Source organism: Pongo abelii, chromosome 22 (genome assembly GCF_028885655.2).
Source record: "Pongo abelii isolate AG06213 chromosome 22, NHGRI_mPonAbe1-v2.0_pri, whole genome shotgun sequence".
NCBI classification, from domain to species: domain Eukaryota; kingdom Metazoa; phylum Chordata; class Mammalia; order Primates; family Hominidae; genus Pongo; species Pongo abelii.
Genome location: NC_072007.2, coordinates 52,745,249 through 52,801,765, shown reverse-complemented (window position 1 = coordinate 52,801,765; position 56,517 = coordinate 52,745,249). Strand labels below are relative to the sequence as shown.

Genomic DNA, 56,517 nt, shown 5'->3' with positions numbered 1-56,517 from the left:
GCTTGGAACCCAAGTCAAATGTTGAACAGATGTGGTACTAGTGCACCTTCTTGTATAACTCTCCATTTCAGAGGACAAGGCCTCAATATTTCACCAATAAATGTGAGCATATTATGATATTTATTTGTATAGTTTTATTTTCATTTTTTTGAGGCAGAATCTCACTCTGTCACCCAGGCTGGAGTGCAGTGGCATGATCTAGGCTCACTGCAACCTCTGCCTCCTGGGTTCAAGTGATTCTCCTGCCTCAGCCTCCCGAGTAGCTGGGACTACAGGCGGGCACCACCATGCCTGGCTAATTTTTATGTATTTAGTAGAGATGGGGTTTCACTATGTTGGCCAGGGTGGAACTCCAGACCTCAGGTGATCCACCTGCCTCAGCCTCCCAAAGTGCTGGGATTACAGGTGTGAGCCACTGCGCCCCGCCTGATTTTTAAATAATATTCTTTTGGGGCCGGGCGCGGTGGCTCATGCCTGTAATCCCAGCAGTTTGGGAGGCCGAGGTGGGTGGATCATGAGGTCAGGAGATCGAGACCATCCTGGCTAACACGGTGAAACCCTGTCTCTACTAAAAATACAAAAAAATTAGCCGGGCATGGTGGTAGCCTGTAGTCCCAGCTACTTGGGAGGCTGAGGCAGGAGAATAGTGTGAACCCAGGAGACGGAGCTTGCAGTGAGCCGAGATCACGCCACTCCACTCCAGCCGGGGTGACAGAGTGAGACAGTCTCAAAATAATAATAATAATAATAATAATAAATAAATATAATAATATTCTTTTTACTGTACATATTTAAGGTGTACAATGGGATGTTTTGCTATATTCATAATAGTGAAATGAGTGCTGTCATCAAGCAAATTAACATATCTATCATCTTGCATTGTTACTTTTTATACTTTTTTTTTTCATGGTAACCGAAACTAAAATCTACTCTGGGCAAATTTTCAGTATTCAATAAGATATTATACCTCTGGCTGTCAGCTGTGCCTTCTGTCTCTGGACTTCTTCATCCTATACATCTGCAGCTTTGCACCCTTTGACCTACACCTCTCCATTTCCTGCCCCCACACCCTCCCCTGAGAACCTCACTTTATTCTCTATGTATTCAACTCTTTTTTTTTTTTTTTTTTTAAGATTCCACATATAAGTGAGATCATGCAATATTTGTCTTTCTCCATCTGGCTTATTTCACTTAGCATAATGTCCTGACAGTTTGTTATCCTTTTTCTTTGGGGAATTCAAAAGATGAAATAATTCCACAATCAAATGATTTATCTTGAATTTGAAAGTCTGCAAATAGAGAAAGCTTGTGACCCAGAGGGAAAAAGCAGATTTGGGTGTGAAATATAGTCTCTACTCAAGTATATTTTTCTCTTCTAAATAATAAACCCTGTTTTGAGCAATTGTGTTATGTTTATAACATATTAAAATGAAAAATGCTTCTATGCATTTCTCTTAAAAAAATCTTATTTGTGTAAGCCAGAAGATGTCCTATCTAGCTTAATCCTGCCTTCCTAACTTGAAAAGTTCTCTTCCAAGCCCATCAGGGAAGAGTCTACCAGTTTCCTCCCTCACTTACTGAAGAGAATGTGCCTGTAACTCAAGCTGTTTGCAAATCGTTACTAAAGCTTTGCGGGGCTCCCAGGAGACATCAGGACAGGATAAGGCGCTCATGCGCTGAAACCAAGTCTGCTCATGGCACTGGCTGCGTAACTGTCATGTGCTGGGCCCCAAATAAGCTTATTTGTTTGGTTCCTCAAAAGTTTAGTTTGAGCTCAATGGAATTGATTGGTCGGTAAACTTTCTGAGAGGATATTTTATAGCAAGGAAGACCAGCCACCCTTGTAGGGCCTCTCCCTGCTACCCCCTGGGGAGCTGGCTTGACCTTTGACCTACATCTGACGCACGTGTTAACATGCCCCTGTAGTTGGTTATTGCATGTCAATTTGGTGTTATTTGTCCTCCCAGGGTTTATGATCAGCTCATCTATGCATACAGAGCCCCTGTCACACACACATGGCTGTGCTGGGCACGGTGGGGTCTTAGGAGTGAAAGTACATTCCAGACTCTGTCCCCCCAGAGCTGTACTCCAGCGGGGAGCATCTCCTATAACACACAGGTAAAAGCAAAGAAAGAATGGCATGTTAAATTTCCTGTCATTGCCTTTGAGGGCAAACATTCGTTGAGGGACCAGAAAGAGTAGTCAGGAAATAGGTGAAGGAGAGATGTGTGAGCTTGAAGGAGACCGTAGATCACAGCCAAAGGCACTGACAGGTGTGTGGGCAGGTACCTACTGGGAGGGGGAAAGTAAGACTGTCTTAATCAAAGACCGCCTGGATGCATCTCTCAGGCGTTTGCCGTCAGCACATCCTGCCAGTTCTGCCTTCAAAATCAACCTCGGGCAGCCAGTCCTCACCGTCATCACCACTCGTGCCGAGTCATGGCCCTCGTGGCCCACGAGGTGCAGCCTCCTTGTGGCTGTCCTTGTGTCCCCCCATCCTTACCCCACTCTATGCCCTGCCTGTCAACCTGAATTTGCCCCATCCAGATCGCCCAAGGCTTTCCACACATCAAAGGCAAACCAGAGCCCTTCCCATGCCCCTGGGCCATGGGATCTGCCATCGGCTACTCCCTGTTCCCTGCTCTCTGGGCTCACGGCCCCTCTTGGAGGTCCTCAGACACTCCAACCTGGCCCCTTTTCCAGGCTTTGGAGCTGGTGGTCACCCTCTTCAGAGGAATTTCACAAGACTCACTTCACTGGTCACCAAGGTCTCTACTAAAACATCATCAAGGTCCTGCTGAAACATCACTCTCCCTAGAGGCCGTCCTGTTCCACTTCGCCCTCATCTCTCTCTAAATATTTGCTGAATAAATGCATGGATTCACAATTCACCATCCACAATGGTAAATTCAGCCCTTCAAAGATGCTCAGAGCTCCCATCCCCACAGCAGCAGTTAAACCCCTTTGAGCAGTGCTATGTGCAGAAGCCTCTTGGGATGCAGAGGCCCCCGAGGAAGGAAACATGACCTGTCTTTTGTGGAGCGCAGGCTGTGATGAGCATCTTCAGGCTCCCCATCTTTTGTCTGCAGGGGCAGCTGCAGAATTGAACTTGGGGGCTCAGTTACAGGGAGGGACAGAAACCCCCACCAAAGAGTATGCCTGCCCTCTTGACGGCCACACGCTCAGCACTGGGCAGAGCCTACCCCTTCTTTCAAGTAAAACGAGTGGCTGTGTTCTGATCACTCTCTGAAGCAAAGCTTCTGAAAAGGTTTGCTCACCTTACTGACTAATTAAAGGGGAAGCCACATTTTTCCCTCCCTGGTCTCTGCAGCCATACCACCAAGGGCTACTTGATAGGCACACGCAGCTTGGGTTACACAGATGCCTGCGATAATGCCATTTGCTGCGATTATTGAGTCGACAAGGCTGAGTGACTTGGGGAAAATATTCCCCGATTGGACTAACCTGTTGGCGGCCTGCTTACCATCACACTTGTTTTTATAATGAAAAAGGAAATTATTTCTGCTTTTAATGATGGCAGCTCCAGAAATGGTGAGTAAAATGGATGTGAGGAGAGAAGATGCTTCTCAACATTTCTCAATGTTGTACAGCCTGCCAACCACAGCCTATTTGGGAGGGGATGTTCTCACCCAGGTTCCATCTTTCAGAAGCCATTTGCCCACTTATTCTTTTTATATGGATAAACTATGTAATTTGCTACATGCTGATAGTAAACAGAGGTATCAGCAAGAATGAAAGCCAGAAAATGGGCCAACATGAACTTCTTGCTTTTCTAAGATACTCTTTCAAGCTCTTCTTGCGATAGAAATGAAATAAACATTTTTGGCACAAAACTCTTGTTTAGATTTTACTGTGATGTTGGGAAACACAGTTTGTTTCAAATGGCTTACTAGATCCCTTTGGAATTTCAAATGTTACAACAGGTAGTCACAAAGGGAATGAAAGAGGATGATCTGAGTATCTGTGTTGATGTGCCTGCCGGAGCCCCTGTGGATTTTAGCCCTTGGAGGAAGCAGGTTCCCAGAGCAGCCATGCCTGATATCTGGGAGAGGGAACTAGAATTTAATTGGGAATCTTCTGCTATTTCCCTGCTTCCTCCGCCCTCTCAGAGTTATAGGGAATGACTTAGAAAGGTCTCTGGTCTCCTTGGCATTGTGATAGGTGGAATTCTTTCATAGGAAACACAGCCCCAGGGTTATTTTAATGCAAGCCGTTGGTCCAAAGCCACTCCCCACTTTGCTATGTGGGGGAAGGACCGGGCACCGGACGGCTTGGGTACTTTCATTCTTAATTAGGTCATGCCCGTGTGAGCCAGAAAAGGGCTGTGTTTATGGGAAGCCAGTAGCCATCTACATTTTCGGGACTCGGGAATTATGTGAGTACCGAAACTACTTATGCTTATGGCAGGTGTACCACACGCACAGGGAAAGAATTGCGTTTATGTGGGACAGGTGAAAACAATCACAAAAAAGCGATGGAAAGGGCTTTGAGAGTCACTTATCTTCTGAAGAATAGCAATATGGCAACTTCTAAATGGTGAGAGGGAATCTCTCTAAAGCAATCGATTTGAAGATTGGCTGGACAAACAACGGGAAAGTCATTGTCTTAGCAGAATTAAGTTCATACTTTTTTTTTTTTTTTTTGCTATTCTAGAAGCTTTTCTGTTATCTGCTGTAGCTCAGACAAAAATGCATTCTCACCAGACGACTGTTTTTGGTTAATCGATACTGAATGTGCTTTGTGTGGACTGTCGAATTTCAAAGATTTACCGTATGACCAAGACGCACCTGATGCTACAAGCATAAATAGGGGAACAAATGCTTTCTGTTCTTCCTCGGCTAAGGAGGTAGAGGTGGAGGTGGAGCCGGATGTCAGAGGTCCTGAAATAGTCACCATGGGGGAAAATGATCCGCCTGCTGCTGAAGCCCCCTTCTCATTCCGATCGCTTTTTGGCCTTGATGATTTGAAAATAAGTCCTGTTGCCCCAGGTAAGTGGACCCAGGTGAGGACCTTGCGATTTCTGCCCATACCCTCATGTAGGTGACCATTGTGACTGGCTGTCCCTGTGGGGGAAATATCTCCCCAGCCATTCTGACACCCACAGGCTGGACACCTGCACTTCCCTAGATCTGTGGAATCTCGGGGAGAAGGGGCATTGGAGAAGGAATCCTTTGGTTAAGCCCCTTGCTCTCTCCCTGGAGACTGGTGTTTTCTTCTCTTGTTGGAGGTTTTCAGAGACTGGGGCTCCACAATTGCCCTGTCAATCCTGAAGGAGGTCAGATCCTGGCCAGGAAATCTCTGAGTCCTCCAGGAAGTCCTGAGAAGCAGTGGCCACCAGTCCCTCCGAAAACTCAGGATAAACTGGATGTCACCAAAGATATTAGGGGCCTAGATTAAAATCCAGCAGCAGATGACAGAGTGGCTCCTAACAACTGAAGGAAAAAAGTTGGTTTTGTAAATAAGTCACTAATGCCTGGTAAAACAGTGGACTCTCTAGCAACCTATATGGCTAGGGTATTTTTGACCAGAGATGGTCAGGACTGGTCAAAGGGAGCTGTGGGGTTGCTGGTTCTGGAAGTCAGGGCTTGGATGCAGGCAGATTCCTGACACATTGGTGCTAGGGAGGAACCACAGGAGCTCTGCCTGAGGTTCCAGAAAGTGGGAGTGGGGGTCACCCTAATGATTTCTTTTAAACCAACTGGAAAATTGGCTTGGAGGAGGTTTGGAAAGGATGGGAGGTGGGAGAAGAGGTTTCAAGTATCTGAAAAGACACACATTTAAAAATATGGCTCAAAATTAGCTAAGTGTCAATGAAAGAAAAAAAAATCTTGCAATCACCTGACCCCCAAAACTTACCTGGTTTTTACGGCTGCAAAGTCTCTTCCTGATTTTGCCCATATGTGTGGTTTCATGCACAGTACAGATATAGGCAGGTGGGTTTTTTTCCATAAAAGGTTTTTATAAATTTTTTCTTATGGAATCACAGTATTCCATCAAGTAGATATGCAATTTACATAGCCATTTGGTCATAGTTTAACCTATAGTTTTTCCTAATATTTTATAATATAAATAATATGAATATTAATAGCACTGTAATATTCCTTTCTCTTATTTTTTGATTATTTTGCTATGACAAAGTAGTGGGGAAGAACAAAAACTTTTCCTCGTAAATAGAGTAATGTATTGTTCATTAGAAGAACAATTTAGAAAACACAGTTCATTGAAAAGATTTTTAAAAATTACCCACAATAGCACTATTACTCAGAGATAATCCTATTAGCAATTTATTATTGAATTTCTTGCCTTTTTCTATCTATATATCTATATTTCCTTTGGAAGTAACATGTACTATTTGTATTATTTTGAAGCTTTTAAAAAATTTTAACAATATCACCTTCACCTTTCTATGGCATTAAATAATTAAATATTTTCTAGATGTTGACAAACTATGGCTGATGGGTCAAATCTGGCCCACCCCCTGCTTTTGTAAATAAAGTTTTATTGGAACACAGACATGCTCATTTGTTCACATAATGTCTGTGTCTGCTTTCATGCCATAACAGCAGAGTGGGGTCGTTAGGACAGACCGCATGGCGCATAAAGTTTAAGTGCTGTATTTACTATCTGGTCCTTTACAGAAAATCTCACCACCCCTTTTCTATATCATCTTGTCCTCCTATAGGTATTCCATTATATATGTACCTCATTTGTTATTTCACCCATTCCTTTTTGTGGGTAATTTGGTCCGTTTCCTGTGCATCAATATTATAAGTGCCATTCTTCTAAGTGTCCTTGGGGGTCAATATTTGCATATATCTATGGTGACATTTTAGGATAAATTCCTAGAAGTGGAACTGCTAGGTCAAAACTTTCATCTGTTTTTGAGCTTTCCGGTGTCTAAGTTTGCACAGTTGGGAAGTTTACACAGTTTCTATCCTTGTGACTGTAGGTGGGGGGCCATTTCCTTTCACTTCATGTGAATCATTGTGAAGTTGGTATGTAGTTATGTCTCATTTGCATTGTTTTCATTTCTCAAGAAGTTGAAAGCTTTTTTTTTTTTCTTTTTCTTGAGACGAGGTCTCGCTCTGTCACCCAGGCTGGAGTGCAATGGCGTGATCTCGGCTCACTGCAACCTCCACCTCCCGGGTTCAAGCGATTCTCTTGCCTCGGCCTCCTGAGTTGCTGGAATTACAGGCACGTGCCCCGACACCCAGCTAATTTTTGTATTTTTAGTAGAGGCGGGTTTCACCGTGTTGGGCAGGCTGGTCAAGAAGTTGAAAGCTTTTTCATACTTGTGTGCCATTTGCATTCCTTCTTTGGAGAAATGCTGTACATTTCATTGTTTATTCCAGGCAATGTCCTCAAGGACCAAGCACAGAGGAGGCGTGGGGCCCCTGCAGTGCCCTCAGGGCAGCCTGGCAGAGAAGCAGGGCAAACGGGAACTGATACAGCCTTTTGATTAAATGTCAATCTTTGATTTGACAATTTGGGGTCATTTTCTAAATCCAACTTAAATACAGAGCAGCTAGAATGCGAAGATGTCATTCCTGGGGTTCCTGCAGATTTCTAAGTATAAGACGGAGGGTGGGCATCCTCATACAGGAGAATTGTTAGTGTGTGGGGGATTGAGGTGTGAGGGTGGAGAGAGGATCCTTTCTGCCAGCTCACCACCACAGATGGGCTGTCCTGGAAGGACTTGGTCTCAGACCCTGAGTTAAAACGGCCTTCATTATCATGATGTCATTCACTCATTCATCTAGCACATTTTTATCAAGGACTACTGTGTGTCCCCTGCTGTTCTAGGTATGGAGAATGCAGCCTCAACAAACCACTGAGCTTGTCCAGGCCTAAAACACAGAGCTTGCCACGGTCTCTCATCCTCCCTCACTCTGCGTTCCTCGCAGCCTCCACATCTGCGACGTGCAGCTCCTATTTCCCTGCTCTTCCTCCATCTCCTGCTCACCCTCTCCTCCGCACACTCTTTTCTCCTTGCATTCCACGTCTTTTCATCATTTTTGTCTTCAAATTCTCTTCTTTCTTAGGCAGCCTCAGCTGATATTGATCATTTCATAATCACACTCCTTATTGCCAGAGGGTGAAGTTGTGAGTCTCCACGGACAGGCAGGGAAAGATCTTTTTAGCTCTTCTATGAGAGAGCTCTCGGCTCAATATGTCCAAGACTAGGAGAAGAGAGGCATGTGCTAGTCTCATCCTGGGCAATTGTGTGACCCTGGGCAGGCTTCTCTCACCTTTCTGGATTCCAATCTTCCTAATTTTTAACAAAGACAACGTGGGCATTTATGTATTTTCAGGATTGATGAGGTAATTTAGGTGAAATGGCCTGCTCTCTCCAGGAAGGAAGAGTGCTAGTGGGAATTCTCCTGCTGCCCAGAGAGGCTTATACTTCTGGCCAGGCATCTGGACACTCCTTTCATATTGTTTCCACCAGATTTGCCTGGTTCTAGGGGCAAGAACTGTAAAGGGCCTGAGATGTCACCCTTACTTGCAAGCCAAAATTTAGCCTGCCACAATTTCATGGGTGCTTTGGAAGACACGAGAGTCCTGGGTCAGAGACAAAGGACTATTCCTCAACAGTGCAGCAAGGGGCACAAGTATCCTGTTTGTGTTGGCTGCCTTTGCCTTCTCAGTCCCACAGAGGTATGTGGAGCAGCCTCTGTGGGAGTACGTGTACGCTGCACGTGCAGGCAGTTTGCATTACTGCTGCATATCCCAGAGTTAAGGGAACCCTCATCTTTATAGTGGTCTGCAAGCAGACCTGTGCAAACTTTGCTCTGCAGGAAGGCATTATATTTATTAAACTGGACAGTAAACAAACCTGCCTCTTGCTCTGGAGGGAGATGCTATCTGTATCTTCCAAGGCTGTTTGCTCTACACACATTCTTGAAGAGATGATCTGGAACGAAAGCTGTTAGTGTCTGTGCACAGCAGCTGTGGAGAATGGTGTATCAACATCCTGTCCTCGGCTGGACATGGTGGCTCATGCCTGTAATCCCAGTACTTTGGAAGGCCAAGTGGGGAGAATCACTTGAGCCCAGGAGTTTGAGATCAGGCTGGGCAACATAGTGAGATCCCCATCTCTATAAGAAAAAATTTAAGCAAACAAACAAAAATCAACATCTTGTCCTTGCATCTCCTCTGGGAGATCTCAGCGCTACCTCTGCCTGCAAGCCCCCCATGTGGGTTTCACCCCCTCCTCTGCAGGGGAACAGCCTTGGAAGTTGGGATGCTACTTCCCCTCCATATTAGTGTCATAGGGTTGCTGTCCATATTAGTGTCATAGGGCTGCTGAAACAAAGTCTCCAAAACTGGGTGACTTAAAACAACAGGAATTTATTGTCTCAGTTCTGGAGGCCAGAAGTCCGAATTCCAAGGTGTCTTCAAGGCCATGCTCCCTCTTAAGTCCATAGGGCACCATGCCCTGCCTCTTCCTAGCTCCTGGTAGTTTGCCAATAATCTTTGGCACTTCTTGGCGTGTAGATGCATTGCTCCCATCTCTGCCTTCATCTTCATGAGGCTGACTTCTGCCTGCGTCTCCTCCCATCCTCTTCCCTTCATGCATATTTGTCCCTGTGCCCTGATTTCCCCTTTTTGTTTTTGTTTTTTGGAGACAGAGTTTTGCTCTTGTTGCCCAGGCTGGAGTGTAGTGGTGTGATCTCAGCTCACTGAAACCTCTGTCTCCCGGGTTCAAGCGATTCTCATGCCTCAGCCTCCTGAGTAGTTGAGATTACATGTGTCTGCCATCATGCCCAGCTAATTTTTGTATTTTTAATAGAGATGGGGTTTCACCATGTTGGCCCGGCTGGTCTTGAACTCCTGACCTCAGGTGATCCACCTACTTTGGCTTCCCAAAGTGTTGGGATTACAGGAGTGAGCCACTTCACCCGGCTGTTTTCCCCTTTTTATAAGGACAACAGTCACGTTGGATTAGGGCCCATCCTAATGACCTCATTTTAACTAGATGACTCTGTAAAGACTCTCCAGGCCATCTCCAAATAAGATGCCATTCTGAGGTACTAAGAGTTAAGACCTCAACGTGTCTTTCTGGGGGATAGTATTCAACCCATAGCACCATCCCCTCGTCCCCCATGGAATAACCGGGTCAGAGGTGGAGCAGGTAGGACTAAACTTCTAGAGAATGTGCCCCTTGGTGGGTGGCTCTTTCCCTAATTAAGACATCTTTCTTTGGGCTGAGACTTCTCTGCAAAGAGGGGACGGGGAAGGGATAGCTAAATTTGTAAGTTTCATGCCACTCCAAGTCAAGTTCTGTGGCTTTCTGCTCTTCCTTTTTCTGGTTTTCAGATGCAGATGCCGTTGCTGCACAGATCCTGTCACTGCTGCCATTGAAGTTTTTTCCAATCATTGTCATTGGGATCATTGCATTGATACTAGCACTGGCCATTGGTCTGGGCAGTGAGTACAATTCATTATTTAGTAGGATCTCAAATACCTAGCCAAGTAGTTAAACTTTCATGAGCGCCCCCTCTCACCCCAGCATTTTGCTGCTGCCCAGCCTTAATTACTGGAGGCAAACATCCTTTTGGTTTGCTGACTTGAAGTTTTATTTGCCCACATGAATGTAAAGTCAGTCTGGGGTGCAGCAAGGGCTGCTGGCCATGCTCATGGCTTTGTCACCAAGGAACCTGCTCAGTTAGGAGTGGCCAAAGGCAGCTGATGAAATAGAATCCCGCAGATGGGAAGGAGGCACTGACCGGGGCAGCGGGGAGAAGACAAAGAGACCCATTCATGCAATGCAGGCGCACCAGCTGTTTTTACAATAAGATGCATGTGGCTTTTGAGAAAGTGGGTCATTTGGATGGAGGGTCTCTAATAGGGAACAATTTTTCTTTCAAATACCTGAATCACAGGTCAGTTCAATTCGCCACCTGCCCCACTGTGTGGTCCACAGTTCATTCACTTTCTGCCCTCGGTTAGAGAAACCAGGAAGGCTGAGCAGTTCTCAGTCAGGACTTCTTGCTCGGCCGGCTCAGCAGGCCGGCTCCCCTCCATGCAGTTTCTCTCTTGACCTTGAGCCCTCCAGAGTCTAAATTCACCTTGCATTGTGGTGAAGACTCACCACATAGTGAGATAAAGTGGGGCACAGCAGCCCCACCCATTGGAATTCAAAACAGAAACTGGGCTGCAGGAAACAGGCTGCTGACAGGGATGCAATTTCAATACAGGTTTCATTATTTACGGGCCAGCTCCGTGCCGTGTGGCAGGTGGACAGTTGTTACTGTTGCACTCTGAAAGAGCTGTTGGTTAATTCCTGCCTTCCTCCCTTTTCCCAGTCCACTTCGACTGCTCGGGGAAGTACAAGTGTCGCTCATCCTTTAAGTGTATCGAGCTGACAGCTCGATGTGATGGAGTCTCAGATTGCAAAGACGGGGAGGACGAGTACCGCTGTGGTAAGGTCATGGCTCTTCCCTGGGGAAGCAGAAGGAAGCAGCAGAAGCCAACCTGACCCTTTCCATCTGTAAAATGGGTCCAAGTCATTGCCATTTTTAGGTTATGTCCTCAGCTGGGATTGAACTGGCATTTGCCCAAAGACATGTTGGGCTGGGGGTCAGGGAGGGCCTTCCATGGAGCTCTGACTCACTTGGGGAGACCACATAAGCAATAAGATGACACCACCGAGAAGTCTCAGGGGTCCAGAGTCACTGCTCTGTGTTGGGGAGGCTGCTGTGGACAAGAAGTGGGTCAGATTTGGCAGAGGAGGGGTTTGAGCTGGCTGTGGAGAAACCCCTGCCTGTGGTCTCAGGGTTCCACCGGCCACTAATGAGCCTTTTTTTCTGTGCATCGGCCAGTCCGAGTGAGTGGTCAGAATGCCGTGCTCCAGGTGTTCACAGCTGCTTCGTGGAAGACCATGTGCTCCGATGACTGGAAGGGTCACTATGCAAATGTTGCCTGTGCCCAGCTGGGTTTCCCAAGGTAAGTTAAAAAGCATTTCCAACCCATGGGCAAAACACAGAGAGGATAACAATGAAGAAAGACAACTACCATTTAGTTGGGCACTATTGGGTGCTTTAACGCTCTCAGATTCCATTCTCACATCCACCTTAGGATGCCCGATATCATCCTCACTTCACAGGCAAGCAAACCAAGGCCAGACAGGCTAAGCGACTTGCTCAAGGCACATGGGAAATGGCATGTTTGGGGGTTCTCAGGGCCAGGCCAGGATCGGAGATACAAACATACAATAAAAAGTTTCAAAGTAAAAAACAAAAACAAAGCCAAAAAACCCTCCAGCTCCTCAGCTTGCAGCTCCTAGAGTAGCTTCCTGGACACTTTCCTGCTTGGTCCTGGTGGTCACATCAATGTCCATGCACGCTTCCCCAAGAACCCCACAGAACCAATTGTTGAAAGTCAGAAATTTAGTGAAGACACAATCATCCAAAACAGTTGTTTAGCAACTTGTAGAACAAAGAACTATAACAGTTGACTATTCACTTTTTAGTGTTTGTGTTGCCTACATGATTTTTTGCATTGGGGTGACACATTTTTGGCCTAGGCATGGGCCTCCTTCTCTCCCCTGGTCCCTACCTTCTGACTTCCTGCAGCTGCTGTACTTCCACGGGTTACCCCAGCAGCCTCCTTACTCCCCTTTGCTCTCAAGTCTCAGCACTCAAAGCAGGCAGGCTGCATTCTGCTTTGTACTCTAGCAGATGGGGTCATTAAAGCCACACTGCCCTGAGTCCTCCACAGAGTCTCAGTTTTCAAATTCCATGCATCATATTCTCGGCTGTCTTTCCCCAAAGCCGGTGGAAGCCAAAATGCCCTCCAGCCTCCAGCCCTGTGGTCTGCCTCTCTTTCCCTCTACACCAACTGAGATTCAGAAATGAGCTGCAATTCAAGTTCAATGAGAAGAGCAAAAATCATCCACACTAAGGTCTTCAGGAACGATGTATTATTCCTTAGAGACAAGGAGGAAGAGGTACACACACACACACACACACACACACACACGCACACTGCACACAGCTGAGAGCTTCCCCATTGGGCATTTTTCTTCCCCGCTGAGCCTCTTCCTCTGACTCATTGGGTGGGGGGTATTGGGGGGCCTCCTTTTCTCTTCTCTCTGCCCTCATCCTCTGTCCTGGAGGACCACCCCTCTGTCTGAGCAAACCCCAAGGCCTCTCTGCTCTGTCATGCAGAAAAACTCAGCTCAATCCCTCTCCTTCCTCACCCAGCAGACCAAAGTCAGGAGTCCCCACTGTCCCAGGCATCAGGTAGAGGCCACCTCATGGTGGGGGTAACCTTCCTGTCTCTCTTCCACCCCAGCCCGTTTGGTAAAATATTCCTTCTCACCCTTAACATGCTCCCTCTACAAGGAAATCCAGGGAATGCAATGTCCCCCATCTCTCACCCCGATGTTGCCTACTTTCTTCTCTATAGGCTTGTTCTTTTGTTCTCTATCCATTGCTTCAGTTTCTAAGATTTATTTCTGCATTTTGTTTTATTTTTTTAAATTCTCCTTGAAAATCCTTCCTTAATCTTCTCTGCTCTACTACATCCTATGTCAGATATCTGTGATTCAAAAATAAATAAATAAATAAATAACCAAAGGACGGTCAAGCTAGATTGCTTGAGTTCAAATCCCACACACAGCTCATGCCTCAGTTCCTTTCTTAGAAAAGAGGGATGATAATAGCACCTGCTTTGAGGGGAACTGAAGTTCCGATGACGCTGTGAGTGTGGAAGGGCTTGGTCGACAAGAGCACACTGGGGGAGTGTGTGGTTGTGGCTGTCATTGTTACCACTTTGAGACTCGGACAGTTCATGGGGCTCCAGTTGCAGCACTGGGGTCCCCTTGCCTGGCACAAGCCCCGCCACCTGCACTGGAACCAAGCCATCCCAGCAACAATCGGCTCTTTCATGCCAGTGCCAGCGGAATCTGTGCACTGAGCAATCCTTGGAGGGCTGCGAAGGTTGTGCCCGCCGCCTTGATTGCATTTTCCTCGAAACTCAAAGCTGATTGAACTTTGTATTCTATGTACACATCCCCATAGCATTTACAGTAAGCTGAAGAAATCCTGTTGATAAGCTGGTGTGTTCACCATGAAAACAAGCCTACTGTACTGTGTTTTGTTCATTTCACAAGGGAAGGAGAACATGGCTCTTTATTCACCATCTTCCATCTTGTGACTCTCCAAACATGTGATTCTTTTTTAAAAAGTTGCATCACTTTCACCACTGTTCTCCAGAAGACCTGTATCCTGGCACTGTAAACATGAGCTGGGCTCTGGTGTTCGTGGAATTGCTTTCTTGTACGTGTTCATCTCTTTCCAGTAGGGCCCTGAGCTGGTCCTGGGCAGGTGAGGGACATCTCTCCTGTTCCTCCAACTCACTGTTCTTGGGGAGCTTGGTGTCCCTGCTTGGGTGACCCCCAACAATACTGCACCTAGTTTTGTGCTCACCTCCCCTCTGGACTTGCTTCAGGCCAAGCAAAGGGCATTTCACTGGAATGCACAAAGAATGACTCAACCAAGGACATCAGGAGGTGGTCACTCACTGTGTGGCTGCAGCCCAGGGTGGGTGGACAGGGCCGTCAGGTGCAGGCCAGAAGCGGGGGGGTCATCCCAGAACACAGAAGGTCTGGACTGAATGCCTTGCCAGGGTGAGTGAACTTCATTCTCTTGGCAAAAGGAAGCCTTTGATGGGTTTGGGGGGACAAAATGACATCCCCCCATGTACAATCCCTGTAATATTGTGACTCGCACATCGGTTGAATGCTTCAAAGTGTAAAGTTACCACGTTGGGTCTGTGTTTCTGATGTGCTTGCAGCTATGTAAGTTCAGATAACCTCAGACTGAGCTCGCTGGAGGGGCAGTTCCGGGAGGAGTTTGTGTCCATCAATCACCTCTTGCCAGACGACAAGGTGACTGCATTACACCACTCAGTATATGTGAGGTAGGTGGTCAGGCGATGCTGTTGTCTGCACAGGTATCGAGTCACCTGCTGGATTTGTGATGCTATGCTCAACTCCACAAGGACTTAAGAGGCATACATGTGTTATCTCAGATGGAAGGTGGGAGTTGGCCACCTTGATGAGACTGGTGGATGCGCCAGGCTGGGGGTGCGAGAACCTGGTCCCAACTGGGCAAGTATGGCCCAACAAAGAAAGGGAAGGAAATAGAGTAGAAGGGTAACAATGCTGTGCGTGTGACCAATGTACTGTCATGTGACAGACACTCTGGGTGTGTCTGGGGAATGAAAGCAGGCAAGCAAGAAGGGGGGTGGGGAGGAAAAGAGGAAGGGAGGGAGGAAGGAAGGAAGGAAAGAAGGAAGGGAGGAAGAGAGGGAGGGTAAAAGGAAGAAAAACAGAAATTAAGATAGAAATTTATCCTTCTTTGTTTACGAAGTATTTTAGCATTCATTATTTATTTTACATGTTTTCCCCAACAACTCATGGGGAAGATAAATCCAGGTGTCCTTAAATAAGCATCAGGTAACTGAAACTTACAGGGACCACCTGCCTTGCCCCAGGTTAGATTGTGTGTAGAAGATACAGCCAAGAGTTCTGAATCCAATTCCATATTCTCTCCCTGACATCTAGGCCCAAACCCTAAGATGTGCATTTTCTGCTCTGGGAACAATAGGCTTGTTGGTCTGTCCATCGGGGATGAATAAGCACCCCGGGACCCACATGCAGTCTGGAGGGACAGCTCATGTCTTGGGTGCTAAATCCGCAGTCTGGTGACACTAGCTTTCTCTTGCATGATGAGCTGGGGCCCAAAAGGCAGAAAATGTTACAAAGATTTTGGGATCCCTTTCCCTTCACTATGAGAAAAGCACACACCCTGGTCTCCACCTGTGTGTGGGGGTGGGGGTAGGAGTGTCAACTTTGGGGCAATCAAAATTCTGTTGCTCTAGGGAAGGAGTCCTCTGCCAGGTGTGTGAACCCAGGCTACAATGAGTCCTGGAGAGCTTGCCACACTGTCCCTTGGGCACTCTTGTGTCCCTAGGGGCCAGGAGGTGGAGAACATTGGACTGAATCGCCATGCAATGACAGCGTGATATGTTGATAGAATATATCTCCTTACACATCCTTTATCACTAGCTATCTAAAGCTTAGAAATACAGAACAGCCTGTTGTATACACAATACTTCACTGTTGGTCGAGTGTTTTAGAATGAATTGTGTGACCTCATCCTCATGGTTTTTTTTTTTTTTTGAACATAGACTAAAATTGTAATCTACATTCAAGAGAGGGGGAAATAGAGTTTATTTTTCTGTTACCCTAAGATTGAGTTTTTAAGAGTGTTCCTTTCACAGATCTGGGGCATTTTTCACGGAGCCTACTTTTTCTCCTCTTTAGGGAGGGATGTGCCTCTGGCCACGTGGTTACCTTGCAGTGCACAGGTAAGAGTTCCAGAAAGGCAGGGGTCTGGAGGAGCAAGCACATGCTAAGTCCTATCTCCTTGTCCTCAGAGTCCTCTCTACCCATGGGGCTCTGTATCACTTCCTCCTGGGTGCCAGGCGGGAACTCTGTGTACCCCTACCTGCCGAAGGAGGGGAGCAGTGTCATCCTCCCCCTTTGGCCTCACCTGTCAGGTGGGGGAGTCAGCCAGAGAAACTCATTAGCAGAGGACAGGACCAAGGCCCATGATGTCCCATCACTCTGTAGAGCCTTGAGTCCCTGACTCAGTTCCCACTTCCTCCTTACATGTGCACAGTGCCCACTCCAGGCTTCGGGCAGTGCCCCTCGTTTCTGGCAGAGGGGAGTGTTCACACCGCAAGGGTGGGGTCTGGAGCAGTCAGAGAGGTGCGTGCACCAGTGGCAGTGAGGAGGGGGCTGCAGAAAGTTCCTGCCTGCTCCTGACATCCCAGGGTGTTGTCATCACTGGGGGAATAGGATGGGGAGTGGTGCTGCCAATGCTGGGCACTGACCAAGCAGGGCAGGTGCTTTTCCCACCGCATCCCCCACAGCACCCACCATCCTCAGGTCTCCCCAAGAGCCTGACCACCTCCCCTGCTGAGCTCCCCCTTGCAGCACTTGTCTTAGAGCTGCTGTGAGCTCTGGGAACGGGGGCAGTGAGGGTGGGGAGAGGGAGCAGGTGCATGGTGGTGACACCATGTCCCCCAAAGAAGTCTGCAGGGTGGACCCACAAGCCTTTGTTCCCCTCCATAGCCTGTGGTCATAGAAGGGGCTACAGCTCACGCATCGTGGGTGGAAACATGTCCTTGCTCTCGCAGTGGCCCTGGCAGGCCAGCCTTCAGTTCCAGGGCTACCACCTGTGCGGGGGCTCTGTCATCACGCCCCTGTGGATCGTCACCGCTGCACACTGTGTTTACGAGTGAGTGCTGCTGACCATCTTCCCAGACCCCTGTTCACTCCTGGGTCATGTCAGGGTGGGGCTGCTTTGGGTGGTGAGAAGCGGGTCCAGAGGGAAGACAGAAAGACCAACCTCCAAGTAATGTACAGTTGGAGAGGAGTCTCCAGCCTCACTGTGGACCCATCATCATCGGCTGGGGGTAACTCGTGAGGCTGAGCTTGTTTTAAGGATTGTAGCTCCTACAGAAAGGGCAGCCAGAAGAGGAAGGAAGCTCTTGTGCTGGAGGAAACCCACAAAAATGAAAGGACCTAGACATTCCCATAGCTAATTCCAGTGGACCATGTTATGGCAGAGACAGGGTGACATGGTGGTGCGGGAGGCTAGAGAGAATATGTTGGGGGCCAGGTGCTGGGTCTCTTCTTCTTAAAATCTCAGGAGCTTAGAGTGCAAGAAAACTACAAAAAAGACTTCCAAACACAATGGTTCTCCCTGATATTTTTACTCCCCATTTTGTTGCTGTTTGATGAAGAATGGGCCCTGATAGACTCCTTGCAGTGAGCAATGTTGAGTTCAGCCCTCAAATGCCAAGACGACCTCAGAGGTGCTGAGAGTGAGGCCTGTCTGGGAAACACACGGGGTGTGGGTCTGTGTTTCTGCAGGGCGTGGCAGTGCAGTTGCATATACAGCATAAACAAGCAGGGTGATGGGACCACATCTTGCCTGATAACCTCTCCCACCATCTTCCTAGGTTTTCAGGACACCTGAGGTCAATGAGTTCAGTGGTTGGACTTTTCCTGTGCTTCACCTCTTGCTCTTCTCATTTCAGCTTGTACCTCCCCAAGTCATGGACCATCCAGGTGGGTCTAGTTTCCCTGCTGGACAATCCAGCCCCATCCCACTTGGTGGAGAAGATTGTCTACCACAGCAAGTACAAGCCAAAGAGGCTGGGCAATGACATCGCCCTCATGAAGCTGGCTGGGCCACTCACGTTCAATGGTACATCTGGGTCTCTGTGTGGTTCTGCAGCTCTTCCTTTGTTTCAAGAGGATTTGCAATTGCTCATTGAAGCATTCTTATGATGGCTGCTTTATAATCCTTGTCAGATATTAATAATTCCAACTCCTGATTCATGTTGGTGTTGGCATCAGTTGATTATCTTTTCTCATTAAAGTTGTGATGTTCCTAGCTCTTGGTATGACAAGTGATTTTCAATTGTATCCTGGACAATGTGGCTATCATGTTTGCAGACTTGAGTCCTACCTACATTTTCAGTGTTACCCTGTTTAAATGTCGTTTGTAGATCCTGGCCTACAGAATGAATGCACTGATGACTCTGCCAGGTAGATTGGTGGGCTGTAGTTCCAATGATAACTTAATTTTAGAGCCTTCGTGGGCTGTATGCTTTGTCTGGTGCCACCTTCTCCCTGTTGGTGCCACCTGGAGGCAGGAAGAGCTTCTTGAGGCCAGACCACCTGGGGCCTCTAGGTGGTAGAAGAGAGTCATCCATCTGTAGGGACAAAGAGCACTTTCCTGTTTCTCCAGGTAGAGGGGCCATCTCGGTTGAGAAATAGAACCTCCCAGCCTGGCCACATGGTGTGGTGGAGTCCTCTCATTTCTTTACAAGCTGAAAGATGCTGGGCACCCTCAGCTCCCTGGAAGTACAGAAAAGTTCTCTCCCAACCAGCAGCTCCTAAAGACGCTGTTTCTTGAAAAAGTCAAGCCCTGCCCTCTGGACATTACAAAAATGCCAGAAGAGCCACACCTGATAAAACTTTCAAACATCTCGTAGATGCAAACAAAGTACTAGGAGACTACACCCAAATAAATTAAAGCCCTTTTTCCTTCTCAAGAAAGCAGGGAAAGCATAATAAATAGGTGAATTGCCTCTTATTGGAGCAGAATCCTGGCCCGAGACCAGCTGCAGGCTCTACCTGGCAGAGTCATTACTGTGTCCGTCACATGGACACATAATGCCCGGAAACAAATATTTCCAGAGAAGCAGGAAAATGATTACGGTGATGCCAGTTTGCCAACTATGATTAATGATATTGGTTATAGGAAATGAGGTGCCAGCACCTGTACTTTGCCAAAGTTTCAAGTGAGTTCTTTTATTCCTTCTCTATCTCTCCATTACTGTTCTGCACAGAAAAGCTCGGGGAACCTCAGGGTGTGTTCACATGAAAGCCTGAGGTACGTGCAGGGCACTCTGGCTTTGGGGGAGGCCCACAGGACCCAGCCCTACACACAGGCAAACTTGTCGCTTCCAGAAATCCCAGGAACCATAGCAATATTCATGGAGCCGTGTTCTATAAGCAACAAATGCACTGTGATCTAGCCAGGAGTGGGCACGCGCTGGCCTGAGAGCCAGGTCTGCCCCATCATATTTTGGTAAATAGACATTTTACTGGACACAGTCACACCTATGTTGGTGCCTATCACCTGGGGCTGTCTTCATGCTCCGATGGCAGCCAGAGACGGCACAGCCCATGAAGCCTGAAAGATTGACTATTCAGCCCTTTCCACAAGAGGTGTGCTGACCCTGGTTTAGGCTCCCTCACGCTGCCACGGTGGAGGGCTGTTTTACAGTTTTAAGTGCTCTGGGTGTGGTGGTTGGGATAAGGGGCTCCTGCTGTGAGCTGATCGTTTTCAAATAACCAAGGGCTTGACCTTCCTTCCCTTGGGAGATAGTTTGGGCTCCTCAGAGGCAGAAGCATAGATGAGATTGTTTTCTCGGACTCCTGCTTCAATTGAGTTGAGAACTGTTGTTTCCCTTCAAACAGAGGTGATCCAGCCTGTGTGCCTGCCTAACTCTGAAGAGAACTTCCCCGATGGAAAAGTGTGCTGGACGTCAGGATGGGGGGCCACAGAGGATGGAGGTCAGTGGGCTGAAGCCAAGATTCTGAGTCCGGGAGCTCAGAACCCAGAGGGCTGCAGAGGGGGCTCTCCCAATGTCCCAGTGTGATGTTGCTATGGGCTGCCCAGATATCCCGGCCAGGGAGTGCATGTCAGCTGCTCAGGACACACAGTCAGCCGAGGAACTGTGGGTCAGAAGTCACGGTTCCATTGTTATGGGGACAACATGACCCTGTAGACCTTCTCAGGAGAGAGTTAGACCTTCTTGAACACAGCAGTTGTTTCCCTTCCCCTGCCTGGACCCCTGGCCTTGTTAACTGAGGACATACAGAGCCCACCTAGACAACCCTCCCAGGCTTCATTCAGAACTCAAAGATTCATGTTTGTGAAGACTCTTTGCCTTGTGGGACTTTGGAAGATGTGTTCCTTCATCCTATAAAGAGCAAGTGGAAGCAGCAGCAGATGAGATCGCTGTAATAATAAGGGAAGCAGGAGTGGCAGTAACCATAGTCCATGCAAATGAAGCCTGGGCCGCCCTTTCCTTAGTGTGGGTACAGAGCTGGTCATGGGTCTTAGGTTTTTCCATCAATCACTTTCTTTGTTAGTAGGAAGAGGAATCATTTTCTGTGGCTGCTCTAACAAATTATCACAGTCTGGGTGGCTTAAAACGATGGAAATTGGCCAGGTGTGTTCGCTCACACCTGTAGTCCCAGCACTTTGGGAGGCCGAGTCTATGGGATCCCTTGAGGCCATTAGTTTGAGACCAGCCTGGGCAACATAGAGAGACACCGTCTCTACAAAAAATACAAAAATTAGCCAGGTATGGTGGCATGCACCTGTAATCCCAGCACTTTGGGAGGCCAAGGCAGGAGGATTGCTTGAGCCCAGGAGTTTGAGACCAGCCTGGGCAACATGGCAAGACCCTGTCTCTACAAAAAATTAAAAAAAAATTAGCCTGGGCCGGGTGCGGTTGTTCATGCCTGTAATCCCAGCACCTTGGGAGGCCGAGGCAAGTGGACCATTTGAGGTTCAGGAGTTTGAGACCAGCCTGGCCAACATGGTGAGACCCTGTGTCTACTAAAATACAAAAATTAGCCAGGCATGGTGGCGCACACCTGTAATCCCAGCTATTCAGTAGACTGAGGCTGTAGAATCACTTGAATCCAGGAGGCAGAGGTTGCAATGAGCCGAGATCATGCCACTCCACTCCAGCTTGGGTGACAGAGCAAGACTCTGTCTCAAAACAAACAAACAGACAGACAGACAAACAAACAAAAATTAGCCTGACATGGTGGTCCCAGCTACTCAGGAGGCTGGGGTGGGATTGCTTGAGCCCAGGAATTCTAAGCTGCAGTGAGCCGTGATCATGCCATCATACTCCATCCTGGGTGACAGAGTGAGACTTTGTGTTTAAAAGACCAAAAAAAAAAAAACAAAAAACATGGAAATTTATTTCCACATCCAACTGAGGTGTCTGCAGGGTGGTTTTCCTGGAGGTTCTGACCCCTTTCCTTTGGGTTCTGGTGGCGGTGGCTATGGCTGCAGCTGCATCGGCATTCCTGGGCTTGTAGCTGGATCTCCAGCCTCAGCCGCCTTCCTCCCGTGGCTTTGCCCGCTGTGTCTCTGTATCTCAAACTTCCCTCTCCTGTGTCTTATAAGGACACCAAGTCGTTGGATTTAGGGTCCACCCTAAACGCAGGGAGATCTCATGTTGAGATTCTTACCTTAATTACATCTGCAAAGACCCTATTCCCAATAAGGTTGGGCTCCATAGTGGCAGGTAGGCATATTTTGGAGGGGCCCACAGTTCAACCCAACACAGGATGTTCAGTGTTTTCCTCTCAACACCGATTACTTGAGCCCACCCCCGGCTGAAGTCACCCAAGGGCTGACCCAGATGCTTCGAGTCTGCGGGGCCTACTTTCCCCCACCCAGTGGCAGGGCTGCCCACCCGGCCGAAGGCACTCACAGCTCTCTGTAGTTTCCAACCCACCCACACAGCCCAGGCCCAGTTCTGTGCCAGTGTGGCTGGTCCAGGTCCCTTCCAGCTTCATCGGAACCAGCACCCCTGGTGTGTGGTGGGAGCTGGGAGACCAATCTATGCTCCCGTTCCTTTCACGGTGGGCTCTCATTCAGGACCACCCAGCCCGTCAGAGTCATTCTGATGACACTGGGCTCCGAAGAGGAGGCTGTGCAACAGCTTCATCCTCCCAGGAGATTCTCCATCCCGCCGCAGATTTGCTTCTCGCTGTCAATCTGCTCTGTCCAGCGCAAAAGGTCCGATGACCCCTGTCCTGATGCGGCTTCAGCCCCAGCCTGTGCTGGAATCTCCTCCCATAACGCATTGAGCTGTTTTGGCACGTTCCGGGCAGAAAGCTGAGTGTCTTGTGATACTATGCGCTCCTCAGAGCAGTCCCTCAGGGTCCTGTCATTGTGTGATTTTGTTGTCTCCATGGAATCTATGGAGTCTTTAAAACACCAAGATGCCTGGGTCACAAACCAGCTAAGTTTGAGGAGTCCATCTCTTGGTGTCGGGCACGTGCTTGGCCCACTGCAGGTGGATTAAGTCTTCTGTGACTGTTGCAACAAATGACCCCAAATTCGTGGCTTAAAATGACAGAAAGGTATCATCTCATAGTTAGGAAGGTCACAGGTCCAAACTCAGTCTCAGGGCGCTGGCGTCAATTGTGGGCTGGGCTGGCTCCTCCTGGAGGCCCTTGGGGAACCTGTCTCCTGCCTTTCCCAGCGTCTGCGCTCTGCCCGCACTGCTTGGCTTGTGCCCCTCCTTGGTCTTCCGGGTTAGCAATGCCACATCTTCGAATCTCTCTCTGACTCTGGTCCCTGCTCTGTCGTCACAGTTTCTCCTCCGGCTCCTCCAAAGACCCCTGTGACTTTGTCGGGTCCACCCTCTTACTCGGGATCATCTCCCCACTCAAGGACTGTCTCTCAATGCACCTGCAATGTCCCATTTGCCCTGTAAGGTGACACAGTCACAGGTTCTGGGGATTGGGGTGAGAATGTCTTTGGGGGTCATTTTTCTGCTGACCATCCCAGAGTTCACAAAGATGCTGAGTGAGTGACCTTCCTGAGCCTCAGTTTCCCTCCCGTAACCTGGGGTGTTCTGATGGCTGATTGGGCTGGTGACCTGGGGAGGAGGTGACTTGGCCACTGTTGCCCCCACTCCTCCTCCACTTTGGACACCTTAGGAGAGTCGGTGGCCCTGCCTTGAAGCAGAGTGGCCCCTTGCGGCTACTCATAGGAGGGCAAGCTCTGGGCTTGATGTGCTTTGAGACAGTGGGAGTCTACTTGTCCCACCCGCAGGGCCCTGTCCTTTTCTGCCGTTGCATTACACCAGGGAGCATCCCTCTCCTCCCTCGTTCCCTCGTCCCTGTGGTCTCAGCATGCGCCCTCTGTGTTTTGAGCCGGGCTTCCTTCTCACACACATCCCCTCACTTGTTTTGGAGCAGGTGACGCCTCCCCTGTCCTGAACCACGCGGCCATCCCTTTGATTTCCAACAAGATCTGCAACCACAGGGATGTGTACGGTGGCATCATCTCCCCTTCCATGCTCTGCGCGGGCTACCTGAAGGGTGGTGTGGACAGCTGCCAGGTACGGGGCCACGGCGGTGTGCGAGGCCGTGGCAGGGTGACCCAGCCCTTGGGACAGGCCATTGCCAGCGTTTCCCTGTGACGGAACAAAAAGTAAATTTACAGGGCGTGGAGAAGAAATTTGCTCAAGATATCACTCCTTTTCCTGGCTGCCAGGCCTGTGTTTACCCAGCGATCTGGCTCTGCATGGGTGCTGGGTGGTGGGAGGGGTTTCATGCTGCTCCCCTCCAATTCTGACTTTGTAGGGGACCACAGGGGAGGCAGGTGGTGGGGTGGTAGGTGGCGGGGAACCAGTGAATCTGGCTCTCCGAAAGCTGCAGTGGGTGGGACTCCAGTTCTACCAGGTGGATCACAGGTCACCTGAGGGCCCTGGCCAGGCAGACCCTCCCTCTCACCGGCTGCCCTTGAGCTTCAGAGGGTCAGGGTCTGCATTCTGGAAGGGACACACAGCTGGAGGCAGTACCCCAAAGGGGCCGAGGGACATCCTCTCTTGGGGATGCTGTGTCTGGAAGGGCTGGTGGGTTCCCTTCTGTAAACTGGGTCATCCACTGTGACGTCATGAAGGGGGGTCCCAACTCCACAGCAAGCAGCCTCACATGGCAGACTGTCTACAGAAAGCAATCTCGCATGGCAGTGCCTGTACCCCAATCTTTGCTTCTTTTCTGTCACCCAGGGGGACAGCGGGGGGCCCCTGGTGTGTCAAGAGAGGAGGCTGTGGAAGTTAGTGGGAGCGACCAGCTTTGGCATCGGCTGTGCAGAGGTGAACAAGCCTGGGGTGTACACCCGTGTCACCTCCTTCCTGGACTGGATCCACGAGCAGATGGAGGTGGGTGCGGCGCCCTCCCCAGCTCATGTTGCCCCTGGCTTTTGACCCTAGGGTCCATTAAATGCAACCCTGGTCTTGCTATAAAAACCAGGGAGTGACCGAGTGGTTGTCAATTCAGCAGCAGTGATTTGGTGGCTCCAGGGTGTCAGACGCTTGTGCTGAAAACAGAGATCACCGCTAGTCCTGGGCAGCTGTGGGTGGGTGCAGCCTGGCAGGCAGAGGAGCTGGGGCCGGGAGGAAGAAGGAGCCTCACGACATGGGAAAGGAGGAGGCAGCAAGGAGGAGCCCCCGCTGGGATGGGGATGGGTCGGGCGTGCCCCGTGTGCCAGGAGCAGGGAGAAAGTGGGAGAGGGCAGGGGGCTGAGACAGTGCAGGAGAGGACCTTGTCTGCCTGCTGAGGGGCTGGAACCTCGCTGGGAGCCAGGGATGAGAGGCAGCATCCGCAGTCAGGAGGGGCTTGGGGAGCTCTGCATTGGTGGTGTGGGGGTGGGGGGTCCTGGAGGGGAAGGCATGAAAGTGGGAGGGGCCTGCAGGGGAGCACCCAACAGCAAGGCTGGCTTGGCAGGACCCGGGCATGAAGGGCAACCCTGAGATGGTGAAGGAGGAAGAAGGAGGCTTAGGGCTTCGCTGGGACCCTGGCAGCTGCGCGCTGGCAGGTGAACGCAGCGCCTTTCTCATGTGGGCGCTGGGGAAACATTTGCTGGCTTGATCTCAGACGGTCTCTCACCCCACTCCTTGGGATGGTTTCAAACACAGGAGGTCCTCACTTAATACGGTTGATGGGATCTTGGAAACTGCAGCTTTAGGAGAAACAGTGCACACAGGCCCTCCAGCAACATCCTTGTTTGCAAGGTAATTTTGTTATAAAGTCGATGAGAAAAAAAAAATTGGTTTCATTATATATCATTTTGCTTAAAGTCGTAGTTTCCAAGAACTAACAATGACGTCAAAGTAAGTCCGTTCTTTTTTCCTAATTCAGGTGAAATTTATATAACATACAATTCACCATTTTAAAGTGAACAACCCTGTAGCATCAGCATATTCCCAGGGCTGTGCAGCCACCACCTTTGTCAGTTCCCAGCATTCTCATCTCCCAAAAGACACACGGCACCCTAGAAGCATGCAGTTACTCGCGACTCCACTCTTCTCCCCAGCCTCTGGCACCCACCAGTCAGCTTTCTGTCTCCAAGGCTCAAAGACCTTTTTAAAAAGCTCATTTAATTTGAAACAATTGACCAGGAAAGGACATCAAATGCTGAATGTGCCTCAGGCGTTAATTCCCATTTTGCTCTCATTGATTTTGTGCTTTAAATGAGAAACTGCAGAATGGTGCCCACCAGCACAGGGTGAGGCCTGGGACTGAGACCTGGGCTAGTTTCACCTCCAGTACTGCGGCCGTGCAGCCCTGAGCACACCCTCGGGGAGTGGTGAGGACTGTGCTTGGGCTCGGTGGAAAGTGCTTGCTCCTGCTCACCTTGCTGGGAGAGGCAGCCTGGCCCCGTACTAGGCACTGAGTGGCCTGCAATGCTCTTCAGTATAAAGCTCAGCTCAGCCCGCCCGCACTGTAGAAAGGACCAGGATGGACAACTGAATGGGAGACCTCCTCACTGTTCAGGGTGCTGTGGGAGCCTGGGGCACAGAAGGGTCGTGTGAGCACAGAGGGCAAAGGGCAGGAAAGGAGAAGCCGGTCCTCCACACGGGTCTGCAGTACATGGAGGCGTTCACGAGACACAGATCCCCAGGGGCTAAGCACTGAGCTGGTGATCCTAAAAGTCCCCCTTAAGACACTGAAGGCACAAGGCAGAGAAGCCCACTGCCATGTCTTCCAGCTGTCGTGGGTGAGCTGGAGACAAACGTTCAAAATCAGTCTGGGGAGCCCGCTCACAATGGTTCCACGATGGGGCCGCCTCAGCCCCTCCCATGTCAGCACCGTCCTGGGCCACAGAGCCTGTGACCCTCCCTGTACTACAGTGGAGGCGACCTGCATGAGGCCCCCCAGCTAACAAGGGCAGAGTGTGTGTCACATCAGATCCCTGATGTGGTCCCAGTGTGACTGCAGAGCAGAATCAAAAGATCTCAAACTTAGGGGTGTAGAAGCTTCTCTCAGGCTGTTTGTTAAATGTGAAGATTGCAGGGCATTTATCTGGAGTCTGATTGCGAGGTCTGGGGTGAAGACCCTGGTGAATTTGTTGCATGGGGGGCTTCAGGGCACACTGAGAAACCGTGGGAGGGTCTTGGAGGCAGTTTCCCCTGTTGTGGTGAAGCTGTGGTGGAGGAGCTCGTCTGTGACACTGGCTCCGGCAATGCCTGGAGCCCCTGCTCCCTGCACAACGCCTTAGTCATCCGCTGCCTCCAACCCACCAGTGCATGCATGAGTTGCGCAGCCTGACACACCCTTTCCCAAGTCCCTCTTCAGACATCCTAGGGGAGACCCAGAAGAGACTTCCTTTCCTGGGAGGCTCTCCAGTGGGCACGCTGTGCGTTTCAGTTGTCCATTGTGAGGAATGTCAATGTGAGGGCCTTCCGAGCACTCACTGTCTTGTGGGGAAGTGTCCCGTGTGCTAGTTGGTGGCATGCCCGTGGACTCATCTTCATTTTCATCCAGCACTTTTCTCTATCTAGCTGGGGGTTTAAAACAAAATTGTTCTGACTCAAACCAAAACTTAGGAACACAGTGCCGAGACCTGGAAGGTTCCTATGGAAGTGACGGAACTGTCACAGGGCGGAGGTGGGACCTGCGGATGCATTGCTCATTGGAGCTTTTCATGCCTGCCCGGGATCCACTCAGAGCTGGCAGCCCCAGGGGGAGGCCAACGTTGTCTTCATCGTGGAGAACAGCCCCACAATTCCCACAGGGCAAAATGCAGGTGCCGGCTCCGTCATCATGTTGCACGGATGGCTGGAACTGCTAAAAACAATAACATCTTTGTTTTCATTTATAGAGAGACCTAAAAACCTGAAAAGGAAGGGGACAAGTAGCCACCTGAGTTCCTGCGGTGATGAAGACAGCCCGATCCTCCCCTGGACTCCAGTGTAGGAACCTGCACATAAGCAAACACCCTCGGAGCTCTGCGTTCCGGCACCAGCAGCAGGCCCGAAAGAGGCACCCTTCCATCTGATTCCAGCACAACCTTCAAGCTGCTTTCTGGTTTTTTTTTTTTTTTTTTGAGATAGAGTCTTGCTCTGTTGCCCAGGATGGAGTGCAGTGGCGGAATCTCTGCTCACTGCAGCCTCCGCCTCCCTGGTTCAAGCGATTCTCCTGCCTCAGCTTCCCCAGCAGCTGGGACTACAGGTGCCCGCCACCACGCCCGACTAATTTTTGTATTTTTAGTAGAGACAGGGTTTCACCATGTTGGCCAGGCTGCTGTCAAACTCCTGACCTCAAATAGTGTGCCTGCTTCAGCCTCCCACAGTGCTGGGATTACAGGCATGGGCCACCACGCCCAGCCTCACGCTCCTTTCTGATCTTCACTAAAAACAAAAGAAGCAGCAACTTGCAAGGGCGGCCTTTCCCACCGGTCCATTTGGTTTTCTCCCCAGGGGTCTTGCAAAATTCCTGACGAGATAAGCAGTTATGTCACCTCAGGTGCAAAGCCACCAACAGCCACTCAGAAAAGACGCACCGGCCCAGAACTGCAGAAGTGCAGTCACTGCACGTTTTTATCTCTAGGGACCAGAACCAAGCCCACCCTTTCTACTTCCAAGACTTATTTTCACATGCGGGGAGGTTAATCTAGGAATGACTCGTCTAAGGCCTATTTTCATGATTTCTTTGTAGCATTTGGTGCTTGACGTATTATTGTCCTTTGATTCCAAATAATATGTTTTCTTCCCTCATTGTCTGGTGTGTCTGAGTGGACCGGTCATGTGAATCAAAATCATCCACTGAATTCCAGGGACTCCATTACCGTCATCTCTCCTGTGTGCATTGCGGACTTGGCATTCTTCTGTCGGAACAGGTTGCTCAGCAGATCAGCATCAGCTCATGTCATACACAAAACTCAAAAGTAGAGCAAGGCCAGGCAAAGTAGTGGGTGTGAGTGGTGGCCCGAGGGAGTGAGTGGTGGTTGGAGGGTGTGAGCGGTGGCTGGAGGGAGTGAGCGGTGGCTGGAGGGAGTGAGCGGTGGCCGGAGGGTGTGAGCGGTGGCTGGAGGGAGTGAGCGGTGGCCGGAGGGTGTGAGCGGTGGCTGGAGGGAGTGAGTGGTGGCCGGAGGGTGTTAGCGGTGGCTGGAGGGAGTGAGCCCTGTACAGAGGGAGTTAGCAGTGGCTGGAGGGTGGGAGACCTGGATGGAGGGTCTCAGTGGTGGCAGTAGTGTGTGAGCAGTGGCCGGAGAGTGTGAGCAGTGGCCAGAGGAAGTGTACAGTAGCCAGAGAGCATAAGCGGTGACTGGATGGTATGAGCGGTGGCTGGACGGTGTGAGCCATGGCCGGAGGTTTTGAGTGGCACCCGAAGGGTGTGGCCGGAGGGAGTGAGCTCTGGCTGGAGGGAGTGGGAAGTGGCAGGAGGGTGTGAGCAATGGCCAGATGGTGTGAGTGGTGGCCAGAGGGAGTAAGCAGTGTCTTGAGGGAGTGAGCGGTGGCCAAAGGGTGTGAGTGGTGGCTGAAGGGTGTGGGCTGTGACCAGAGGGAGTGAGCAGTGATCAGAAGATGTGGGACCTGGACAGAGGGTTTGAGCGGTGGCTGCAGGGTGTGGGCAGTGGCCGGAGGGTGTGGGTGGTGACTGGAGGGAATGAGCAGTGGCCAGAGGGTGTGAGACCTGGACGGAGGGTTGGAGTGGTGGCTGTAGTGTGTGAGCAGTGGCTGGAGGGTGTGAGTGGTCGTTGGAGGGAGTGATCCCTGACTGGAGGGAGTGAGCAGTGACCGGAGGGTGTGATTGGTGGCCAGAAGGAGTTGGCGGTGGCTGGAGGGTGTGAGCGGTGTCTGGAGGGAGTGGATGGTGTCTGGAGGGAGTGGATGGTGTCTGGAAGGAGTGGATGGTGTCTGGAGGGAGTGGATGGTGTCTGGAGGGAGTGGATGGTGTCTGGAGGGAGTGGATGGTGTCTGGAGGGAGTGGATGGTGTCTGGAGGGTGTGAGCGGTGTCTGGAGGGAGTGGATGGTGTCTGGAGGGAGTGGATGGTGTCTGGAGGGAGTGGATGGTGTCTGGAGGGTGTGAGCGGTGTCTGGAGGGAGTGGATGGTGTCTGGAGGGAGTGGATGGTGTCTGGAGGGAGTGGATGGTGTCTGGAGGGTGTGAGCGGTGTCTGGAGGGAGTGGATGGTGTCTGGAGGGAGTGGATGGTGTCTGGAGGGAGTGAGCGGTGTCTGGAGGGAGTGGATGGTGTCTGGAGGGAGTGGATGGTGTCTGGAGGGAGTGGATGGTGTCTGGAGGGTGTGAGCGGTGTCTGGAGGGTGTGAGCGGTGTCTGGAGGGAGTGGATGGTGTCTGGAGGGAGTGGATGGTGTCTGGAGGGAGTGGATGGTGTCTGGAGGGAGTGGCCGGTGGCCGGAGGGAGTCAGCCTTGGCTGCACTGAGTGAGCAGTGGCTGGAGGGTGTGAGCACTGGCCCGAGAGTCACAGGAGTTGCTGAGATCTGCTGTTCCCTTCACATAGGCCATGGCCACTTGCCAATCACTCTCTTCGCCAGGAGCCACTGGTGCAAGGACGCAGCCCCCCACCTTCAGCCCTCCTGCTCCTAATCCTCCCTCATTTGTACTTGGGACTGGTCCAGCAGAGGCCAGGACACCTCCAGGCAGGGATGTTGTGCAGGAGCTGGCCAAGCCTTGAAGTTATATTTTCTACAATATTACTGGTTCCCAATGCAATATTAAAGTTGTGTACTCAGTTCCTGGAGGCCACAGAGGAAGAGGCGAGGAAAGGGAAGGGACAGGAGTAGGGGACAGAGCCCAGGACCAGAGTGCTGCTGGCCTATCGAGCTCACTCTCAGAGGAAACCTAAGAACTTCCCAGGCCTGGCCACCAGGAAGAGCTCTGGGGAGGGCAGCCACTCCCACTCACTCCTCCAGGGACCTGGAAACTTCCAGATCAGGTGCTATTTCCAGACCCCTGGGAAGCTGCCTCCTGGGCCTGTGGCCCTGGGTACCTCATCTCACCTCCCTCCTGCTGTCAGAGCTCCCTGGAGGAAGAAGGACTGGGGAACTTGGGGGTCTACTTCCTGCCAGACCAGAGCTACTTCCAGCAGCCATACCTGGAGGTTCTGTACTGAGAGTTGGCCTCAAAGCTAAAGCAGGAAACAGGCTCGATAGCTAGGCGGGCCTCAGGGACCACGGTCAAGGCTTTAGAGTCTGCAACCCACTTCAGCCCCAGCAGACAAGTCTTTATCTCACTAGGAGTCAGCCCTTCAGCTGGGCAATGTTAAGAACTGTTCTGCAGCCCAGGGGCTTCTGTAAGGCTCAGGCAAGAACTCCTAAGTGAGTCCTTTGGATGCTGGAAGAGCTGTTGTCTTCTTGGTACAGTGACACCCCAGGGACAGGAGACTTACGGCTGAGGATTCGGTTTAATCACCTCCGAGGAGCATTCCCACATCCCCAGGAGAGGAGACCATTGCTAGCCCCAGAAAAACTAGCCAGGAAAAGGATTTTTTAAAGTTATTTTTGGTTTGTGAAATCATGAGAACTATGATTTCAGAAACATTCTTATTGGACTAATAATACCTTTTGTAACTGAAAATTTTATGGAGATAACAGCAGAGTCACCTGCAGTTGTAACACAGAGGGGGGCCCTTGTAAATGGTGCCATTTTCCTTAATGATAATATTTTGCAAAACCATCGTTCAGGGTCACAAGCAGGATATTAACACTGATGTAGTCAATTCATCTTACTCAGATTTCTCCAGTTGCGTATGTGTGTGTGTGTGTGTATGTGTGTATGTATTTAGCTCTACAAAATATTATCACCTGTATAGGTTCAAGTATCCACCATCAGAGTGAAGATACAGAGTAATTCCATCATCAAAAGGACTCTTCTTTTTGTTCTTTATAAAACTACACCCAATTCCCTCGTGAATATCCCACCCCTGTCTCTAACCCCAGGCAACCACTAATCAGTTCTCCATTTCTACCATGTTGTCATTTCAAAAGTGTTACGGAAATGAAATCATCCAGTATGGAACCATTTGGAATTGACTTTTTGGCTCAGAGTAATTCCCTAGAGAGTCATCCAAGTTGTTTGGAGTATCAGTACTTTGTTCCTTTTTTTATTACTGAGTAGTATTCCATAGTGTGGCTATGCCAGTGCTTAGATAACCATTCACCTATTGAAAAACAGCTGGACTGATCCCAGTTATTGGCTGTTACAATTAAGATTGTCACGAAGGTTTCTGTACAGGTTTTTGCATTTGTGTACAAGTTTTCACTTCTGTTGAATAAAAGCCCAGGTGCAATTACTGGGGGATTTAATAGCTGCATACTTCGATTTTTAAGAAACTGGGCTGGGAGCAGTGGCTCAAGCCTGTAATCCCAGCACTTTGGGAGGCTGAGGTGGGCAGATCACGAGGTCAAGAGATCAAGACCATCCTGGCCAACATGGTGAAATCCCATCTCTACTAAAAATACAAAAAAAAATTAGCCGGGCATGGTGGCACTCACCTGTAGTCTCAGCTACTTGGGAGGCTGAGGCAGGAGAATTGCTTGAACCCAGGTGGTGGAGGTTGTAGTGAGCCAATATCATGCCACTGCACTCCAGCCTGGTGACAGAGCAAGATTCTATCGAAAGAAAGAAGAAAGAAAGAAAGAAAGAGGGAAGAAAGAAAGAAAGAAAGAAAGAAGAAAGAAAGAAAGAAGGAAAGAAAGAAAGAAAGAAGAAAGAAAGAAAGAAAGAAAGAAAGAAAGAAAGAAAGAAAGAAAGAAAAACTGCCACACTCTTTTCCAGAATGGCACTACCATTTTACATTTCTACCAGTGACACAGGAGGGATACGGTTTTCCAAATCCTCACCAGCATCTGGTGTTGCCACTGTGTTTATTTACCACTCTGATTGGTATCTCATTATGCTTTTCATTTGGATTCCCTGATGGCAAATGATGTTTTCTGCCGGCTGTATATCCTCTTTGGTAAGATGTCTGCTCATGTCTTTGGCCGGTATTTTCATTGGATTGCAAAGGTCCTGAGTTTTGAAAATTTTTATATATTCTAGATACAACTCCTTTGCCAAATATGTAGTTTGTAAATATTTTCTCCCAGTCTGTGGCTTGACTTTTTATCCTCTTCTCATGGGCTTTCACAGAGCAAAAGTTTTACTTTCAATGCGATCTAATTTATCAATTTTTCCTTTTAAGTATCATGTTCATGGTGTCAATCGGAAGAAGTCTTTGCTTAGTTTGAGGTCCCAAAGATTTTTTTCTGAAAGTTTTATGCTTTACACTTTATGATGTATTTCGAGTTTTGTACAAGGTTTAGATCAAGGTTCATTCCCCCCACACCCCCCGTGGAGGTCCAACTGTTCTTGCACCATTTGTTGAAAAGCTTCTATTTCTTCCATTCAATCACTTTTACACCATTGCCAAAATCTGCTGGGCATGTCTGTGTGGGGCTGTTTCAGCGTTCTCTGGTCTGTTCTATTGACCTCTGTGTCCATGCTGCTGCCACTACCACACTACTTGTTTCTGTAGCTGTATATAGTAAACTTTCCTGTCATGTAGAGTGATGCCTTCCATTTGCTTCTTCTTTTTCTTTTTTTTTTTTGAGACGGAGTCTCACTCTGTCGCCCAGGCTGGGGTGCAGTGGCGAGATCTCAGCTCACTGTAAGCTCCGCCTCCCGGGTTCACGCCATTCTCCGGCCTCAGCCTCCCGAGTAGCTGGGACTACAGGTGCCCGCCATCGTGCCCTGCTAATTTTTTGTATTTTTTAGTAGAGACGGGGTTTCCCTGTGTTAGCCAGGATGGTCTCCATCTCCTGACCTCGTGATCCGCCTGCCTTGGCCTCCCAGAGTGCTGGGATTACAGGCGTGAGCCACCGCGCCTGGCCCTTTCCTTGTAAATTCTAAAATAAGCTTATCTATGTTCGCCAAAAACCCTACTGGGATTTTGATAGGAATTGCATTAAACCTATAAATAAATCTAGGGAGAAATGACTTCTTTGCTACATTGTCTTCCAGTCCATAAACTTGGTATGCCTCTCCATTTGTTATTCAATTTCCTTTGTCAGAACGTTGTCATTTCCAGCATATAGATCCTGTACATGTTTTGTGAAGTGTATACCTAAATATTCCATTTTTTGAGTGATCGTAAATGGCACTTGTGATTTTAATGTCAGTTTCTTCACATTCACTGATAGTATATAGAAATGTGGTTGGTTTTTGTGTGCTGATATTGTGTGCTATGACCTTGCTGAGCTCTCTTATTTCTGAAAGTTTTTTGTTTTCTTTTTGTTTCGTAGATTCCTTGAGATTTTGGGCATAGGGGATTATGCCATTTGCAAACAGCTAATTTTATTTCTTCCCTTTCCATCTGTATCATTTTTGTTTTTTGTTTTTCTTGCCTTATTCCAGTGACTAGAACATCTAGGACTATGTTAAATATGAATGAACATCCTTCCCTTATTCCCAATCTTAGGGGCAAAGTATTCAGTTTTTCACATGAAGTATGACATTAGCCGTAGTGTGTTTAGATGCTCTTTTTCAGGTCAAGGGAATTCCCCTCTATTACTAAATTGCTGAGAGTTTTTATCATGAATAGGTGTTAAATTTTGTCAAATATTTGTCCACATCAGTTTGATGTGATCAAATGACTTTTCTTCTTTAGCTTGTTGATAGGATGGATTACGTTGATTATTTCACAGTGCTGAACCAGTCTTGCGCAGTTGAAATAAGCCCTACTTGGTCATGTATTTAATTCTTTTTATACATTGTTTATTAGATTTGCTAATTTTTTGTTGGGGAATTTTGCATCTAAGATCATGAGAGATAGTGGTCTGATGTTTTCTTTTTTGTGTCTTGCCTCTGGTTTTGTTATTAGCATGATACCGGCCTCACAAAATAAGTTGAGAAATGTTCATTCCTCTTCTATTTTTCTGGAGGAGATTGTGTAAAATTCATGTTAATTCTTCTTTAAAAACTGGGCCTATACATTTCTTTGGGGGAGGAGATTTTAAATTATGAATGCAATTTCTCTGATGAATGTAGAGTTTTTCAGATTGTAAAGAATTGACATCTTTGTTGAGTTTTGGTTGAATGTTGGTAGTTTGTGAGTTTGGAGGAATTAGTTCTTTTTTTCTAAGTTGTCAATTCATGAATGTAAAGTGTTTCCTCATTTTTCCTTATTATCCTTTAGACATCTGCGGGATCTGTAATGATGTCCCCTGTTTCATTTCTGACATTAGTTATTTGTGTCTTATCTGCTGTTTGTCAATTTTATTGATTTTTCCAAAGAACCAAAAATATCTCATTGATTTTTTTTCTATTGTTTTTCTATTTTCGATTTCATTGATTTCTGCTCTTTTCTTTATTATTTCTTTCCTATTCTTTGCTTTGGGTTTATTTGGCTCTTTTTTTCTATTCTCGAAACTTAGCTCACTGTTTTGAGAGCCTTCCTCATTTCTGATGTAATTTAATGCTATAAATTTCCCTCTCAGCACTGCTTCAGCTGAGCCCAACAAATTTTGATATGTTGTGTTTTCATTTTCATTCAGTTCTATGTATTTTAAAATTTCTTTTGAAACTTATTTTATAATCTGTAGATTATTTGGAAGTGTGTTATTAATTTCCATATGTTTGGAGATTTTTCTGTTGTCTCTTATTGACTTCTAGTTGATTCCCTTGTGGTCAGAGAACCCACTCTGTATGATTTCAACTGTTTTTACATGTTGTTGCAGTTTGTTTTATGGCCTGGGATATATATATTCTATCCTGGTGGATTTACATGGATGCTTAGAAAAATGTGTATTCTGTTACTGTTGGGTGGAATGTCCTATAAATATCAATGAGCTGCTATTGGTTAATGGATAGCTCAGATCTTCTAGATCCTTGCTGACTGCATGTCTAGTAGTTCTGTCCGTGTTCGTTGCTGTGAAGGAGTCTTGAAGTCTCCCACTCTAACTATGGACGTATCTCTTCTTCCTTTCTGCTCCATCCATTTTCTTCTGTGTATTTTGAAGCTTTGCTGTTTGGTGAGGACTAATTCTTTTGAAAATTTTAAATGGAAAATTGTTTTTAGAGCCATGTAATTGTCATAACACATTTGAGAATACATACACCCCATTTTTTCTCCTTGAACCATATTCAGCTTCTTCATCACGCCATCCTCAGTGCAGACTGAGGCAGGAAATATCCGGCCCATGGAGATCTGGGCCTCAGAAGCTGACTTGCTGCTTTAATTGGTCTTGGGAAATGTTTTTGCACTGTCTCCTTATGTGGAAAAATGAAAAAAGACAAAGGGTGGACTTGCAAAGGAGCTTTCTAAACCTTCCATCCCCTTGATAAAGCAGGAATTTAAAAATAGAACATAACAGACAGATGAGTGGACTTCAAACATTCTCTGCAATGTGCATTAAAGATGAGTCTCTCATGGGGAGCCTAGCTAAGTTCAGCTCTGAGCTTGAGAGAACACAGCCACCCCTTCCTCTGTCGCTGAAGAAAGTATGTGAGGATAGAAAAGAGGGAGAACAGTCTGATAGAGAGATGCTTGGATCTCCTCCAACGTATATTTAAAAATGAAAGTCATGCATTTAACGCACCTGGTGACACCCTGGAGGACTGCTGAGCAGCGCTGGCTGCAGCTACGCCATGCGTGGGCCCTCGTTACTGAGGAGAGCAGCCTGCGTGCCTTTGTGAGATGCCTCAGTGGTTCTCAGATGGTGAGGAGGGCCCAAGAGGGGAGCAGTGCCACCCTAGAGCGTGGGCAGTGAACCCAGGGTGGGAACAGGAAGCCCGGGGGTCCAGGCCTTGCCCCCTGAGTGATCATGCAGCTCAGGCATTTTCCTTAAGCCCTTCTTTTCCAGATTCCTCCCTCGTAACTTGTCTTAGCTAAATCTTAGGGTTGTTAGGATGATGAAACAGGATTGTTGTTGGGAGGGACCATTTGGGCTGTATGCTTTTGCATTAACTTCTAGCCACAAGTCTAATAATGAAAGTGGTATAAACGTCTTTGGTGTCTCCTGCAGATGTGAAGTTTGCACAGAGGTGGAAGACTGGCAGCCCCCTCAGACAGGTGGCCCAGGCCATGCCTGTTCTCAGGGCCTCTGTCCTCCAAAGACACAGCACAGCAGGGACACAGAGACTCAGATGAGGACACAATCAACAAGACAGGATATGCCCAGATGGCACAATCCTGCATGCATCCCCCACAGATGGACGATGGACATTTGGTCAGGGTGCCTGGGCTTCAGAGCCCTGTACTCTGCAGCTATATTTAGAGGAAGTAATTGACAAAGGGAAGACATGGTTACAAGGTATAAAAACAGAAATAAAGTGTAATGAGTGTCTTTAGAGATGATCAAATCCTGGGACTTTGTCCAGCAAACAAAAGTTTTCCTCTTGGTCAATGTTGATGGATCACTAAACCAATGGACAGTCTGGCCTCTTCTTCATCATGTCTTTATCTCCGGGACTCATGGAGTATCACGGTGGGAACAGGCCTTGGAAGCAGTACCAGGGATGAGCCACCACCATCCTTGGGATCTTCTCCTTACAGATAATTTGTAGTTCTTGACCTTTCCTCAGTAGAAGCAGGAACTGTTCATCATCAGTCCAAACCAAACAGCAGATCCTCACACCCAGAATAAAACTTCAGCACACGTTTATGTCTTGGGTAGGCATGAGTTGACCACCACCAGGGGCCATGTTCACAGGGTTGAGGCTGGGGTGGTGGGCAGACGGCCAGAGGGAATACTCTGCTCATGGGAGTAGGAAGAGTCTTTGGGCTGCACCAGCCAGTGCACAAGGCCAGGACAGGGGCAGCACAGAGGCCAAGGAGTCAAGGCTCCAGCAGTGCCCGCGGGAGGGAGGAAGGGACATGGTGTCGAGGAAGGAGACTGGCCCAGTCCACTCACTGCAGGGACTGGGGTGCCAATGAATGAGAATCTACAATGTCCATGATAACCCAGGCTGAAACCTTGGCAAGGAGTCAGCAGCTTAATTCCAAAGTCACCCAATGGGAGGAGCAGGTCTGCGTTCCAGCCTGGTTGGAGCTGTGCCTAAGCATTGGTAGTTTAAGTAACTGCAGCTTGGCGGAGCTGGGGGTGGCTGGAAAAGAGGGTGTAGAATTGAGACCTGTGTATCTGCATCCCAGAAAGAATCCTAAACACAGGAAAATCACTTTGTGTGAAGATGTCCATCAAAAGAAATCTTCCTTTATAGAGAAAAATTGTAAGCAACCTAAATTACCAATACTAGAGGAATTATTATTATTATTATTTTCTTCAACTTTTAAGTTCCAGGGTACATGGGCAGGAAGTGCAGGCTGTTACATAAGTAAGCATGTGTCACAGTGGTTTGCTGCACAGATCCACCCATCACCCAGGTATTAAGCCCAGCATCCATTAGCTTTTCTTCCTGATGCTTTTCCTCCACCCACCCCGTCCCTCCTCCACAGGCCCCACTGTGTGTTGTTTCCCCTGATGTATCTATGTATTCTTGTCATTCAGCTCCCACTTATAAAGGAGAACATTTGGTGCTTAGTTTTCTGTTCCTGTGTTAGTTTGCTGAGGATAATGGCTTCTTGCTCCTTCCATGTCCCTGCAAAGGACATGATCTCATTCCTTTTTATGGCTGCATAGTATTCCATGGTGTAGATGTGTCACATTTTCTTTATGCAGTCTATCATTAATGGGCATTTGAGTTGATTCCATGTCCTTGCTATTGTGAATAGCGCTGCAATGAACATATGCGTGCATGTATCTTTATAATAGAATGATTTATATTTGAGTATATACCCAGTAAAGGGATTGCTTGGTCAAATGATATTTCTGCTTCTAAATCTTTGAGGAATTGTCACATTGTCTTCCACAATGGTTGAACTAATTTATATTCCCACCAACAGTGTAAAAGCGTTCCTTTTCTCTGCAACCTCACCAGCATCTATTGTTTGTTGACTTTTAGTAATTGCCATTCTGACTGGCGTGAGATGGCATCTCATTGTGGTTTTGATTTGCATTTCTCTAATGACCAGTAACGTTGAGCTTTTTTCATGTTTGTTGGCCACATGAATATCTTCTTCTGAGAAGTGTCTGTTCATGTCCTTTGCCCACTTTTTAATGGGGTTGTTTTTTCTCGTAAATTTGCTTAAGTTCCCTGTAGACTGGATATCAGACCTTTGTCAGATGGATAGATTGCAAAAACTTTCTCCCATTCTGTGGGTTGTTTGTTTGCTCTGACGATAGTTTCTTTTGCTGTGCAGAAGCTCATTAATTGGAACCCATTGTCAATTTTTGCTTTTGTTGCAATTGTTTTTGGCATTTTTGTCATGAAAACTTTCCCTGTACCTATGTTCTGAATGGTACAAGGAAATGTACCTAGGAATGGTATTGCCTAGATTTTCTTCTAGGGTTTTTATAGTTTTGGGTTTTACCGTTAAGTCTTTAGTCCCTCTTGAGTTAATTTTTGCCTAAGATGTAAGGAAGGGGTCCAGTTTCAATTTTCTGCATATGGCTAGTCAGTTCTCCCAACATCATTTATTAAATAGGGAATCTTTTCCCCATTGCTTCTGTCAGGTTTGTCTCTTTGACATTTGGTGATGTGAGTGATGTCTCACTCCCAGTTCTCAGCTCCTTGGAGGCCACAGTTAGGCTTTCTTTGCTCTCAGAGCCGTGACTGATGGAAGGGCTGCCCGGCCTTGCCATGCCCCTCTGAACAGGAAGGGCGGTGGGAGCTGCAGCAGGTGGCTGTGAGGGGCGGGGAGCATGGAGGGGGGGGCGGGGGCCGTTTTACCATTGATGGGGCCAGATGTGTTCTCCTCCCTCCATGGGCATATCTGCGTTTCACTGGTTTGTACTGAGCGGTCCTGTGGGATTTGTTGGGTGAGACAAGGAGGACTCAGTGGGCAGGAATGGGCAGCTTCTCCCTAGCAGGTGCTAAAATCTAAGAGATTACAGGCCTCTTACGCCGCAATCTTAGACCTGTATTTAACTTCAGGGAAGGTGTGAGGACACAGGTCATGGGGCGAGGGTGTCATGGGGCATGGCCTGCAGAGAACCCCCAAAGTTAAACATCCACCTCCGTCTCTTACTCACTGAGTCATCGACCGGGGAAGGTAGGGAACTCCTCTCTCTCTCTCTTTTTGGGGAGAGTAAAATCATTACATTTTATCTGTAAGCATACAGTATTTTTCCACTGTAAAAGTTAATGATGCTCGTCATAGAGATATTTCAGTAAATAGGAAGGCAGAATCCAGGGAAAAAGACGTAACTGATACTTAAGCACTCTCTGATGCCCACTGGTATATTTTCTTTTTTTTCTGCTTTTTTCTACTGAGTGGTTTGTAAACTTTTGTATCCTGTTCTTTTTAACACTAAAGCATGAAACTATTCCATGTTATTACAAATTCCACAGAAATATGCTAGTGAGGTTTCCATAATATTTCATCATGTAGCTAAACTAACATTTAGTTAATAATTCTTCGTATTACAAGTTTTTATTATGAACTAAGATTTCTTTTGATGAACATCTTCATGCAAAGTGATTTTCCCTGTGTATAGGATTTTTTCTTTAGAACACCCACCAACATAGTCTGTGGCCATACCACCCTGAGTGCATCTGATCTTGTCTGATCTCAGAAGCTAAGCAGGGTCGTGCCTGGTTAGGACTTTGATGGGAGAACACCCACCAGTGCAGATTTACTGGGTCTAAAAGTGGACTTTTTTCTCAGACTCTTGATAAAAAGTACCATGTTAATTTCCAAAAAGGTGACACCAATTTCCACTTTCTGTGTCTGTAGGTATCTGTTTCCCCCAGTGGAGGGTGTATGACCTTATTGGACCCACTGTGAGACCCACATGGGCCCAGACTGCCCCATCACCTTCAACCCACAAGCTGCACCCTTTGGTGAACCACGATGGGGCCTGGGTCTCTGACTCATGTCAGTTTAGAGCTAATATGTAATGCACTCAGATCTCAATACTTTCCTCTTCCCAGGGCAGAGTCACTCTGGTTGTGTTAATTTCCTGGGGTTGTTGTAATAAAGTCTCACAGACTGAGTGGCTTAAACCACAGAGATGGATTCTTGCACAGTTCTGGAGGCCTGGAGTCTAGTCTGAAATCAAGGTGTCAGCAGGGCTGGCTCCTTCTGAGGGAGAATCTGTTCCAGGCCCCTCCCAGCTCTGGAAGCCTCAGGTGTCCCCTTGGCTTGTAGATGGCATTGCCCCTGTGTCTTAATGTCCCATCCCTCTGAATGTGTCTCTGTGTCCAAACTTCTTGTTTTTTTTTTTTTTTCTTTCAGATGGAGTCATGCTCTGTCACCCAGGCTGGAGTGCAGTGGCATGATCTCGGCTCACTGCAAACTCCACCTCCCAGGTTTAAGCGATTCTCCTGCCTCAGCCTCCTGAGTAGCTGGGATTACAGGCATGTGCCACCATACCCAGCTAATTTTTGTATTTTTACTAGAGACGGGGTTTCACCACATTGACCAGGCTGATCTCAAACTCCTGACCTCATGATCCGCCCGCCTTGGCCTCCCAAAGTGCTGGGATTACAAGTGTGAGCCACCACGCCCAGCCCAAACTTCTTCTTTATATAAGGAAACAGTCATACTGAATTCAGGCCCACCCTCATGCCTTCACCTTAACTGGGTCATCTGCAAAGACCCTATTTCCAAATAAGGTCACGTTCACAGGTGTTGGGGCTTAGGACTTCACTATCTTTGGGGGGACTCAGTGCAACCCACAGCCCCGGTAAGTGGCTCTGATCACTCTGGGGAAGGCTTGAGAGAAGTTCATCAGATGCATCTGTGGCCATTCCTCAAAGGGTCCTAGCTTCCATTCTTATTGAGGGACTCTGGGTCCCATTCAACTCTGGCCCACAAAGCCTGGAGCCACAGAACTTCTGAAGGGCGCTGGTGGTTTCTTACCCAGACATTTCCCCACCTACTTTATTTATTTAAATTGATGAGTAAAAATTATATATATTCATGGTCTACACCATGACAGTTCCGTATATATGTCTGTGTGTGTGTGTATATATATATATATATATATATATATATAGTGCAATGGCTAAATTGAGCTAGTTAACATATACATTACCTCACATAACTTATTTTTTTAGTGGTGAGCACACCTAATACTCTTAGCAATTTTCAAATACATAATACATTGTTTTAATCATAGTCACCATGATGTACAGTAGTTTTCTTGAACTTATTTCTTCTAACTGAATTTTTTTTTTTTTTTTTTTTGTCCTTTGACCGACATCTCCCCCAGTCTCTCACCCCAGCCTCTGGTAACCACCATTCTATGCTCTGCTTCTATGAGTTTGACTTTTTTTTTTTTTTTTTGAAACAGAGTCTCCCTCTACTGCCCAGGCTGGAGTGCAGTGGTGCAATCTCAGGTCACTGCAACCTCTGCCTCCTGGGTTCAAGCAATCCTCCTGCCTCAGCCTCCCGAGTGGCTGGGACTATAGGTGCATGCCACCATGCCCGGTCGGCTAGTTTTTTTTTGTATTTTTAGTAGAGATGCAGTTTCACCATATAAGCCAGGCTGGTCTCGAACTCCTGACCTCATGATCCACCCACCTTGGTCTCCCAAAGTGCTGGGATTATAGGCGTAAGACACTGTGCCTGGCCGAGAATTTTTGAATGTGCCCGTTGGTCATTTCTTCTTTTGAGAAGTGTCTGTTCAGGGTCCTTTCCCCACTTTTTAATCTACTTATCTGTTTTCTTGCTACTGAGTTGTGGTTACACATTTTGGATATCACCCTCTTATCTGGTGTAGGTTTGCAAGTCTGTCCTCCTATTCTATAGATCATGTCTTCGCTCTGTTGATTGCTTCCTTTGCTGTGCAGAGGTTTGAGTTTGAAGCAGTCTCATTGGCCTATTTTTACTTTTGCTCCCTGTGCTTTTGCAGTCACATCCAAAAAAAATATTTGCCCAGGCCAGTGTCATGGAGATTTTCCTCTACGTTTTCTAGTAGTTTTATCATTTGCAGTCTTACATTTAAGGCTTTAAAACATTTTCAGTTGATTTTAGTACATGGCGTGAGTTAAGGGTCTAGTTTCATTCTTCTGGAAGTGGATAGCCAGTTTTCCCAGCATCGTTTATTAAAGACACTGTCCACCAGGGCATTCCTTAGTGCCTTCCAACTGGGAGTATCCTCTGAGCCTTCCTGGGGTGGCGGAGCCGAGTGCACACGATAGACCCATTCCTACACTGGCATCTGCCTGAGCCCTCGGACTCCCTCCTCTATGGCAGCACGGGGCTTCCCACACCTAACGTGAGCCACCTGGGAGCATTTTAGTGTGCGGATTCTACTTCCTGCAGTTTGGAGGGAGCACGTACCCCAAGATCGCAGGGAAAGGATGCTGCTGATTCTCACACTCCCTTTGAGGAGTGAGGCTGGCGTGTGTTGGGGAGCTGTGACATTTCGGCAGCATGGACTGTTGGCCGCACATTTCGGCAGCATGGACTGTTGGCCACCACGGAGCCCAGGCTTCCAGCAGCACCCTGGAGATGGCCATGCCTCCCACCTGCTGCGCTAACACGTCCTCTCCTGAATCCTGGGTGGGTGCAACAACGCCAGCCCTTTGAGCACGATATTTCATCCTCCATGGTCTAACACAGTCCGACACAACACCCTCTCAGCCACCCTCCCAGGCTCCTGCCTATACAGCTCTGGCAACTCTTTGGTGGCACCGACTGTCCTTTATGAGACCACCTTCCACTTTCTATACCAGCCCTGTGGGGGTTCTAACCCTTTGCACCTGGGAACAAAGCCAGGATGTACCAATAGTTCTGAGAAGAGATCCCACCCTCTTCCCCCACCCCCTCCCCCCACCCCCCCATCCTCTGCCCCCACCCTCCCTCTCCCTCCATCCTCCACTTCCACCCTCCCTCTCCCTCCATCCCCCGCCCCTGCCCCCTCCCTCCATCCCCCACCCCTGCCCCCTCCCTCCATCCCCAGCCCCCACCCACTGTTCGCACCCTGTGTGAGCCGGGTGTACTGTCAGAAGGGTTTTATGTAGACAGAAGCTGCCCGACCTCCAGCCCTCTCTGTCCTGCAACTCCAAGTGATGAGGAGCTCCTTGAGTGCCACCAAGGATGCCTTTCTGATCGTCCTGCGTCCATGCTCAGTCCTGGATCTCCTCTTTCCTTTCTGGGTGTGTGTGGCTCCGGAAGAAGCTGGCCAACCTGACAAGGTTACCGCCCTACTGTTACCATGGAAGCATAGCACCTCAGCCACTCTCCCTGGAGGAGCCTGGCCTCAACACTCCACTCATTCCCCTCTCTTTCTGGGTTAATTTGAGGAATGTGGTCCCGCTCCATGCTGTGGGTCTGTGCATCAGGGTCCTTGGCCAGGAAAGTACCTGCCTCCTCCAATACCTGAGGACCCCAACCCCAGGGCCTCATGCTGGGTGTCCGTGTAAAGGTCCCCTGGGGTGGCAGTTGCTTTTTTGACCAGAGGCCTGGCAGGAAACGGGCTTCGCCACAGCAGATCTGGGCAGTGTGAGGAGAGTGAAGACAGTGTAAAAGTCTCCTTGGGGCTGGTAAACCCCCCAGGCTGGGGGCAGGGGGTGAGGGGTCTCACTCTGGGGCCTGGGAAAGGTGGTGTGTGGAGAGGACGCCCACCTGGGCTATGGCTGAGAGGGGGACATGACCTGTCCCAGGTGATCCCAGGAGGGATCCTGGAGGAGAGCTCCAGATCCACTTCCTCCCAAACTCCTCCCTCCTGCCAGGGCCACCTACAGAACCCCCTCCTGCCAAGGCACAGGTCAGGGGCAGCAGGCAGGTGGGGAGCATCAGGAGGAGACTGACTCCCCAACTGCGCGTCCCCCTTGTGGGGAATCTGGGCGGCTGCAGAGCCCCGCACTGAAAATGAGGGGCTCTTGCCAGACCGCAGGGAGGTCAGCCGGGCTCAGGAAACAAGCAGTGCCTGCACAGCCACAGACGCCCCCACGGCCATAGATGCCTGCCGGAGAGGGTCTGAGGTGAGGAGTCTTCAGATGTCCTGTGGCCCAGCCACTGCGTCTTTCAGATAAGAAAACTAAGACCCAGAGCTGTGAAAATGCTGGCACAGGGTCCCCCACTGATGATGGACTGGCGCTCGCCTCTGCATTCTCTCCCTCGCTGCACTGGAATTGTCTTCAACAAGTTTTTATGGATAAGGTTATGTATGGTGTGGTCTTGGGTTCCGTCCACTCTCACAGGGATAAAGCTCTTGTCCCGAGAAACGGAGAGTCCTGGGGGCAGCTCCAGCCGCTCCAGCCCTAACGTGGGAGGCCAAAGTCTGGCACTTGGTAGTTATCTCACAGCTCTCCCAAGGAGATAGGAGCTGGGCTTTCCAAGAAAGCAATTGCAAACATGTACAGAATGCTAGAACAACATCCGTGAATCTACGCTGCCCCTTATTAATGGATGCTAACCTTTTTACCTTATTTCCCTCAGATTTTCTTCAACAAAAGAAAACATTACGGAGACATCGAAGGCCCCTTTGTGCCCTACCCCGCCACCTTTTCCTGCTTCCTCCTTCCTAGACAGACCCATCGTGCTGAAGTCAGTGTCTCCTTCCTGTCTACGCTGTCATCATTTTGTTCATCTGGATGCAGTTCCAACAGTATATCACATTGTTTCACATAGTTTGGAAATCTACATTATAAATGATATCCTACTTTACAAACCATTTTAACGGATTTTTTCACTTTGCTTTGTTTTCAATATTTCTCATTATTTATTCATTTTCATCTTCTGAAAGATACTCACATACATACATATATAATATATGTAAAGTATAATACATGTATGCAATTAGTTCTCTATATTCGTGGGTTCTACATCCATGGATTCAAGTAATGTCAGATCAAAACTGTTTTAAAATCCAGCTGAGCACAGTGGCTCACACTTGTAATCCCAGCACTTTGGGAGGCTGAGGCGGGTGTATCACCTGAGGTCAGGAGTTCGAGACCAGCCTGGCCAACATGGCGAAGCCCCGTCTCTACTAAAAACACAAAAATTAGCTGGGCATGGTGGCACACACTTGTAATCCCAGCTACTCGGAAGGCTGAGGCAGGAGAATCACTTAAACCTGGGAGGTGGAGGTTGCAGTGAGCTGAGATTGCGCCACTGCACTCCAGCCTGGGCAACAGAGCAAGACTCCATCTCAAAAAAAAAAAAAAAAGAAAAAAGTATTTTAAAATCTTATTTACGACATTTTAAAGATCAAAACTTGGGTGTGCCACAAGTCAAGTACTATGCAGAATCTGCAGAATGAAGTGAGGTGTAGGTATTGCATCAGGTATTGTAAGTAACCTAGAGATGGTGAAAGTGTATGAGAGGATGCACGTGGTTTCTGCACACTATGTCATTTTATACCAGGGACTTGAGCATTTGCGGATTTTGGCATCCCTGGGGGGTCCCAAAACCAGTCCCCCAGAGGGTACTAAGGGACGACTGCCTTGTATTTTAAGTTCATTTTCCCTTTCCCTGGTTAATGGATATTTATTTTGCTTTTCTTTCCCTCCTTTCCTTCCTTCCTTCTTTCCCTGTTTCCAGCTGTTACAAACAATGCTAAAAAGAATATCTTTGCCTGTGTTTTCTTCTGCCCAAGTATGAACATGTTTCTGGGATTAAGAGACCAGGCCTGGAACCAGCAGAATTTGCTGAGCTGTAAAATCCGTATGGCTTAAACCTCACCAAACACTGCCCACTTTTTCTCCAAATGATTGTGCAATTTACATCCCATTTCCAAGAGCCCCCATTTTGATCCGAGAAATTAGAGCAGGGAAAACCACTGTCACCATGAGCACCACCCTGGGCCTGGTGCCCCTGTTCTGTTTTCAATAAACTTAAGCCGACCACAGAGGACACCAGGCCTCGGCCCCTCCCTGGGTCCTGCAGTCAGGCCCCTCCTGGAGACCCCAGCCCAGGAGTGGAGACCCCGGCGCAGGAGTGGCAGCCCCGGAGGAGGGGCTGGGTCCTGGGATGGAGCGAAGAGGAACAAGGCCGCCCCCATTCTGGCCTGGACTCCCCTCCCAGAGGGGCTGCAGAAATGTACTGACTAGGTCACCCAAGAAAAGAAAGTACCTTTTTTAGGCTAACATGCATTTTCCTCAGGGCCTAATTTCTCACTGAAGAAGAAAAGATTTCTCCTGTTGTCCATTTCTTCATGCAGCTCTTCAACAGCCGTTTCTCGAATGCCAATCAAAGCCACTGTTCTAGGGTCTGGGGCCACCTCAAGGCACTAGGAGACCAGGACCCCTGCTCCCATGCGCCCTCCCGTCTACTGCAGGGAGGAGTGCAATGAATAAATAACCAACGTAATGTGTCAGTCACTTGTTTTATCCACCAGGAGGTAATAAGAGCTATGAAAGAGAAAGTCCCGAGTAGGGGAGGGGAGTGAGGCATGGTACAGGAAAGCAGGAGGCTGTCCTCTAAAATACAGGAGTCCAGGGGACTAACTGGGAAGGCGTGGGAGGGGGAGGGAGGGAGCCCCGTAGACACGAGGGAGTGAACCACATTCACTTTGTCAGCTTTGATGGCAGCTCGTACATACTATTTTTTTTCTCCCCCCTGCCCCCAGCCCCTCCCAGAAGGAGACTTAATCTGTCACTCAGGCTGGAGTGCAGTGGTGTGATCTCGACTCACTGCAACCTCCGCCTCCCAGGTTCAAGTGATTCTCCTGACTTAACCTCCAGAGTAGCTAGGATTACAGGCACCCGCCACCATGCCTGGCTAATTTTTGTATTTTTTTTGTAGACACGGGGTTTCGCCATGTTGGCCAGGCTGGTCTCGAACTCCTGACTTTAAGAGATCCGCCTGCCATGGCCTCCCAAAGTATTGGGATTACAGGCGTGAGCCACTGTGCCAGGCCTACAATTTCATTATTAAAACAATTCCACTGTAAAAGGGAAAAGAACAGAAAAAGAATTAGCTTAGGCCTAGATGGAATGGGCTTCATGAGCTCCTTCCCTTCCCCCTGCAAGGCCACGGTGGCCACCCCATGGGCCACTGCTGTCACGGCCAAGCCTTTTTCTGGCCATCTCTCACTGTGAATCACTTCTGCAGTGAGTACTGTATTTACCCTGGCGGGAGGGCCTCTCAGATATGAGTAGGACTTGGATTAAGGTCAGGTTGGAGGAGACTCCCACGGGATAAGAGGTACTTTCTGAATCTCAGATCCCTCAGCCAAGATGACCTCACCACATGTCATCTCTCTCTATCAGCAAATCCTTCCATGTGGCTTGACCATGTCTAGGAAACACCTTTGAGAAAAATCAGTGGAGATGATTGTCTCAGAGGATCTCTGGGCCTCCTTAGGCAAATATTATCTAATGCTCTTTAAGCAAACAGAGCCTGCCTTATAAAATCCGGGGCTAGGGCAGCCTCTCATCCCTGACTCGGGGTCGCCTTTGGAGCAGAGAGGAGGCAATGGCTGCCATGGAGAACAAGGTGATCTGCGCCCTGGCCCTGGTGTCCATGCTGGTCCTCGGCATCCTGGCTGAGGCCCAGACAGGTAAGGCATGCTTCTTCCTGCTCTGTGGGGCCACAGCTGGCTCGGGCAGCCTCCGCCAGGAGCCACTGTTTTGCACACATATTTTTGAGCACCTGTTTTGTGCCAGGTGCTGTTCTAGGCCCTTAAAAGTATATCCAGTTTACAGGATCGTCAAAAGCAGATGGAGAGTAACGCAGGGTGGCGGGGCCCCGGGAGACCTTCGAGAAGTGCGACGAGGAGGGGGCTGCCCTCGGTCGGGGCTGTTTTCCCGTGTTGGGAAGACTATACAATCCTCCCAAGTGTCATGTTTCAAAGAGGAAGTGTTGGTGTGAGGTCTCAGAATAGTGCTTCTGAGTGTTCATGCCAACATCTCCCCCAGGGGCAGACCCTCCCAAGGCCCATCCAGATAGGCCCAAATGCCCATCCCAGGGGTGGCCAACTGGGAGACTCTCTCCCACAGGTTCCTGGGCTCCCCTGGGATCCACGCTGTGAGAGTCAAAGCCACCTCTCTCATGAGTGCGTGGCTGGCAATGCCTATTCCCTGGTGTTGTCAAGTGGATCGGTTGCCCTGGGTCCTTCTAGGGAGTGGAGGAGGAGGCCATTCTTGCTTCCTTGGGAAGTGTTTGCATCTCAACTCCTTTACCTGCAGAATGGATCAATGGTCTGCCCTAGGGCTGTCAGGAAATGCTGTGTGGCAGCATCTGCGACTTGCACTTTGCCAGCTGCGGGGAGCTGAATAACTTATTTGCTATTGTTAGGTACAGTTTCAAGGTGGGGGCAGGAGAAAGGGTTTTCCACGTTTCCAAAGCAAGGGTTTCCAGAGAGGCCTGAAGAGGGAGCGCCCAGTGGTGGTGTCCATGCCCCCACTGCCCTCCAACTACCTCTTGATCGCTGCTGTGGGGTGCGGGGCCTGAGGGGTGCGCTTGGGCAACATAGAAGAGGAGCCAGCATCGGGCTGCAGTGGGAAGACCCCCAAGCCCATGGCAAGGAGCGGGGGAGCTTTGGAACCCGAGAGAGGAAGTGGCCTCGGTGTACAGGACGAACCGGGTGGGTCCCCATGCTGGCTACCCCAGGCCCATCTGCCTCCGCCCTTGCACCGCCCCGCCCCCAGCTCTGCCCCCTGTGCTGTGGGATCACAGAGGCCGTGGCAAGCTCCCCTCCCCACCCCACACACCTTCTGGCTCAAGGCTCAGAGCGTCTTTGCGGGTCACTCAGGTCCATGATCCTGTTACAACAGAAATCTAGAAAATTGTGATTACAATTTAGTGCATTCGCGTGTGGAAACCATTTCCGTTTATTTCCATCATGTGACAAAGCGGGTGGGCAAGACAGAGTCTGCCGGAGGCAGAGCGCCGGGGCTGGAAATCTTCCTTCCTGCGGAGGAAACCCCCCTGACCCTCAGGATGATGATCCTTCCTCACCGCGGGGCCTCTCTTGACCCCCACAGTGCCCTGGGGGTGGGCGATGATCACCTTCACTTCGTGACGGATCCAGACCCCAGGAGGGCAAGGTTCCCATGGAAGCTGCTGGGCAGCGGGAGGTGAACACGCATCCTTCCCAGCAAGCCAGGAACACTTTCTCCAAAGACAGCTTGAGGCAGTCCCCGATAGCAAAGCAGACAAGGGAACAGCCCCTCTTGACCTCCCCTGGGGCGCCCTCACCTGAGCCAGTGTGGCCAGACCGAGTTCCTCCCCTCCTACGCCCCAAGACAGGGACAGGGACAGGGAGGGTGCTCTGGGCTCCTCTTTCACCCCCTGCTGCAGGCTGTCAACCGCCAGATCCTAATAGGTTGCTTTCTGAGACCTTTGATTCCGCGGAGCTCAGGGCCTGAAGCTCTTGTGTTAGAATCTCTTGCATAAGATCCTGCGGCAGCCCCCAGCCAGCCCTGTCTGTCCATGTGTCTTCCTCCTCTAGATCCCTTTCCTCACTGCCCTGCTTCAAGCTGTTTCACAGCTCGTACCCTCTGTCAGCTCCTCCTAGACCACCCCACCCCGTCCTCTCACCTTACCTGCAATGGGCTTCCACCTCCTGAACACACCTGTGTCTCTTGAATGGCCTTTGCCCACGCGGCTCCATTTTCACCTGGTGAACCTCCTCCCGCAGGGAGCCCCCCTGCTTTGTTCAGCCTGCTTGTCATTGGCCCCTCCTGGGAGTGCCCTACCCCCGTGGTTACCCTGGGCACCCTGGGACGATGGCCTTGCGTTGTCTCGCACATGTTCTTGCCTTTCTCCTCCATCAGATCCTTAGACTCTTTTTTTTTTTTGAGATGGAATCTTGCTCTGTCACTCAGGCTGGAGTGCAATGGTGCGATCTTGGTTCACTACAACCTCTGTCTCCTGGGTTCAAGTGATTCTCCTGCCTCAGCCTCCCAAGTAGCTGGGATTACAGACGTGTGCCACGACGCCCGCCTAATTTTTTGTATTTTTAGTAGAGATGGGGCTTCACCATGTTGGTCAGGCTGGTCTTGAACTCCTGACCTCAAGTGATCCACCTCCTTCGGCCTCCCAAAGTGCTGGGATTACAGGCTTGAGCCTGGGCCCAGATATTTAGACTCTTAATCATGACTTCTCTGGTTTTAATTTCTGGGTCCCTCTCACCTGGCACAGTGCCTGGCTTTTGCCGTGCTAGCTCCCACTTCTCATGCACACAAATGGTGCTCAGTAAATATTTATGTATTGAGTAAAATTTAACAATCATTTGTTGAAATTAAAAAGTGAATAAATAAGTTACCTAGAAAGACGCAAAGTCCACAAACCCGGGGCACCTTGCATTTTCCCTGAGCGTAATGTTTGCACATCAGGATGTGAGGACCACGTCTCCCTCTCATGTCCTGAGGGTTTTATATCTGCCTCACCGGACGGTTGCTGATGTCATTGGAGAAGGAAGCTGGATGGGTGTGTGCATGATAACATCAAGGAGTTCAGCCCACAACTTACTTTGCTTCTTACCTGTGCACTTTCAGAGACGTGTACAGTGGCTCCCCGTGAAAGACAGAATTGTGGTTTTCCCGGTGTCACGCCCTCCCAGTGTGCAAATAAGGGCTGCTGTTTCGACGACACCGTTCGTGGGTTCCCCTGGTGCTTCCATCCTAAGACCATCGACGTCCCTCCAGAAGGTACGGCCTTTTTATACCATGGGTTCTGAAGATTCAGAATTAGTTAGAAAAGTCACTTAAGGCTACAGAGGATCTGATCAGCATCACCAGCTATGCCTTTACCCAGAGTCATGGCCGCAGGTGGTGGTGCAATCAGGTAGCCTGAGTCAGGCTGCATTCAGGTCCGGGAATAGAAAGGCAGGGCTAAGGGGCTTGGGAAGAAACCCGATTTTCCCCCGGCTTCTCTTCACATCTCTAACCAAAAGCCTGTGAATAGCCACTGTTGGTGATGCTTTCTAGCTTGCCTAGGCTAGAGGGGAAGGCATGACAAAATCTGAAGACAGTTCATGTATTCTTTTTTTTTTTTGAAATGGAGTCTCGCTCTGTTGCCCCTGAGCTAGAGTGCAATGGCGTGATCTTGGCTCACTGCAACCTCTGCCTCCTGAGTTCAACCTCAGCTTCCTAGTAGCTGAGATTACAGGCGTGTGCCACTACGCCCAGCTAATTTTTTTTTGTATTTTTAGTAGAGACAGGGTTTCACCATGTTGGCCAGGCCAGTCTTGAACTCTTGACCTCAGGTGATCAGCCTGCCTCAGCCTCCCAGAGAGCTGGGATTACAGGCGTGAGCCACCGAGCCCGGCAGACAGTTCATGTTTTCTAAAGAATGTGCCTATTGATACTTTAAAGTAAAAACTCTGTAATTGTTTAAATGTGAAAGAAAATATTTATCCTCACTAAAGCATCTCTTCCTCCCTCCCCCTCACCTCTGCAGAGGAGTGTGAATTTTAGACACTTCTGCAGGGATCTGCCTGCATCCTGACGCGGTGCCATCCCCAGCATGGTGGTTAGTCCCAGAGCTCGGCTGCCACCTCCACCGGACACCTCAGACATGCTTCTGCAGCTGTGCCTCGGCTCACAACACAGATTGACTGCTCTGACTTTGACTACTCAAAATTGGCCTAAAAATTAAAAGAGATCGATGTTAATCTGTGCTGTTCATTCTTTAAAGAATATGAATGATTTTCCTTTCTTTGAAAGTGAAGCGCAGCGTTTCGCCCTGGGCTCTCGCAGAGGGTCTGCATCTTCTGGGCTTCCTGAACTGGGATATGAGTGGGCAGCTAAGTGCAGAAAGCGGGGACGGTGGGGTGTACAGTAGGACAGTGGGGTGTGCAGCAGGACGGTGGGGTGTGCAGCAGGACGGTGGGGTGTGCAGCAGGACGCAAGTCCAAGGTCACTCTTGTCCAGGCATGAAAATGGACACCGATTCCCCTGGCATTTCTTAACTACTCACCGCGGATGCCCCAGCGACCAAGTGATACAAGTTACCTTTCCGTTTATTTGCTTTCCCAGATAGAAATTGGCGTAGGAGATGAAACCTGTAGCAGAATGTCTGAAAGCACGTGTAATAAAAATTGCAGAGGGTGGCATGGACTGACCCCTCCAGGAAAACCCCTCCCCAACCTGAGATCTGAACAAACTAGAAAATAGAACAGCAGGGGAGGGATACAGAAGCCAAAATGTCACTTTATTCCCACTGGCTCCTCTGTAGCTTGGCTAGGATTGGGAGAGGGTGTCCCCCCGACCTAGTCGTCCTTGCTCTGGGGACTTCAGCTCAGCAAGCCCCAAGCCAACTGCACCCTGGGTTCCTCCTCCTCCCATCTGTCCCTCCATCTGGTGCTCTTGTGCTGGGCACACGTTGCACAGTTATACTGGAGATGGGGTCCCGGGAGCTCTGGAAAGCTCCTGCTCTCTGCAGCCAGACAGTTCCAGGGAGGAAGAGGGAGGTGCAGAATTGAGCGGGGCCAGCTCTTTCCACATTACCAGTCTGGCAAATCATTCCCAAACCCTTGGCTACCAGGTTCAGCAGGTAAAGAGGCCTGAGAGGCCGGGAGACACCCACCATGAAGAACTATCAGGAACGGGAAGCCCCCTGCCCCCTGACACAGCAGCACACACATGAGCCGTAATAATACATATGTCACATATGTGTCGGGGGGCCACAGACACCTCCTCTTACCTCTCAGATGTGCAAGGGAGTTTTAGCTTTTCTTTTCCATCTATGGTATGTCTGATCTTACACTGTCTGCTAATTACAGGTAAAAACAAGCTAACTTTATTTAGTCCAATTCCTCTTAAAATTCAGTTTGTTATAATAATTTGCACAGCTTCTGTCGGTCACAGTCTTTGGGGACGCATTGCTCAGTCTGTTACCTCGCTCTACTCTGTCTTGCCCTCTCTACCCCTGGGTGGGGTGAAGGAGCCCCTGGGGTCTGCCCATGCCTTTTGGATTCCTGCTAGCCCACTGTGGAGCAGAAGCTGGGTGTTCTCAGAGCCCAGCTGGTGTGTGGTCTGTCCGTTCTTCCCACAGTTCTCCGGTGTCAGAAAGGTGGGCTTTCCACAAGACACCTCGTAGCCGACTGTTTCCTGGCAGTCCACCATCCATTCCTTCTCTTCTTTCTTACCTAACTTGCACTCTACGAAGGAGGGGGAAAAGAATTCACTTTCCCAGCCCCTCTTTTAGCCAGAAGTGGCCATGCAATTTTATGTGGCCCATGAGACACAGGGGGCATCTACTTGAAGGTGGGGCAGGCTTCTCCCTTGATGAATGAAGAGAGCCCTCTGGCTTCCTAGGCCAGCCCTTGCAGCCTGCCTTTGGGTGTTGTGGAAGGTGGGTGTGATGTGGTGTTGCAGGCAGCCATTATGTAATAATGAGGTAAGGCCCAAGAGCTAGAGCCTTAATAACCCTGAGCTGCTGATTTGAGCCCCCCACCCACCTTGAGACATCATGTTAAATAAACCTAAGTGTTCTTATGGGTTAAATCACTGCTGGTTTGGTTTCCTGTTGCATTTCAGTATATTACCAAGGCCCATATCTTCCATCTACCATAGAGCAGTGAGCCTATGGCCCAGCCATGATGGCCAGGAACAACTGCTCTCACCAAGGACTGCAGGCAGAGCCAGTTAACAAGGTGGGTCACTGCCTTCCTGTGGTTTCCCTGGGCTTCCACTCAGTGGAGCCTGGGCAACAGGGCAAAACTCTGCTTCTACTAAAAATACAAAAATTCGCTGAGTGTGTGGTGCATGCCTGTAGTCCCAGTTACTAGGGAGGCTGAAGCGGAAGGATTTCTTGAGCCCAGGAGGTGGAGGCTGCAGTGAGTTGAGACTGTGCTACTGCACTCCAGCCTGGGTGACAGAGTGAGACACTGTCTCAAAAAAAAAAAAAAAAAAAAGCGCCCTTCCATTTCAGATCTGCTCAATGGAGTTACATGTCAGTTTACACTTTTCTTGTAAGCTGCTCCTTGGCTTGCAAGCAGCACCCTTGTGCTGCCTCTTCCCATGCTTGTCTGTCTGTGTGTCTGGGGTCTGTGTGTCCAAATGTCCTCTTCTCATAAGGACACCAGTCAGGTTGGATTAGGGCCCAGCCTAACAACCCCATTGTAACTTGATAAAAGAAAAACTTGGCCAGACGTGGTGGCTCATGCCCGTAATCCCAGCACGTTGGGAGGCTGAGGCGGGCAGATCACCTGAGGTCAGGAGTTCAAGACCAGCCTGACCAACATGGAGAAACCCCATCTACTAAAATTACAAAATTTCCCGCGTGTGGTGGCACATTCCTGTAATCCCAGCTACTCCAGAGACTGAGGCAGGAGAATTGCTTGAACCCGGGAGGCGGAGGTTGTCGTGAGCTGAGATTGTGCCACTGCACTCCAGCCTGGGCAACAAGAGTGAATCTCCCTCTCAAAAAAAAAGAAAAACTTCAGCTGAATTAAATTTAAAGAAGTTTAGTTGAGCAAAGAACCATTCAGGAATCGGGCAGCCTGCTGAGTCAGAGTAGGCTCAGAATCCAGCACAGCCACGTGGTGGAAGCAGATATATGGACACAGACAGGAAAATGAGGCACAGAAAATGGATATGAGGCACAAAAACAGCCGGATTGGTTACAGCTCCGCCTTTGCCTCACTTGAACTCAGTTCGGACAGTTGGCTACATTTGATTGGTCAGAACTGGGTGATTGACGCAAGTGTAGGCTACGGTCGGTTTACGCCTCCACCTGTTATAGTTCGCGATGTGCAGAGAAACCTTTAGGCCAAATTTAAAATATGTAAGGGGGCAGCTTTAGGCTAAACTTGATTTCACAATTTTAATCACCTCTTTAAAGGCGCCTTCTCCAGATGTGATCCCATTCTGAGGCGCTGGGGGTTCTGGCTTCAACATATAAGAACAGAGTTGGGCCGTAACAGTGGTATCTGTTACCTGCAACTAAGGAGCCCTGGCCAGTGCAAATTATTACAGAGTGCTGTCACCATTGTGTGAGACAAGGCAATTCTGCTGTGGGAGGCAAGAAAACAAATTGGATTTTGGGAAACTGGAGATGTGTCAGGTGCATATGGGGGCACACATTCATAAGGAATATTCAAGGTGGACAGTGAAGGAGTGGTCCTCTGTGAGATATGCTGTGTGATGAGAAGGATGGAACCAACAAGAACGTCATTAGGGAGAGAAAAGGATGAGAAGGCCGCAGGGAACCGAAGGTGTGCTCTAGGCTGACAACTCCTTCAGCCCTGAACCAGCAGCTCACGGTGACCACCCACCCTGTGCTTGGCCCCGGAAATGTGCAGTAAACATGGGCTGCTCTGTGGATCGTGCCGGGCTGCAGCTGGGCTCAGGAGCCCTAGCCCAGAATCTCTTAGACAAAGCAAGAGCGTGTGTCAGCCCCAGGCTCCCTCCACCTCCTGGTCCCCAGCTGAGATCTCCATTACTATGACCCTGGTGGAGAAGGTGGAGAGACGGAGAGGATGCGAGAGTTTCTCGTGGCCGGAATTCAGGCGTGTGGTCCTTCTATCCTCCCATGCCTCTATGAGGTGTTCACCTTCTCTTTCCCCTCATTTTTCACTATGTGCTGTCAATCGATTTAATAAATAGCAGGTTTCACACCTTAATTTGGTCTACGCACACCTCTGTTCTGCCACTGGCTATGTACTCAGAGGCCACAATTGCTTCTAGATAATTTCCCACACAACAGGGTTCTGTTCAGGGCATTTATTGAACTAAAGGCCAGACCAGGAACTAATTCTCGAAGCCAAGCTGTGGCTTAAGTTCATATTTGTAGGGTCACTGGGAAAGATATTGTTAACTTAAGAAAACTCCCTCACCTTTCTTTGCAAGTAGAGGGAGGGGTGGTTTGTTGCAATATTTAATTTTTATGAGTCTGATAGGAAACATCAGCTCATAAGAAAGAGACATACACCTGGTAAATCCCAG

General features: G+C 49.0%; 2 protein-coding genes across 5 annotated transcripts; both read left to right on the top strand.

Moving 5' to 3' along the window:
- The first annotated feature begins 4,394 nt into the window (after positions 1–4,394).
- TMPRSS3 (transmembrane serine protease 3) lies at positions 4,395–28,440 on the top strand. 4 transcript variants are annotated; one of them, XM_024239207.3, is made up of 12 exons: positions 4,395–5,009; positions 10,348–10,452; positions 11,331–11,447; positions 11,847–11,970; positions 14,824–14,949; positions 16,358–16,401; positions 17,171–17,336; positions 18,142–18,311; positions 20,096–20,191; positions 23,636–23,778; positions 24,451–24,603; positions 27,546–28,440. In XM_024239207.3, exons 1-12 carry the CDS (start codon positions 4,916–4,918, stop codon positions 27,561–27,563), a joined length of 1,356 nt encoding a protein of 451 aa, XP_024094975.3. In that variant the 5' UTR covers positions 4,395–4,915; the 3' UTR covers positions 27,564–28,440.
- A 19,617-nt stretch (positions 28,441–48,057) lies between these two features.
- On the top strand, positions 48,058–52,241 carry TFF1 (trefoil factor 1). Its single transcript, XM_002830723.4, has 3 exons — positions 48,058–48,182; positions 51,124–51,276; positions 52,028–52,241. The coding sequence occupies exons 1-3, from the start codon at positions 48,098–48,100 to the stop codon at positions 52,042–52,044; spliced, it is 255 nt and encodes an 84-aa protein (XP_002830769.3). The 5' UTR covers positions 48,058–48,097; the 3' UTR covers positions 52,045–52,241.
- The last annotated feature ends 4,276 nt before the right edge of the window (positions 52,242–56,517 follow it).

What these genes read in the sequence shown, in the direction of transcription:
- TFF1 (XM_002830723.4), top strand. Translation starts at nt 48,098, where the DNA reads ATGGCTGCCATGGAGAACAAGGTGATCTGCGCCCTGGCCCTGGTGTCC. An exon ending in CCTGGCTGAGGCCCAGACAG is followed by an intron (nt 48,183 to 51,123) that starts GTAAGGCATGCT and finishes GTGCACTTTCAG; the next exon opens with AGACGTGTACAGTGGCTCCC.
- TMPRSS3 (XM_024239205.3), top strand. Translation starts at nt 4,916, where the DNA reads ATGGGGGAAAATGATCCGCCTGCTGCTGAAGCCCCCTTCTCATTCCGA. An exon ending in AATAAGTCCTGTTGCCCCAG is followed by an intron (nt 5,010 to 10,341) that starts GTAAGTGGACCC and finishes TCTGGTTTTCAG; the next exon opens with ATGCAGATGCCGTTGCTGCA. An exon ending in GGAGGACGAGTACCGCTGTG is followed by an intron (nt 11,448 to 11,846) that starts GTAAGGTCATGG and finishes TGCATCGGCCAG; the next exon opens with TCCGAGTGAGTGGTCAGAAT.